Source organism: Canis aureus, chromosome 5, assembly GCF_053574225.1.
Source record: "Canis aureus isolate CA01 chromosome 5, VMU_Caureus_v.1.0, whole genome shotgun sequence".
Classification (NCBI taxonomy): Eukaryota; Metazoa; Chordata; class Mammalia; order Carnivora; family Canidae; genus Canis; species Canis aureus.
In genome coordinates, this window is record NC_135615.1 from 32,203,924 (window position 1) to 32,276,012 (window position 72,089).

Consider the following 72,089-nt stretch of genomic DNA (forward strand, 5'->3'; position numbering starts at 1 on the left):
AAGTACACTGAATTAAAAATGTGTATCTAAAAAAAAATGTGTCTCTATAGCCCTTCCTAAAATACTAATATATGATATTAAAGGAAGACTGATATCATTTTGTTGTAAAATGGCAAGTCTAAGAAAAAAATATTAGTGATAAGTTTCAGATAGCAAATGGAGAAAAGAGAATTCTGCATTTAAAAAAAAAAAATGGTACTGTCATCTCTGCATATCCCCAAATATAAAATGAAGACATGGCTTACCACAGGTTGAGAAGCATCAAGTCATTCTGCACCGTTTTTGCTGGGATAAAAACTATATATGCACAGATGAATGTGTACACATTTACTATTCTACTTATTTGCACGGGACACAAAGACACAAAATATTATACAACTCTGGGAGGAGAAGAATATGTCTATCAGATTTTTAGTAATGCAGAATTGTAGTGTTGGAGTTCAATTATATCACCAAAAAAATCTAGATATTTTTCTTGTCACAAAAACAAATGACATGTTCCTTCGTATTTACTCAAAAAGAGTTAAAAATGTATGCGTGCACCAAAACCTGTACACGGCTGTTTACAGCAGCTTCATTTACAATTGCCAGAACTTGGAGGCAACCAAGATGTCCTTCAACAGGTGGATGGGTGAGTAAACTGTGGCCCATCGAAACAATGGAATAAAAAAAAATGAATTAAAAAAAAAAGAAACAATGGAATATTACTCAGCACTCAAAAGAAATGAGCTCTCAAGAAGGAGACATGGCGGAAACTTAAATGCATATTACTAAGTGAAAGAGGCCAATCTGCAAAGGCTGCACCCTATGCAATTCCATCTCTATGATATTCTGGAAAAGGCACAGCTATAACAGTGATCACCATTGCAAATGGGAGTGGGGAGAGATGTGCAGGTGGGGCACAGGGGAATCTTAGGGCAGTGAAAATTCTCCGTGGGATTTTATGATAGATACAGGTCATCATACAGATATTCAAAGCCATTAGTCCAAACCTAGAGGAGGTACACCAGGGGCGAACCCCGGGTGATGGTTGGCATTCATCCTCGGCAACGAGCATTCCACGCTAGTGAGGGACGTCGATAGTGTGGAGGCTGTACACATGTGGAGTGGTGTATAACTTTTCAATTTTATTGTAAACTTATAATTACCCTTAAAAAATAAAGATATTAAAAACTATAAATAGGGGCATCTGGGTGGCTCAGTCAGTTAAGCCAACCCTGGATTTCAGTTTAGGTCATGAATTCAGGGTCATGAGATCGAGCCCCATGTCGGGCTTCTGTGCTCTGCAGGGAGTCTGCTTGAGGTTCTCTCTTTCTCTGCCCCTCCCTCTGCTTGCGTGAACATGTGAGCTCTCTCTCTCAAAAAATAACTAACTAAATAAATAAATCTTAATATATATATATAAATAAAAATAAATAAAAAATAAATTTAAATAATAAATAAATAAATGATTTATCTTTATAGATAAAATATAAATATATATAAATATATAAATATAAATAAAAGCAAAAGATAAATTATAAATATCAATGTAGTAGTCATGCTAAATTCTTATGGACAGATAATGCGGCAGAGTGTATCTTATAAGAGGGAAATCGCTAACCTACAGATCTGCTAATCATCTCTGAGGTGGGGCTACCCAGTTGGGGCATCAAAATTCAAAAAAAGTAGTGTTAATGATCTGGAATAGGCTTCATGTGGAAAATCGTCTGACGCTAACCCTGTGAGAAAATACACTGCACAAATTATGCACTTGCTCTTCAGTGTAGACCAAGTCAGGTACCAATAACGGGTGCTTTCTAAAAGCAAAGTGTCAATTAAACAGCCCTGCCTGGCACTGAGAGGAGGACACTCGTAAAGAGAGAAGAGCCTTTCCGTGTGTCCTTGAGCCATTGATTGAGGTGTCTTTGTCTCTATTCCTGCTTTCAAAAAGTCAGAAATAAAACATGTTTCTAAAATTACTTAAGGACCCCTGGTAGAAAGGTGAGGGATTCCACTGGCATCTTTATGGGCCAGTGCAGCAGAGGCATAAAGGCTGTGGAGAAAAAGCACTTTGCCTGGCAAGAAGTGGTTTCAAACCCAACCGCAAATTAAATGCAAATTTAAAATTAAATTTAATCTTATTATGTCAGGCCCTCCAAAAAGCCATTTCCTTGGGTATTTGAACTTGGAGGTCATGCTCATTTTGAGAGTATATAAATTTTTAAAAAGCTACGGTTATTTATAAATTATTGGTTATATACTTTAAAACGTTGCAACTTGAGCTCCACGGGTTAAGTGATGGAACATAAAACCTTCAGAGGAACATGAGTTAGTTACAGTCCAAGGGTCGTAAGGTCAAGTTGTAGGGTTGATTCCATTTTTACTTCAAAGATGAGGAAACGAGATCATGGAGTTGACCCTTAGCTGGGGTGAAATCTTTAAAATTTACATATCTTTCGGTGGACCACTGTCACAGAATCAGAGATAAAGCCATCAGTATATGGGTTAGTTGATTTAATTTTCAAGTTCTTGTTGCATGCTCTTTACTTTGAAAGGAATAATACGATTTAAAGTGGCTTTTATTTTTAAAAATGTGAAATAATTTCCCTATTGTTGAGGGCATCATGCCCTCGAATTTAATAAATGTGACCCCTTAAGTTTTTCTGCTTTTTTAAAATATGGTTAGTTTTTAAACATAGCCCTCCATTCCTAACACTACTCCCATCAAGATGTGGGGTGTCTGTCCCCCCCCCTTGAATCTGTGCTCTGCATCAACCTGACCCATTGACTACGGTAGAAAGGAAACTGCCAGGTTCTAGATCCAGATCCCAAGAAACGGTCATCCCTACTTCTTCTCTTCAGGGAGAAAGTCCAAGACCCAAGGAGAGATCCACAGAAAAGTGACCACAGCCCTCAGCCGTCCACCGCAGCCAAGCTCCCAGCCAACACCCCACAACACCTTGCCAGCCATGCTGGGGCGCCATCTTAGGAGTGCGTCCTCACAGATCACCCCAGACCACATCCTGGGCTTGCACAAATCACAGATCCAGGAACGAGACAAATCATTGCTCTTGTTGGATGCCATGCAACGTCCGGAGGATGTGCTATGCAGCTCCCGACACCAGAAGAGATGGGAGTACCGGAAGCAGGCTGTTGCCATGACAAATCTTGACCTAAGGGGCACCGGCTCTGGGACAGCAGCGTGTAGAAGTTCTAAGGGACTTGAGAAGAGTTTTAGTAAAGTCTTAAAGAGCCTAGAAAACAGGAATAGCCTGGAGGAGAGTGTCAGTGGGAGTCTAAGCTCTCGAGGCACCGTCTCTGAAGCATCAAGAAACAGGAGAAAGGAGTCATGAAAGTTGAAGAGAGGCGCTCTGGTGAAGCAGACAGGCTGGTGAGCCTTCTGGTGCCGAAATCATGTGAAACCTGGAAAGCGCTACGTCAGTCAGCTCGGCCGCCGTAAAAGAGCATCACAGACATTTCTCTCTCAGGGTTCTGGAGGCTGGAATTCCAAGATTACGTGCTGGGGGGGTTGGTTCCTGATGACAACTCCCTTCCGGTCTTGCAGACGTTGTGTCCTTATGAGGCCCTTCTTCTCTGTGAGTGGAAAGAAAGGGAAGATACTTCTTTGGTGTCTTTTCGTCTGCTTATTGGGTCAGGGTCACACCCTGATAACTTCATTTAATCCTAACTAACTCCTGAAGGGCCCCATCTCCACATGGGGAGTTAGGGCTTCAGCATATAAATTTGACGGGGACACAAGTCATTCTATAACATGCACCTAGTGAGCTAAATGACCTAGCTAAGGTGAATCCCAGTCAAAATATTAAAACATCCAATGGCATTTGTTTGTTGCCTGGGATAATATGCAAGATGAAATAAATACACAGAAGCATAAACTCTTAACTATAAAGGATGCAGGATTGGCCGAGTTGACAGATAAAAGATTTTCTCCTTGGGATGCCTGGGAGGCTCAGCGGTTGAGCATCTGCCTTCAGCTCAGGTGTGATCCCAAGGTCCTGGGATCGAATCCCACATCGGGCTCCTCACAGGAAGCCTGCTTCTCCCTCTGCCTGTGTCTCTGCCTCTCTCTGTGTGTCTCTCAGGAATAAATAAATCCTAAAAAAAAAAAAAAAATGTTTTTTTCTCCTTCCCTGCCTCTCCAGATAACAAAAGATTGCACGGCACCTGGTCTTTATAACTTCTAGCAAGATATGATCCTATAATAATAGGCCCAGGGTTTTAGCCAGTGGGAATGGATTGACCTTGAGACTGGCAACGCAGCTGGATTCCAAGACCAGTATTCCGATCTAATGGTTGATATCATTTGTGGGTATTTATTTCCCCCTCCTAGAAGGTTTTTTGTTTTGTTTTGTTTTGTTTTTTAATTATGACAGGTCATCTTTTCTTGATAAGTGTTTTTGGTATCTTTTATAAGAATGATTCTGGAACTCCCCTGGCCCAAAGTTTTATCACACCCATCAGTCTAACTTGGGTCTGATGGTGGATCAGTAAGCCTTTACTGATGTGGCGAACAGGCCATCATCCATCCACACTAGTGAGTTTGAGAGTCTCCAGAATGTGCAACTTGACTCCAGGATGATTTTTCACACAGGCAGGGAGATGACCGGGTAGTTCATCCACCTACAATGGTAACAAGAGCAACCACCACCACCCCAGAACTAACGCGTGCTGGTTCTCGTGGTGGATCGGGCACTGACCCGAGCACGTCGCAAGCACTCACTGATTTCATTCCCAGAACAACCTATTAGTTAAATATTGTTTTATCATCCTCATTTTGCAGAAAAGTAAAAATCCCTCTTTACTCAACATGTTGGCTTTTACTCAACATGTCGGCTGAGTTGCACCCAAACTGAGGCATGGAGTTTCAATAATTTGACTGAGTTTACAAGACTGTTAACAGGAGGTTGAGCCAAGATTCCAAACCAGATACTCTCAAGGCCAAGACTATTCAATTGAAGAATACAAGATGCATGGGGAGGCCGAAAATTCATTCCACCTACTACCATGAGTTTACACTCCCAGTAAAACTGGTCTCAGCTCTTAGAAGCTCAAAAACCAGAGGCATTTAAGTCCTCAGTAGCCATATTATTTTAATATGGCTTCATCAGCAGCTATCACATTTCATTATAAATCCTTGGTTCCGTGTGTTTCTGTATCTTTGAAGCGTTAGGCATGTCTAGGTTGGGGTCCTGAGCATGTAATAGGTATAATATTTTAATCAATTCAAAGTGAAACATAAATGAGTTAGGGTAATAAGCCCTAATAGGTTAGCCTGGGCTTCAGGTGAGGCAACCCCAGAGCCGAAGGTGGGCACTGCTTTCTCAGCACTTTCCTCCACACCAACTTCATCATCCTTCAAGGGGTCTGGCCATACCACTCCCTGCTCAAGGCTTGGCACACACCTAAGCCAGGCTAATTTTTTTTTAAGATTTTATTTATTTATTCATGAGACACAGAGAGAGAGAGAGGCAGAGACACACACAGGCAGAGGGAGAAACAGGCCCCTGCAGGGAGGTGCCCAACCGCTGAGCTCCCCCAGGCGTCCCTGGGCTAACTCTTTTTTTAAAAAGTTTAGGTTGGGGATGCATTTGTAATAAAACTCAAGACTGATGAGGACAAAGAAATGTTTTTAGGAAAACAAAAAAACAAAAAAACAAAACCTCCAAGGCTCTAGACTAGCGACCGCCTATCAGATGCTGTCTCACTCCTCCCCCCACCACGCAGACCTACTCTGAGCAGAGCCAGCAAACCAGCCCCAACGGCTGGAGCAGCGCAAGGGGTGGAAGAGCCAGACTCAGGAGCAAAAGGCCCCTGGGAGCTGGGGAGCAGCAAGGAGCATTGGAGAGGCAGACCCAGAGGCAGCCCGCGCCCGCCAGCCAGGCCGAGCAGGTGCAAGGATGGCATGAAGGGGAGAAGCCTGTCCTGTAGATGCAACCCGCCCCGAGGAGAGGACTCTGCACGTGCTGTGGGTGCCCTGGTGCACTTTGTTAGGAACATTCTACTGAAGCATTTGCTCCCTGCTCTGCAGAGACCCTCATAAGGAGGCCCGAGCTCGGGCCACGGGGAGCACCGCCTGTGTCTCATGGTCGCGCTGCGTTGTCATTCCTTCTTTAAAAGTTTATCCTCTTCCTTTGTCCCTCTGTTCTCAAAATACACACAGGGTGACTTTCAGAAGTTGCTAGAAGGAGTGGCTTGGGTCTGTTCCCTTTTGTCTGCCTCCCTCATGGCCTGCTACCTGGGTGTCTCCGTCTTGCTCCAAGCCCCATGCCAGTCCGTCTGGGATCTCGAAAGTGTCCCCTTCCGCTCCCCCAGAGCGTTGAAAAGCAGGGGCCTTGACAGGCTCCTGTGGGACCACATTCGGGGGTGGGTTGAGAATTCCTGAAGAGCTAATGAGACCCGCAGCGCCGGGCTGGGGGCCAGCAGGGCAGGCCCCGCGCGAGGGGAACGCGTTTTCCGAAGGGCTGCAGGCCAAGGCCAAGTGCGTCCCATGGTGAAGCGTGGAGACCTCAAAGACTCGTTTTCTCGCTGGCCTAGATTTCGGATTTCTCTATTAAGACCAGGGTGCCATGCCCTGGCAGGCAGCTAACCCTTTTTCTTTTTTTAAGAAATAAAAATGGATATAGAGAAAGAGGGGAATCCAAAAATAGGATTTGTCTTCTAATCAGAAAGAAATCCCACCAGCCTAGCAGAGTCCAGATATATACAGTTTGCTTAAAATGTTTAAAAGGGGGAAAAAAAAAAAAGAAAGAGAGAAGGAAGAAAAAGGTTCTTTTATTTTGGATTTGCTTCACTCTTTCTGAAGACCCCTTCCTGAAGCCTTAAAAAAAGATAGGATTTTGTGTGTCTGAGTTCTTTTAAAAATCACCCCACATTATTTGAGAGAAAAATCAGCTGGAGGCTTTTTCTGCCAAAAAAAAAAAAAAAAGTGTTTAATTTCATACTCTGGGCAGCAGCACCAGCAATTATGAAAGTGGCCACCAGCAGGTAAAGGGAAATTTATAAAGTTGTTTTGTAAAGATTCAGAATACAGGCTGCATTTGCTGGACTGTCCCCTGGCCAAAGACGTGCCTTTCGGCGTCTAACAGACTTTCCTGGAGTGTTTCTCTAACTCAAAATACGGTTTCATGGAACCTTGATGGCAAGATTCCCACATGTGTGTCTCCCGGGTTGTGTTCCTCTCTCACAACAGTGTGGAGTGGCGACTCGGTGTGCGTGCGTGGAAAATACGCGATGCTGAAACGGGTCCTGCCAACATCCCTCGTCACAACAAGAGCTAGTGCTCGGATGGCACTCGCCATGTGCCCGACACCGTCACCGCATTTGACGCCTCTTACCGGGTTCATGCTTTGCATGGAACCAACAGCACCATTGGCCTCGCCACATGCAGAGGAGGGACCCAAGGCATCCGACATTTGGGGGTCTCGCTCTGGATCTCAGAAGTGACTGTCGGCCGGGGCAGGATTGCCCCTCGGGATCGGCTGCATGGAGCCTACCCCAGAACGCCTGCCCACCCGGCTCCCTCCTTCACGACAGCGAAGGGCTTTCCTCTGGCTTACTGCCAGGCCCTGGGCCTGTCTCCACTCTAGACTCTAGAATGAGGCCTAACCACTCTTTCAGAAATAAAGCCTGAACCTCAGACGGCTGCGACCACATGGTGTCCGCGTCCTGTGTGCTTTGTCCTGCTCCACACACATTCAAATTCATCAGATCGCTCACATCGACAATCGGTTCCGCACACAAATGTCCCTACTACAGCCGCGGAGTCGGGGCGGTGTGAGTGTCGGAGGGGTGGAGGTGGTGTGGCCCGGGCAGGGGCAGGTGGCTCCCGGCGTGGACAGAAGTCTCCGTTCTGACCTGGGTGGTGAAGTGACCCGGGTACACGTGTGAAAATGCACTGATCTGTGTGCTTCTCGGCAGCGTCCGCCTCTGTAAACAGAAGACAGTGGGGACAAAATGTTTAAAAGAAGCCGGTGTTGTTACAGCATTTCCCTGCTTCAAAGTCTTAAACAATTTCCCACCAGCATGAGATAAAAAATCCTTTTCAAGCTTCTACGGCCTGCCCCGGTGTGGTGTCCTCCCTTGGGGTCATCTCTCTCTCTCTCTCTCTCTCTCTCTCTCTCTCTCATTCTCTCTCTCTCTCTCTCTTTGGCCCAACCCCATGAGGCAGGGGGTCCCCCCTATTCTAGAGCCCTCCCAAGTCTGCCCCTCCTCCCTCCCAGTCATGCTCCCATCTCCAGCCAGAACATCATCTGTCTTCTTAGTCTACACCAACTCTTTATTTTGACATCAGGTTCAACAGGAAAAATTAGATCACTTAAAAAATCTCCTCTGGTGGTAGTAGGTACCTCTCTGTGTGAGCATTTTCATGGTTACAATTTTGTATTGTTTCACCGCTATCATTGTTCCTTTGTCTTACTTTTAAGTAGACTTTATTATTCAGAGCAGTCTTGGGCTCGCAGCAAAATGGAACAGAAAAGTAGAGATTCCCCTGAGAACCCCCAGCCCCACACGTGCGTGGCCCACTGTCAGCTGCAGGCACCATACACTGGGTTTTATAAATCGTCCTAATGGACGAATGTGTGCTTCCCTTCTGGCTAGCAAACCCCATAAGGGCAGGAGCTAGACCAATTTTTGTTCAGATTGACTTCCATCCCCTTCCTGATGATGCACACTGGCTTCATACGTGTTTGTTTTAATAAGTGGGTTGATGAGCTCCTTTTGGATTCCAGATCCAAGGCTCAACCTAGCTCACAGTGCGGGCCTGCAAATCGGACTCAAACGCTTGTGACTGGTTATGCAAAAGGAAGTTTTATTTTCTTTTTAGGCAGGAGGACCGATGTAGAGTGATTGTTTTTTTAAAGGCTTCCATTCCTGCAAAAGGTGGTGGGGCCAGAGGAGGAGACATCAGGAACTTGGAAGTTTGTACTTTTATAAATGAGTGAAAGTTCACTTGAAATTGTACTTTGCTACTTCTGAAAGGTTACACAGCTTCTTTGGAATTGGAAAGTATAATTGTAAGTGTAATAATTATCTTCCTGTTCTGCTTGTAGTGAACATCTGAGGGATGGTCCACACTGGAGTCAGTGTCCTGGCAACTGTGACTTGATATAAGAGTGGGGGGAAAATAAAGAATAAAAAAAAGGAAGGAAGGAAGGAAGGAAGGAAGGAAGGAACAAAGGAAGGAAAAAAGGAAGGAAAAAAGAAGGAAGGCAGGAAGGCAAGAAGGAAGGGAGGAAGGAACAGAAGGACGGACAGGAGCAGGGAAGGAAGGGAAATCTCCATCACCATATAGAATTGGACCAGGAAGATGGTCCATCGCTGCTCCTTCCAGGCTCACCCTGGTCACCAGGAGCATCTACTTGCCCACATAGTTGTATAGAACCTTCCCTAGTCTTATTGAAGCCAGATTCCCTGATATTTTCTGTTTTATTCCATCTGATTCAGTTCCATTATATTCTACAATATTTTAATCTATTATATTCTATGCAATTCTACTTTCAAATGCCGTGTTGCCACCCACTAAATTAACTTAATTAAAAGGCAGGGTGACATGCCTTTTGAACAAGTCTCCAAGACGCTGGAATGGGTGTTTTCGAAGTAGACCCAACTGAGCTAAAACAGGAACTCTGGTCAAATCGTCCCACGGCCTCCGTGAAATCAGCTGCCTCGTTTTAATTGGGCTGCATTTCCGCTCTTCGGTGCCATGTTTTGTCAATATGCCTGTTCTTCCCCAGAGCTGTGAGCTACAGTGATTGTAAAGGCCCAGCATAAATCTCCTAAATAAATACAGAGGAAATCTTTTCCAAAGTTTTCCTGAAGTTTGGTGTCAATCGGGGATGCAGAGCAGAAGCACATGGTCGTAGACACCTGTTCCATGAGGAGAGGCCCCTTTGCAGTCAAGAGCCGCTCAGAAGCTTTAACCTAAATTATGCACCATTTAAAAGTCCTGAAATGAATTAAACACCACACGAATCAATTGCCAAGTGAAAACCACACATCCATCTGTTCAGTTCTGTGACTCAGACACGTACGTAAACCTCCAGTCAACTCAGTACCATTGAGGGCCAAGAATGTCCGGGTGACTCGATCAATTAGTAAAAGTGATAATGCATATGGATAAGTCTAGACATGTTTATTTACTATTTTCCTGGGGATAGCTACGGAAATCAACTGACTGTCTAACTTTACAATCCGTTGTTACGGCAACGCCTGTAAATGCCAGTTTAACTACCGGCTAGAGAAGCGGTGGAAATCTGTTTAACTAGCACTGGGTGTTAACAAGGCAAGGGCAAGAGTCTCCTGTTTGCTGATTTCCGGAGATGGCAGCCTATTTACGGCTCAAGAAATGTCCACCGAGGGAGTGATTGAAGGCACGACTCAAGTTTATTCAGAATTTTTTTGCTAGAAGTTGAAAGAGATGAATCCAAATTTCTTACAACTCTAAGAACCCATAGCAACCGTGAGAAAAGCTCCCCCTCTATGCTCATCTTTCTGGATCATTTCTAGCAGGATCCACAGGTTTTTTTCAGCTCTAATAATTTCCCTTCTGTCGACTTTATAGGGTCTCGGCCCTGCCCACAGAATCCTGCTCTTGCTGGAATCTTGTCTACCAACCTGAACAATGTTGTTTTTTTTTTTTTTTCATTATTTTTCATTTTATTGTTCATTGTCCTGGGGCTGAGCACTCTCTCTACATCAGCTGTTCTCATCTCAATAGAGACTGATGATTGTCCTCTAATATTCCTTCTCTTGATGTTCCAACTCCTGGATTTTATGTTGACAAATGCCCATAATAGACCCTCTAAAGGGAAGCTAAATGTGAAGGAAAGTGCCATGTGGCAGCTTCTAGGGTGTTCCTCAAAATGAGTCTTTTTATATTATCCCATATCCTGCTAATTGGAACATAGATGTGATGACCAGTACCCCCGCCCCTTTTTGGACCATGAGGATGAGTTTCCACCCTAAGGATGGCAGAGTGTGGCTCTCTCAGGTCTTCAGAGAACTGAGTTCTCCTACTATGTTTGGGTCCCCTACCTCCAAGTCTCTATGTGAGACAACACTTCCAGCATACCTGAATTTTCAGGCTAGAAGAGAGAGGTTGCATGGCTGCTTAAAATGCCAGGCTATGTGCAACTGTGCAATTGGGGTTCTCTGGGCCTCAGGCAAAACATGGAGAGGGAATGAGCCAGGGGCATCTCTAGCTACCACGAAGCAAAAGATAGCTGTCAATTGTGTTCAAATAAATGGCCCAGACCAGGTTTTGATGCCAATCAAAGCCACAATGAGATATCACCTTGCACCTGCAGGAATGGCTAAACTCAAAAAGACAAGACACAACAAGTGTTGGTGACAGTGTGGAAAAAAATGGAACCCTCGTGCACTCTTGGTGGGCATGTAAGTTGATGCAGCCCCCATGGAAAACAGCATGGAGATTCTTCAAAAAACTTGAAAATACCCCATGACCCAGAAACTCCACTACTGGCTATTTACCCAAAGAAAATCAAAACACTAATTTGAAAAGATATATGCACTCCTCTGTTTATAGCAGCATTTTTTTTATAGTAGCCAAGATATGAAAGCAGCCCAAGACTCCATCAGTAGATGAATCAATAAAGAAGATGTGGTGCATACATACAATGGAATATCACTTGGCCATTAAAAAAGAATAAGACCTTACAATTTATGACAGGATGGATGGACCAAGAGCATATCATGCTAGATAGAATAAGTCAGGGATCCCTGGGTGGCGCAGTGGTTTGGCGCCTGCCTTTGGCCCAGGGCGCGATCCTGGAGACCCGGGATCAAATCCCACATCGGGCTCCCGGTGCATGGAGCCTGCTTTTCCCTCTGCCTGTGTCTCTGCCTCTCTCTCTCTCTCTCTCTGTATGACTATCATAAATAAAAAAAAAAAGAATTAAAAAAATATAATAAGTCAGGCAGAGAAAGACGCATACCATATGATCTCACTCATTTATGCAGTCTAAAAAACAACACAAAAAGAATAAACTCACAAAAATTAGAAAACAGACCCACAAATACAGAGAACAGAAAGATGGTCATCAGAGGGGAGGGAGGAGTTCAGCAAAATGAGTGAAGGGGAATGGGAGGTGTAGACCTCTAGCTACCGGACAATGAAGTCATGGGAGTAACAGGTGCAACACAGGGATATACTCAGTGAGGTGGTAATAGTGCAGCTTAGTGGCAGATGGTGGGTCCACCTGGGAGACCAGAGCATGACATGGAGAGAAGTGGAATCACTATGTCGTACACCTGAAACTACCATCACGTTGTATGTCATCTATGCTCAAACATTTTTTTCTTTGAAATGGTCCAGGCCCTGTACATGCTAAATACAGCAAGTTTTACACGATGTTGGGATTTGGGCCTTGAATTTATCATTTACTTCTTCATCCATTACTTAAAATTCATCAGCGCTGATTCAGCCCTTTTCCCCAAACACGCTTGTGACGTGCAGCCCCCCTGTAAATACGTCCTCAGTTCTATCTCCAGCGTCTATGGCTTTCAAGTCAGTGCCTGGCCTTTTTATAGCTGTGAACTCCTTTCAAAGTCAATACTAAAAAGGAAGTCAGCATCGGTTAATCAAATCGTCTTCTTTATTGAACTTGCATTTGATGTATGAAATCTTTCCAGATGAATGGTAATGTTTTGTTTTATTAGAGATTAGCTCCCACTACTGTTTTCAGAGAACTTTCTGGCTTCTTTCCTCGGGAACTTGCTTTTCAAAGCAGCCCCGGAGACTCCAAACTCAGAGGCTCTCTCAGCAAAGGGCATGTGAAACAGCGTCTGTACCCCCTTCCCGCACCCCCACTACCAGAGTAGGGGCTCCTTTTGATGTTGTCTTGTTGCTGGATGAGCACATCAAAGCCCTCCCGATGCCTGGCAGCCGAGCGCCAGCAGAGCAGCAGCACCCTAGAAGCTACATGGGGAGCAGAGAGATTACTCTCGGTTAGAAATGTGGGCCACAACATCTCCTTAGGGCGGTAACAGCCACGTCTCTAGCTGAACTTGGGGCTCATCTGTCTTGACATCCTTCTGACTTGACAATACTCCCTAACTGCCACTAGGCTTGCAAGAACTTTCTCTCTCTCTCTCTCTCTTTTTTTTTATAGTGTCAGCAAAATAACCCAAGACAGTATGCTCTAATATTTTTAATGCCTTCATACTTAAGACATGGAATTGTTTTTGCATTTTTGTTAAAAGGTTGGAGGACAGTAGTGAAGTACGAAATTTTGCATAGAGATTGGCATGAGTGGAAATCTGGCAAAACGTTTTCTCGTGTGCCTTGACACTTGCTGTCCTGTGACCGGTGTTAGGATTCCCACAAAACGCTTTAAGCGCTCGAGATCCTTCCCTCAATAGCTCCACAGAAGCCTGGAGTTGAAGCGATGGGAAGTCACCTTGGAGAACCCCTCACTGGGCAGGCACGGAAAGCAGGCTTCTGGCCGGTGGGGAGGGGGGGTCACGTGCCATGGGGCAGCGCCCACTCTGGCGGGGAGAGGCAGCCGGGGGAGCTGGGAGCTGGATACCCGCTTCCTCTTGGTGACGCGGCCAGCTCTGCCCAACACCCAGCTTGCTCGGGTCCCAGGCAGTGTCTTCCAGAATCTGTCACAGGGACCACAGGCCTTCAAATATAACCAGGACCACAAACCCAGACGTAAGAAAAGGGATCTTGTCCCCTTTGGAGTCCCCAGGGAGTTAGGTCCTCTGGTGCCCAAGAGCCTCAGGCTCAAAAGTAGGAACAGGATTTTCACAGCAATTGTAGTCAAGCCCAGGCGGATTAGACTCAGAGATCAGTCCCTCTGTTTTATATTAGTTCGGGTCAGGCTAATTTATCCTATTTCATTCTACTTTATTTACTTTCACTTTATTTTATTATAGTTTACTTTTATTTTTATTTTACTTTACTTTATGTACTTTGTTTTATTTTACTTAACTTTGAACACCAGTGGAGACGCCTCTTACCACATGCCCACAAGGTCCCTATTTCTGTGGCGCGGCTCCCTGGAGGGCCTGGGCAGGGCTCAGACTCCCACCAGGGTTGCGACTGCCACCCGGGAGGACTCACACTTCAGAGGAGAGGATATCCTTCAGGTCGAGTGATAACTGAATCAATCAAGCCAAAACCCAAAAAAGCAAACCTGCCTCTTCAAGGAAAAAAAACAAATTATGAAGATGTGTTTTCCCCACCAATCTTCCTTGGGATACAGGCCTGGGTCCTTGGTTGTTGGCACCTGCAGCCATCTGCAGGTCCAAGCACAACCCTGGATGGAGACAGAGACAGCAGCTTGTACCAGCCAGATGTTGGGAAGGGTAGTAGGGCCAAGTGAGTAGGAAGCCAGGGGGGATGGGCAGAAACTTCAGGATACAGGACCTTGGACCCAGAGCCCAGGACCAAGAATCCAAGACCAAGGATATAAGAGCAGGACCTAAGAGCCCAGGATCCAGGACTAAGGATGTAGGACTAGGACCTCAGAACTCAGGACCCAGGACCAAGGATGTAGGGAATGGGATCACAGAGCCCAGAATCCAGGACTCAGGATGCAGGAGTAGGACCCAGCATCCAAGAGTCAAGATGCAGGACCCAGGGCCCAGGTGATATCAGCCCTGGGCCTTCTGGGCACAGCCTGGCCCCTTGCTGGTTTCCTGAGACCAAGTTCACAGGAGACACAGCTAGCCAACCTCTTCTGTGAGCATCGTTTTATCTTACTCAGTCCCACACCCCAGCTCTGGGCATTTTGCCCTGTAAATAGGAGATGTTGGATTAATAAACATTTGTCTCATTCAACAAAGAGTTATTGAGTACTCTCTGGGTTATTCAGTCCTAGGAATATACTAAGAAACAGTAGAAAAAGTCCAGGCTCTTATAAAATTTGCATTCTAATCACATTTATGCTCCAATTAGTAATTAAATAACTAAGCTATCAAGCTCACCTAAGTGAAGAAAAGCCCAAGAATGTATTAGATGGAGATATTGGGGGGTCGCACTGGGCAGGTGGGAGCTACTTTAAATGAGTCTTAGGAGATGCCTGTCGGAGGCCATGCCAGTTGACCTCAGACCTGAGCAGCAAGAAGGAATGAGACAAGTAAGAGGCAAAAACCATGTCCCACACAGAGACAGCCAAACTCCAGCAGCAGGAACAAGCTCAGGCAAGGGTGTTGGTCTCGCTCAAACCTGAGAGCTCGAATGGGGGTCTTTGTCTGCTTAGGCTCTGTCACAGAACACCACAGGCTGGGTGCTTTCAAACAACAGATGCTTCTTCTTCACTGTCTGGAGGATGAAGGTCCAGGATCAAGGTCCCAGCAACTCTGGGGTCTCATGACCCCACTCCCTGGTCCATGGATGGTACCTTCTTGCTGTGTCCTTACAAGGTGGGTGGTGTCAGGCGGGCTCTCTGAGGTCTCTTTTATGAAGACAGTAATCCCATCATGGGGACTCCACCATGATGAGGTGACCTCATCACCTCCCAAAGGCCCTACCTCCCAACACCATCATAATGGGGGTTAGGATTCAACATATGAATTTTGGGGATCACCAACAGTTGTCCTAACACAGGGATTCGAGGGACGTAACGAGCTTATACACAGAAGGAACAGCACCTGCTGGGTCTTGGAGTCCCAGTCAAGAGTGGGGGTGTTACTCCAAGGAAGTGGGAAGCTATAGATGAGATGGTTAGGAACTCGAGACATGTGTGATCTCCCTCAGGTCTTGGAGAGAACATGCTGGAGGGAGGGTGTCAGAAGAGAGGATGCTGAGTTGAATGAATATCGCTGAGCAGATTCTAAAAGGAAATGTTTGATTCCTTCTTATACATCTTGATGGATGCATGGGAACACAGTGAGCATCCACATTGTGCAATTTTCAAGGCCTCTGTCCCCACCCTGGAGGCTGAACAAGGCTGCTGGCTGCTTCCCTTGGAGCACCGAGCTACTCAAACTGGTGGCAAAGGAAATACAGAAAATGCCTAAATGAGTCTACTGGGATTTCAGTCATAAACATCATTTATATATTTTCCGAGTTCTGGTGGGAGCTCTTCACAGCCAGCCCATTTCCCCTCTTGTTCCTGCTAAACTTTATTCTCAGTAAATTCTCACCAGTCCCACTTGAACCCCCATCCAGGTTGGGTCTGCGAGTCTATTCTAAACCATGTTTACCAAAGGTTTACAACTTGGCTGCAAATACCAGTTGGCACTGAAACTGGAAACTTGGCATGAGCCATTTGGCATAAACATTGCCCGGAAGCAGTTTTTCTATCTAAATCTGAGAAAAACAGGCTAGGTCATTTTCCAGTTATTTGTGTTATTCATGCATAAATAAAATGAAGCCTGACAGCTTCAAACAGTTGTTTGCTTTTGAGCTCTTCAAAAATAGATTCGATCCAAGAAAAGTAACATTTGGTAAACAAATACTCCATGACGGACTGTAAAAAAAAAAAAAAAAAAAAAAAAGGGAAAGGAAAAGAAAAAAAAAGTGGACTGGAGTACATTAAATAGAAAGGGAAAATGAAAATGTTTCAAAAGTCATTTTGTGTCAGAAAGTAGGAGCTCGGCGAGGTGATTAGATGGATTCGAGAGGCACATTCAGAGAGGCCTGTTTGAAAGCGTAAACAAGCCAAAGATAGGCTTTCAATTGAATAAAACTATTAAAATCTGAGCTCATCCTAAAACACAAGGTGACTAAATCTGTGACATTCAAACAAGAAAGAAACAAATTATTTTTAAGTGAGTTTTCTAAGAACAGTGGGTAGAAGGAAGAAAATATATGAATGGCACATGAAAATGTGCTAATGCAAAAAACAAAACAAAACAAAAAAACAAACTAATGGCGACGTCTGAGGTCCCTCTGCCCATCTATGCGATGCATTGAAAATCTAGAAATGTAGCCTGTGGGCTTCGAATTCCTGCAGCCAGCAGTAGCTCTCTAAAAAGAGAACGTGACGGTCCAGACCTCGCTCCAAAGAAAGCCTTTCTGGCAAATTTAAAAGTCAGCCTTGACGTCAAGCGATTCTTGACAACACTGGCTTTGAGCTCCGCGGAGCGTGGGCAGAATGGACTTTCACTCCGGCCACCCTATCAGCGGCTGACTGCAAAGACCATGTAGGGCAAAATAAAACCAAGCCAACTCAAACAGAAAGTAAAAATAAGTCAGAGAGGAAAGAAGGCAGGATGGAGAAGACAGCTCGCCACGGGCCCACCTAGAACACGTGTTCTCTACGGAAGGGATTGTTTTCATAGTTTTGCTCTGAGTGGTTGCGCCTTTCAAATGGTTTGTGGATTTTGTTTGTTTGCTTGTTTTGGTTATTTTTAGCTGTTGTCCATGCTCAGATCAGATGCACGAGAGTACATCCATGATTACTCTTGATTTAAAAAAAAAAAAAAATGATTTTAGGTAGACCACTAGCAGCACAGTAGAATTCTATCATCTGATAGTGGAAGGGTTCGCCACCTGGCAAATTGACCTGAAGGACACCCTCTTGCCATCGCCTGGCCTGTACCATCAAAGCAGTTCACCCTGGATTGGCAAGTAAGGCTAAAAATACGCTCCTGGGACGCCTCTCAGAGCCATTTTGCTCCCTCAAACCATCACGTTACCCCAAGAATCTCCGGGCCCCAGGCCGCTGGTGTTCTCGCTGCAGGAAAAGCATCTGTTTACCCTACTACCTAGGTCGTGGCCATGGCACTGACCCGGCATGGAGACTGCAACTTGTCACAAGATTTGTGAAACATGTTTTTTAAAGATTTTATTTATTTATTTGAGACAGAGAGAGAGGAGGCATGAGTGGGGGGGGGGAGGGACAGAGGGACAGGAAGAGCCAGACTCCTCGCTGAGCAGGGAGCCCGATGTGGGGCTCCATCCCAGGACGCCGGGATCATGACCTGAGCCGAATGCAGATGCTCCACCGACAGAGCCCCCCAGGTGCTCCAGTGAAACAAGTTTTTACAGAGCTTGCCTTCCCCTATGAGTAGCATGAACGACCCTACAGATCATCCAGCTGGGGAAACTCTGGGTAGGAAGAAGTAGAGGAGTTAGGGGAGCATTGTCTGCTTTCCGCAGGCCACAGACGAGACCAGCACCCAGCTGACAGGTCTTGCGGAAACTAGCTGCTGAGACCCTGAGCTTTTTGCCAGATTTTGTGATTGCTTCTAAGCACGTTCGTTAGTGGTGCACAGTTAGCCCAATCTGGCTCATTCTGGAAGTCAATTCCTTGAGACCCGAGATGCATCTGATTTCTGTGTTCTCAATGCCTAGCACAGGTCCTGGCAGTTAGCAGAACCTCACTGAACATCTGTCAAGTGGACGAACCATCGCCATGGAGTTGATGTGCTGCTGGTGAACGTTTATATCTATAACCACAGACAGAGAGAGGGACCTTTAGTTCTTGTCTTAACACCAGAGGAAACGTTTAGAAGCTAAAAGATATGCACCGCTCAGCGTAAAGGGGTAATTGTTGAGAAATGTGCGTGTCCCACGTGGACGTGAGGCCCAGGCCAATGAAGGCGGCCGGCTGCAGATCAGGATTGCGGAGGGCAGACAGTTCCTAGAGGAATACGCTCTCCGGCGACAATATCCGGAGCTGGGGGACCCAGCCAGGGTAGGCGCAGCTCCCCAGGAGGTGGTGGAGGGGGGAGATGTCTTGTAAGAAGATCCCACCTTTCTGTGTGCAGGTGCTAACTGGGGAAAAGCACTGGATTTGGATTAACACCCAACCTGATGAAAGAAAGGAAGTCATGCCTGCAGGGTCTCCTGGCTGAATGGTGCGTCTGGATGCCGCAGGCAGAGACCAGGGCTGCACCTGTCACGTCCCACCCCAAGGACGAGGCGGAGGGTCGTGGGCCCCTAGGCTGTTGCATCAGTGGGCATTCCGAGCACTGAAATCCCAGGGTGGGAGACCCTCGCTTTGACAGCGAACTAAGCCGACCCGGGGCCCACGCCCGACGGGCCTTCTCCATGCTCCGTCTGCACCGTGTCGCATGTCTTGGGAGGCGGAAGAGAAAGCCCGGTGCCAGGGCTCGGTCGTGGGAGCCTCAAGACGACGAAGACCAGCGGCGGCATAGAAGGAGCTTGGGATTTGGGTTCAGGAGGTGCGGGGCGCAGGACCCGGGATCAGCCCTGTGGGCCGTGGTCACCTTGGCCATCACACAAGGCTGTTGGCACCTGGAGAGGTCACAGGGAGGACTCCGGAGGCGCCCTGCGAGGGGGTGGCGCCCAGAGGAAATTCGACAGCCCCCTTCATGGCACGCAGCGCTCGGCCTGCAAATCCAGGGCCCTCCCCTCCGCCTCACCTGACTTCACCTGCTCGGTCCCTCTCCCACCAGCCCACGGCTCGTCCTGGGGGGGATCCCTGAGTCCCTGCTGACAGCCTCCCGACTCTCTTCAAGTAGAGGCGCCCATAAACCCTGAGAAGGCCTGGCCCCACTGGTCCCCACTGGCCTCCCTTCCCGGTCTGCTCACCCTGGCTTCCTTCCCCCCGGTTCTGGAACGCCGGGGCCACAACCCCCCAGCTCTGTGGGCCGGGAGCGCCAGCCCGGACCCCTGTGCCGCCTGCATCTTCCTGACCCCCTGCCTCCTGTGGGAGATCCCTTCTTCCAGGGCCTGGAGGCCCCCACCTTCCAGAACCCTCCCTTAGCTTTCTGTGCGGCACCGTGCTGTTGTGTGCCTACTTGTGCGTTCGTGAGCTCGGGCTGCTGAACTGACCGTGGGGCCGGGGCGCAGGGGACCACAGACCTCCATCCCTCTCGTCTCTGCGGGCTGTGGGCCGCGACCAAGGTGCTGGCGGCTGGCTGGCTGGCGACAGCCCCCTTCGCGGCTCACCTGTCTCCTCCTGGAGCAGCAACACTAGTCCCATCGTGGGGGCTCCCCCTCCATGACCTAATCAGCTCCCAAAGGCCCCCACCTCCTAACGCCATCACTGGGGGTTAGTCTGCGACACATGAATTGGGGGGTGAGGGGGGACAGGAACACCCCTGCAGCAGTACGTCCACGTCCCCCCAGACTATAAGCCCCGAGGAGCGCAAGACCACCGCACACCTGCAGACAACGCCGGGCCTGGGCAACCGGTGGCCCGTTGGCTCCGGTGACACCTGCTGGGTCCCACGCCTCACTCCCTGGTGCCGTCTGGGTACTTCCAAGTCACCGGGCACATTTAAGAATTGACCTTAACTAAAAATAACGATATTCTTCTACTATAAAACTCTAATAATAATATAATTATTATATTATTATATATTATATATTATAATAATAATACGCTGGCTTAGGCAGAAGGGAAAAGTTAGGGGCTTCGACCACGGCAGCGGGTGGCCGGGCCCCCTTGCCGCGCACAGAGCAGGTGACAGGGATCCCCAGCTGGTTCCGGCCGCGCTCAGGCGCCCTCGGGTCTTAATGGCCTTCTAAGTTGCTTTATTCTTTTTCCATAAGAGCATCAGTGGCCTGAAGAGGTCAGCTCCATTTTCAGTTATGCTTCAGGGCATTTTTAAGGGAAAGTTACCTATTATGGTCGGATCTGCCAAGCGGGGGTGTCAAAGGTCACGGCTGCACAGTGCACAGATGTGGAGGGGCCGCTGCTGGGCAGATGCTTTCCTGGCTGCCTCGGGATCTGCTTTGGCCTGATGGGCGCTTTCGATCCTATCTTCCGATGAAGTCACCTTCTCTGGCTGCACGTGGCCCGGGGCCAGGGCGGGTGGCGGGCGCGGTCATCCGGGCTGTGAGCGGTGCCGAGGCAGCAGGGAGCCTGAAGGTCTGGGGGGGGGGGGCATGACCCGAAGGCGGGAAGCCCTTCCCCACGTCACGGAATGTCGGAGGAGGAAGGGGAAGGCTCTGGGCTGCCACCAAAGTCCGAAGCGCCCAATGGGTTCGATGTAGACGCCTTGGGTCTTGTCTCTTGGCAAAATGGTCAAATCTAAGTTTTAGAGGGTATGTGGCTGCGGGAATCACTGCTCCCCTTGCTCAGCCTCGGGGTGCAGCTCACGCCAGGGTCCTGGGGGAGCCCTCTAGCCCGCGTCACATGTCCCCGCATAGGGTGCCTGGAGGCTGGGGAGCCACCTGCCAAAGGGAAAGCGACGCTGCTTGAGGCGGGCGGCCAGCTCATCCCCCTCCTTCCTGACACCAAACTGGAACGGAGGCATAAGACATAATAAGGTTGGTGGCGGGACCAAACTTTCCGCGAGTCACGGGAGGCGTCTCCAAGTGGACCCAGTTGCTCAGCGAACACACCCCCAGGGGCGCCCGGGCGGCTCCGGAGTCACTGCTTGGTGATTTCAAGACCCTTCACGACCATCCGGGCTGTGCGGCCTTCCCCTGGCTAAAGGGCGGTGCATTCGGAAGTTCTCCGGAGCCTCCTCTGGAAGGAACATCTGCCTTCAGCTCCGGGGATTTCCCTGGCACCTCCATGGCAGCTCATGTCCCTCTTGCTGTCACCCAGCTTGTCCTTCTTGGAGCACCCAGGGCCCCGGCGCAGAGCTGTGCTCCACCAAAGGCTGCTGAGGACCGTGGGACGGAGTGTGGGAAGCTCCTCCTCTCCAGACAGGTGAACACCTGCTTCCAGCCCCAGGAAGGGGTGCAGAGTTCACTCAAGCCCCCCAACACCCCCCGCCCCTCCGATAGCACGAGCATGTCACAGCCTCTCGGCCCATCTAGCAGGGCACAGGTGTCCCCGGTATTCTGAAATTGAGGGAGAGGCAAGCCCCCCACAAAGGGAACCTAGGTTTTTAGAAACACACGTCCTCCTCTCCCTTCCCTCCTGACCCAGGTGCACCTTCCGAGACCCCTTCCTGTGAGGTCACCAGGAGGAAGCAGACATTTCTATATTTATTGGGAAATCTACAGGCTACAAAAAGTCCTTTATGTTGACGGCCAGCTAGACATTTGTCACACTGACGATCCACGGCTGCTGTTTCTCTGCCAGTACCCTTTCCTGTGGTCAGGGTGACATCCTTGCATCATGCAGAGTAGAGTGACCAGGGGTCGGCCGATGGGTAAATCACAGCCACCGTGTCGCCTCGAGACATCTTTTTCAATATGTAAATGTATATAACGAACGTATATGTGGAATCCAGGAACCGCCAAGTTACTCGTTTCTCATGAAAATAATTTAAGTATTGAAAGATATGGGGATCCCTGGGTGGCTCAGTGGTTTGGCACCTGCCTTCAGCCCAAGGTGTGATCCTGGGGTCCCGGGATCTAGTCCCGAATTGGGCTCCCTGCGTGGAGCCTGCTTCTCCCTCTACCTGTGTCTCTGCCTCTCTCTCTCTCTCTGTCTCTGTCTCTCATGAATAAATAAATAAAATGTATTTTAAAAAAGATATGAATACCTATTCAGCAATGCTTTTCTTAATTATTGTTTACTTGTTGGTTTCTCTTGGACTTTCCATAGAACTGCTTTAGTCTCTGAGCCGAATGGGAGACTCACTAAATAGCATGAAGGAGTCAGGGCTCGAGGAAGACAGAAATTCTGCTAAATTGCAAAGAAGTGGATAAGAGGAACCCAGAGGCAAGACGTACCTTATGGATTCTTGGGGCCACTGTTACCGATCCCTCGGCAGGGCAGGGGATGGCGGGGACCCAGCAAGCTATCTGCGGATGGGCAGCTGCAAGCAGGCACACGGGCCGAGTGTGTGGGTGCCTGTGTGTGCAAGTGCGTGCATTATCTTCCCGGGAAGAAGATACTAAAGAAGAAGTCAAGAGTGAACAGTCGTTACCTTTGTGAGTGGAGAAAATTATAGAGAAGACTTTATTTTATCTTCTAGCTGTCCACTCTGCTTTAAGGTTCCATGCGAAGGCCATCTATTTCCCGTTGTTAAAAATGTCTTGGTGGTGGAGTCAGTGGCCACGGTCTTCCTAACAGATCTCTATGTTGGAAATGTAAGCAACTTATTTTAAAGTGACTAGCCTGTGTCGGTCTTTGGACTTCGACGGCTACATACATATACCAAGGCGGAGAGGGTACTTTGATCTCACACCGTCTCTGGATTTCCAAACGTTTAAGCCAGTATCCGAACACCCCGTTTACCCTCTCTACGTTGGCATCACTATCATTTCCAATAACTTGAACACATTTTGCTCTGTGAAGACCAGATTTCCTCTGTGACGGTCTGAGCCAGAGGCAGAGGCCCAGAGTCCTCTCCAGGGCACCACGGCGCTCTGGGAGCTTTCTATGCGATTGGTCCAATCCCATCACCCATGGGAATCACAGGGAGGGCAAATCACTTTAACGGATTTCCAGCATCTTTATTACCCAGTAATTTTATAGTTTGTGGGCTAAATGCTCTGAAGTTTATAATCATTTCTACTCTCATTCCGCACCCCTACCACGTTACAGGTGCGTGAAGGAAAACAAGAGGCCAAGTGCACGGCCAGGTTAGGGAGGCTTTTGCACCTGCTGGCACAGTGACACAGACATGCGGCTTTTCCAGCCAAGTTTCCTTTTCATCTACAATCATTTGTTTAAAAATGAAGTCTGAGGGGGCCCTGGGAAGCTCAGTCGGGGAAGCATCTGCTTTGGGTTCAGATCATGATTTCAGGGTCCTGGGATTGAGGCTTGGTGTTGGGCTCCCTGCTCAGGGGGGAGTCTGCTTCTCCCTCTGCTCCTTACCCCACTCATGCACACACACTTTCTCTCTCTCTCTCACACACACACAAATAGATAAAAATCGTAAAAAAAAAAAAAAAAAAAAAAAAAACATGAAAAGTGAAGTCCAAGAGACAGACACATAGGGCAAAAGATGTTGTTGACATGTTTGGGGCTGTTTAGTGAGGAATTCATCTTGTTGAGAAACACCTGTTCACTGGAGGTTGTAACAAGGCTCCCAGCATCAAAGAATCTTTTTATTTTTATTTTATTTTATTTATTTATTTGACTAGAGATAGAGAGAGAGAGAGAGAGAGAGAGAGCATGTGTGCACATGCAGGGGGGCTGGCAGGCAGAGGGAGAAGCAGGCTCCCTGCTGAGCAGGGAGCCCAATGTGGAGCTGGATCCTGGGACCCTGGGATCATGACCCGAGCTCAAGGCAGCTGCCTAACCCATTGAAGCACCAAGGAACCCCCCAGCACTGAAGAATCCTGAGACTTTTCCTCTGCGTCCAGTTCCCAAAATGTGTCCTATGACACCATGTCCTTTCTCAAAATGAAATTCCATTCATGGGAATCATTTATGATGATGCAATGGAAGGACGTTGGGAGTTTGGCTGTTTGGGTAATATGTTATTTCTTATGAAAAAATAATACGATACTTGAAACAATTATGGTAACACCTCTCAACTTCAGTTTACTAATGGCTCGTCTCTGTTGTGTGAGTCCTCAAGCATGAGGCTCAGCTGCATTGCACATTCTAGAAACTCTTCCTGTTACTCTGCGTGAGCTCCACACCACTCCCACCCAGATATTTATACCTCCTTTGGCTCCAGAGTTTTCTGTGACCCCTATTTATGTTGGGGACCTCAAAGGGGCTGGATAGACTTCCCTACCAGAGTGAAGCTAAGGGCCCTTTGTATGTGTAACAGAAGCTCTGACAGAGATTGCAGCAGAGAAAGGTTAATGCAGCAGAGGGAGCGAGCCACAGAGAGGAGACTTTGCTCCATCTGATTTAACAACGGACGAAACGCCTTGCATCCTTGCATGTAGTCTTTAAATCATACTGCAGAAGAAATGCCGTGTACTCACAATAATATTTTTGTCTGATACTCAACATTGTGGATGATAATTCTATCATAAACAGTGGCCTAGGGACCTACACACCATTTATAACTTTGGAACTAGGGAAGTGTTTTTGTCCACAGAAACATAAACATATTTATAAGTTAACCTTTAGTACACAATTGATTTGTACATTGGGAACTAATCCTATGTCATTCCTTTCACTCTGACCCACGTGTCAGAAGAGGTAGCGTTACCTCCTCCCAAGGCAGGCCATTGGATGGTCTGTTGGGCCAGGTCAGAGGGCTGAGCCACTCCTTTTGCAGACAGCCAACCAGTCTCGCTGATGTTGGAGACACACGTGCTTCCTAAATCCCATCTGCTGTTACTGTTCTCTACGTTCATCCCTCCAGCCTTTGCCATGCTCTAGACAGAACTGAGTCATCTCTCTCTCTCTCTTGTCTACCTCACAAGGAGGAAGAACAATGACATTGGATTAGTAAGAAAAAGGATGTAAAGACTGAATGATATTAGATTAGGAACCTTTGGCCAGAGGAGACCAAGATGCCCCTAATGGGTAAGTGTTCTTCCCTTCTCTTCCTTGTGGGAGGTTACCAATAGCAGGTTACTACACCCACAGACCAAGAATAGAATATGGGTCTGGGTCTACGGAAATGCCCCCCCCCAAAAAGGAAATGTCCCAAAAAGTTTTTACATGTTTACCTAGGTCCCCAGACACCTCATCAAGAGACTTTCAGTCCAAAGTTCCAACCAGAAAGGGATCCTCTTTCTATACACCCCTCAAGAACCTACAGCAGATGATCAAGAAGTTGGGTATTCTGTTACGACATGTTTTAGAACATCAATTCTAAGACTTTTTCATGAATAAATAGCAGAACCAAGATTGGCACCAAGTATGGTGCAACACAAATGTCTGTTTCCCCCCGTAACCATATATGCTCCTTTGCCCTAAATTCCTTCACCTTTAAAAGCGACAATCCTTGTGCCTGGCATGGCTTCTCCCCTACTTGCTACAATCCAAGGAGGAACAACTCCCCTTAGTCATAGGATAAGCCTGTAATCCAGGCTGGCCATTAGAGTCACACTTAAATGTCCCCAAACCTGCATCCAACCTTCACTGAACCAACAGAAGCCCTAAGATGCGTGAGGATTGGTGAGGAAGTTTTTCTGAGATCCTGAAATCCTAAGGAGAACTTTCTTTCCACCAGATGGAGAAATGCGTCTAAGATGAAGCCAGTATTCTAGGAATGGCAAGAAACAAAGTTCCAGGGGACCTAGCGAACAGTCACTCCCAGAGCTTCCAGCCACATGGGTCTGCATGTTTCCTTTCTGTTTCATCTAGACTGAGCTGCATTCCTGTCCTGTACAACTTTAAGATTCCTGACTAGTGCCCTTTGATTTTTTTTCACAGTGTGTTATAGAAATCACATGAAAACAAAACAAAACAAAACAAAAAAACACAGGCTACTTTTATGAAGGGTCAATATCAATCATGCAAATTGCTTACCATCCATTTATCACTTCTTAAATTCATTATGCAGAAAATTAATACCCTATTTATGGAATAACTGCGTTTTTGTAGGGGTCTTCTAATTAAATCATTATTCAGTTTAATTGAAGCACCAGAAGCACATTGATTTGTCAAGAGTCCATGTGCATTATTAGAGTATTAATTTTTTTGAAGATTTATGTATTTGTTTTAGAGGAGGGGAAGAGTGAGAGAGAGAATCTCAAGCAGACTCTGCCCTGAGCACAAAGCCCAGTGCGGGGCTCGATCTCAAGACCCTGAGATCACAACCTGAGACAAAACCAAGAGGTGGACGCTTTACCAACTCGAGCCACCCGGCTGTCCCTAGAGTATTAATTTTTTTATTCGGACTGGTTATCTTAGCAGTTTGCTTTTTAACAGCAAAATAGCAGAGGAGGTCTCTGCATTTCAAGAGTGAAGCTACCTCACTGACCGTTAACTGCAGGAGGCATCTATGCAACAGGAGTCACGACTTCTAGAATGTCGGGTGCTAGTTCAAGGGGTACTTCATCCGAACACAGGGATGGATGAGTTTGCTCCACAGAGAAAGGGACATTTTCTAGCTAGCCCCAGAAAAACTCTGTCTAGACCAATACCAGACGCTGATATCAATTTGGAGCCTTCTAGGAAGCATCCTTTGGTTGGGAGTGTGTTGTCAGCGAAGACAGAAGGCAGCAAATGAAATGGGGATGTGTGCGCTCTAGAGCAGAGTATTAAGTTAGTGGAGAAGACGTGATCTCCTCTCCATAAGAGGGAAAGACAGCAAGAAGAAATATCTGGCAGTATTGGTTAAAAATAAAATTCATAGGATTAGAGGTAGATTTCCTCCATGGAACTTACTTGAATATCAAGGCCCCAGCAGCCCAACCAACAATTCACACACGTTGCTCTAGATGTGACACAGATGCTGAGGGGAGGGGAAGGTGGATTGCAGGAGGAGGGCATGTTCGTGTGTAAAATCTAGCTGAGTGGGCTGTTTCATACAGAGGGAAAAAGGGAAGGGAATGTATAATGATCTCATTATTTTTGTTGCGTACATAGTCTCAGATAACATTTTTGAAAATGTTTTAGTAATTTAGCTATTACGATAGAGAAAAACACTGCCAAATGCAATCCTGTGTCAATGGGAATACGTTTCATTTCATAAACACAGTTCATTACACCAAAACCCGCACTCGGAAATTCTATGAGAAGCCATCGATTAGTGCAAGTGGTTTGCAGCTAAATGGGAGCTAAGTTCCTCTCGCCTGGTAATGCCCGTTAGTCGCCTGTAATGCAGTATTTTCTTTTCAACATAATGTAAAGCATCTACAGGCCTCAGACATCGGAAAATCACATGACTCATGCACAGTGTTTCAAAAGAGAAACTTTAATTGCACTTGTGGTTCCTAAATATTTTGCTCTTCTAACATGTTAATAGGGGAAGGATTGAATTATGCGTCAACCCACAGACCTTCTTTCCTGTTGATTTATACCCATGCAGGTAACCACATCTATTTAGAAAGGCCCTGCTTTGCATGTATGCAGAGCAGCTAAAACAGCTACTACAAATGCTATTTGCATATGCTGTGTGTAGCCCCGTTCTGGCAACCTTAATAATAGCAGAGTTTCAGAAGCTTAGGTATATTCTTGGAGTGACCCAATTCACTCAATCACCCTCCAGACACAATGCAAGGCTATTGAAGGGTCCGGGACCCTGGCGGATTTGAAGGCTTTGTCCTTATTTCAGGATGTCTTTGTTCCTGTAACAATAGGTGACATCCCACACAATGCAATGCCATTTGTACAACTGCCTGCTGAAACTTCCTGTTTAGAATGAAGCAGAGAGATTTCTGAAAGGCCTGGATAGGTTAGTGAGAAAAGGGGCCAAACAGAGCCGGATTTCCAGGATTTTTCTCTTGCCGAAGATGAAACCAAATGTGTGCAGGTCAAGAGGAATGAGAATATTCCAAGGGGCAGCCAGTGGGGTCAGGACAGCGTTCACAGGTCCGTGAACTCTCACCAACACTCCTCGGGGGAGGCATCCTCACCTGTACCCAAAGCCAAGGTGGCTTTGACATCTGCAGAGCATCCTTCTTGCCTTCCGGAGGCTTGAGGGAGGGCATCCAATCTGCACTTTCCCAGAGACTGCCGTGAATGAAAAGATTTCCTTGAATTCTTAACAACACCTTCGTGTAGTTAAAGCTAAGGTAGGTATTCAAAAGCCTGCCAAGTAAAGAAGAAAAAGAAATGCATCTTCTCCACAAAGGGTCACTGAAGAAGAATGCACATTCCTGGAAGCCTCTAACAGGACTGTCAGAGACCTACTGTCCAAGCACGCTGCTCGGGCCCATCACCTACAAACATGTGGCCAGCAGACCTCTGGGTTCTGAGCCTGGGCTGGGAGCCGTCTCAAGTCCTCAAGTCCTGCCCTTTTATGGTCGTGTAGCAGGTGGGGCCTGAGCATGTCCACCTCCCCGAGGCTCTCCTTCATCACCAGGAGTAGCAGTAGTGCCTTGCATCGTGGCTGTGGAAGGGAGCGAGCATGCAGAGCACGTCATGGTCCTTCCCACTGAAACTGGATACGGGAGACATTTCCCCACACTTGGAGCCGATCCTCGTTAGACTCTTGGACCAGGATTACAAACCCATAACATCTGATCATTTCCAGCAGAGCTTTCCAGCAGAGCTTTCAAATGGGTCTAGATCCTTTTCCATGGCGACGTGTATCCTACAGGAGTCTTTGCCTATGAGGCGGGTCTTGGCTTTACCCCTGAAACAAATGAGCCTTATCGGTGGCTTGTTGATGCAACACAAAGTAGAGAAAAATTTATTTGGCAACTTTTCTCTTAGGACATAATAGAGTTAGATGAGAGCCCAAGAACACACTAACGGTACCAAATGCACTCGTTTCTTTGCCACTGGCAATAACAGCTGACATTTATTGAGCAGATAGTATGGCACGGGCACTGCTGTTCATTCCATACACAACATCATTCATCACTCCTCGGAGGGAGATGCCGTGATGATGTTGATAAAAACAAACGAGGCAACTGAATGAAATGAGCTAGTGGATACTTGATCTTAAGCAAGAGAGGAGGGTAGATGTCTGCTACCGGCAGGCACTCTGATGAAATATTTTGATTATGAAATACTATTATCTAATACTTAGATAATCAGTAAGGTTCGATCAGTAAGGAGTGAGTCATTGTGAGTGCCTCCAGTTAGCAGCCTCATTTAGCAGATGGGTCGGTGCAAACCTGGCCATGTCAAGTGATCCATGGCCAGCTCGTGTTCCCTTCTGTGCTCTAACTGTATCCTGGCGCCTGGTTTCAGAAGCCCGAGTAATCCCTACGGTAGCTGCCAGCAGTGTCACATTGGACCGGTGACTTAACCTTGCTGTTCCTCAAGTAGCCTGTCGTAAGATGGGGTAATAACGACAGCCCATCGCGGTGTGGGTGTCACGAAGACCAAATTAACCGAGTTGATGCCGGGCACATAACAGATACCCAGTAAATATTAGTTAATACAGAGATCGCTAACTAGCACTCGTCCATCTGTTCTGTGCAGAACTCTTATCTGGGACACACAATCCCAGAATTCAAGCAGGCGAGTGAACTGGGAATTACGATCTGGTGCAAGCTCCCACCAAGTTCCTGGTGCAAGCTCAGGAACTTCACTTCAGGCGACTTCCAGCTGCCTGGCCCCCACTCTGTGGGCCTCCTGGTCAGTCTGCCTTTGCTGCTTTCTCTAGAAAAACTGCGATGTCTCTTCCTTTCTCTTCCAGTATTTGCATCTAACAAATCCTTTCTTTTCTTGGATGTTGACTGTTTGCCTCTCACCCAGAGTACATTTGTGTTCATTCCATGGTCAAAACTGTATTTTATCAGGTATCAATTTTCCCCTCCAAGAACGTGTGTCCTCTAACTACTAAATGGCAGGTAGTGTGCTGGGGCTGGATATACACAAGTAAATAATGCAAAATCCTTCAGTTGGCACAGATGCCTGTGTCATTTATCCCGACAGTGGAAGTGAAGTCAGTCCTGTAAGTGCAGACAAATGTGCAGACAAATGTCCAGAAAGTGTGGAGAGGGAGGGCAGTGGTGACCCCGAGAGACCTCCCGAGAGAGGGCTGTTCCTCGTGTGAAGGAGTAAGAGCATCCATCCTTTCTCCTCACTCTTGAAAATTCTGTGCTACAGGCTAGTAAACTTGAAGAGATTTGGGAGGAGGAGCAGGAGAGAATGAATTGATCTCATTTCCCTGCACAAAAAAGAACTCAAATGACTATCTGCCAGGGGATATGACTGGGAGGGTTAGAGCACCTGCCTTCCTGCAGCTGAAAGCAGCTTGAGAAAAGTCCCAGAGGCAGTTTTGAGTCACGACTCTCTGTCTCTAAAGGAGCTAAGGAGGAAGCACGTGGAGAGGAATCCACCAGCAAGTCCTCCGTCCCCATCGTCCCCCAGGTCATACCCGATGCCTGTGTGAACGCAGCCATCACGCCACTGAAAGTCTTGCTCCAGATCTCATCTCTGCTAACTGGAAGCCATGTGGAGTCAGAAGGGAAAACAGAGACAGTAACAGAGGTTCCCCCCACTATGTTTGTCCTCTCCCTCAAGAAAAGGATGTGCCTTCTTAGGGCCTGGGACACGTAACGACTTGCTGTACCTTATCTCCTAAAATTTCACATAGTTCTCATAGTTGGCCGAGAGAGCAGAGACACCAAGAACTCATAACATCATCTTTAAAAACTTGCCCCTCCTCCCCTCTGTCATCCCTCCCTGTAACCCCCACCAGATAAACAGAGGAGAAGACAATGATGAGCTGTGATTTGCAGGTGTTGTGGGTCAAGTGGGGAACCCACATTCCCTAAATGACAAAAGATTAGAACTTCAAAGTCATGAGCTCATTTTGAACATCGGTATACAGGTGTACACCCGTAACCCACAATGACAAATTTTAAGTCCTAATTTTGAAACTGAGCCAGGAGAGCAATGGATTCATGTAGATGTGGTGGTCACCCCCAAGGCTTTCAAGCCAGTCGGTATGAACTTCCATGGCCTGAGCTGAGTTTTGAAACAACTTGTTTTAGATCCCAAAAGACACACAAACTCCTTATCACTTGAGCGGGTCCTCTCTCCTGGCGCAGATAAAGTGCCTGCCCTACACTGTCCATGTGAGATTCCATCAGCAACTGGAGGGCGTGTGATATAATGCATGTCCACACGGGAAGAATCATCTTTTACCAGCGATCTGCAAGCACTACTGAAAAATTTTCTTCTGTGATCAAATTATTAATGCTTTCACATCAAACAAAATTCCTCGTCTAAGCCCTAGGTGAGGATCAGATGCGTTTCGATACCACTATGTGATTATGTCCAAAATAGTTCTGTGTCTACACATGCGAGGTGACAAGCTGTGTATATGGAGTTATGGCATTTAGTGAGGGATATTAGGCGTATCCAAACCATAATGAAAACTGTATATTGAGATATAATTTTTCTTCTACAGTTTTATATGCAGTTGACAAAAAGCAGGCAGGAAAAATTATGCCAATAACGCAAGTTACCCCCTTGCCCACCAAACGCCATGCGTTCTCCTACAACCATTTTCCTATTATGGATGAAGTCAAAGATGAAAGAAGAAATCACTGGAGAATTATCTAAAGGAAAGCGTAATTACACAACTATTGTAATTAATGCTGTGGAAATCATTTCTGTGAGTATGAAAAATTAATATTAACACTTCTATATGAAGACTACAATTTTAAGTCAAGCTGGTCTGTCAACGACAAACTAATTACCATTTTGAACAAAAAGATAGAATATGCCAAGTGGCAAAGTATGTGCTCAGCCTTTGTTTAAAGAGGCAAATGGACTTGAGCAATGATTTAATTGACTCCACTCAACATAGCTCATTTAGACCTAAAAGAACGACTTCTTAAATAGCAGGTTATCAGTCTTAAAATTATCTAGATAATTGCTTCAGATCTCCCAATTTCTTTACTGTTAACACAGAGCTAAAGAAACATCTCTCATTAAACAACAATAAAAAATGCAGATTTGGTTGATTAATTCTCTTCCTCAACAAGCTGAACTTAAGTATTTATTGAGTATCTATTTTATACCAGTCCCCAAAGAAGCCTCTTAGATAATGAGCCTTTCTTGATTAAAAAAAAAAAAAAATACTTAAGATTTTTGAAAAGTATGCCAAGCCTTCCACACCCTGGATCTGCTTTAATCTCCAGTTACCTCTTCTGTCCAGTAAAATCCCAACAAAGCCGTCTTGCTCTTATTCAGCTCATTATACCTCGGGCTGCTATCTCTGCTCTATACAGAGCAGCATGTGCTTAAATCCTTCAGCCTCAGATGAAGTGTCACCCCCATTGTGAGGTCCTCCCCATTATGGCTCATCTACACTCAGTGTCTTAGAGCAATTTAAAAGAATGAGATACATTCACATGTGCTAACGAGGAAAACTGTCCAAGACAGATTTGGAAGAAGTCACTAGAAGCATGTGAAGGTTCTTTTTCGCACGTGGCTGCCTAGATCCATGCTCTGCCTTCCCTGTGCTTAAAGCTCTGAAAGGTGCCAGCGGGTTTGGTCTGGCCGAGGGAAGGCACCAGTGAGGGCGAAGACTGAACACGGAGACATCGGGTGTCTCCCCCCTGCTTTGACACGATGCCCGTGGCAACAACTGGGCTCCTCCTGAATTCACTGATTTCAGTGGCCTTTTCTCCATGGTTTTGCCTCTCATTGAGCTCCTTCTCTACATCGAGTTCTCTCTTTTGTCCCCTTGTGTCCACAGGGTGGAAATGGCTCCCCACCACTTCAGGTCCCGGCTCTCACTCTACCTCATTCACATTCAGCACCAGGCATTATTGGATACAGTCTTAGCTTTCGAGGTTTTTAAGAGTGATCCAAATGGTATCTCATTACTTTTATCTTGTCTTAGAGGTCTTCTAAAACCAAAGATAAAATACACTTATTTTTAAAAATAGAATAAATGTTTAATCTTTTAATTACCGTACAGGTCCATGTGCTTCTCCCATAAGTTCATCATCACCATAAGGCACAGTATGTGTCTCAGTGATTTTATTTTTTCCTGTATCTTGAAACGTTTTGCTACTTATAATCCCAGAAATTATATCATCATCTCTCATCCTTATTCGTTGATTATTCCTAGTAATGCTTAAAAAAAGACCAAATAATGAGAACCAGAGGGCCTGGAAGATGAAGCAATTGGGAAACATATCCTTAGCCTTCTGTTTTCTTCTTATTGGGCCCAATGGACTGCACAATCCTCAGCAAAGATTTAGAGACTGGGGATGACTGTGGGAATTGAGAAATTTTCATGTCCCATCCCTAATTGTACAGAAGAATGGCAGAGGATAACCTTTCACATTCATTAAAATGAAAAAGCAAGAGACACCTGGGTGGCTCAATGGTTGAGCGTCGGTCTTTGGCTCAGGGCCTGATCATGGAGTCCCCAAATCAAGCCCCCCAACGGTCTCCCTGCATGGAGCCTGCTTCTCCCTCTGCCTGTGTCTCTGCCTCTGTGTGTGTGTGTGGGTGTCTCTCATGAATAAATATTTTTTTTAAATCTAAAAATAAATAAAATAAATAGAAATAAATAAAATCGAAAGGTGAATGAAAGAGATGAAGATTAGTGCTCTACACTGTAATCATGAGAGTAACGTTGATGCATAAGTAAAATCTTAGATTATAAATCTAGATGAATGTCCTTAAATGCAAAGATCATTGAGTGATAGTTACCAGGGGCTGGGGAAAGGGGCAGTGGGACTTTTAAGGGATTGTGGAATAGATGTCCTGTAAATTGATGGTGAATATTAAGTGTGCCCCCAAGGGGCTTCCAAGTGGCTCAGTCAGTTAAGCATAAGAGTCTTGATTTTGGCTCAGATTGTGATCTCAGGGTCATGAGATTGATCCCAGCACCAGGCTCCAAGCTTAGCACTGAGTCTGCTTAAGATTCTCTCTCTTTCTGTCTCCCTCTGAACCTCCCCTGTCAAAAATAAATAAATAACTTTAAAAAAAAAAGTACAACCCCAATAAAGCTGGAATCATTAATGATCTATTGTTACATAACAAATTATATCAAGACTTAGTGCCTTGGGACAGCACACATTTATTATCTCACAGCTTCTTTGGGTCAGGGGTCCAGGTGCCACTTAGCTGGACCCTCTAGGATGGAGTCTCATCAGGTTGCAGCCCAGGGGTGGCCAGGCTGTGGTAACCAGGAAGCCCAGCCAGGGAAAGGATCCTGACCAAGCAGTTGTTGTTATAACTCTATTCCTCAAAGTCTGGTGGTGGGAGGCTGCCCTCAGGTCCTTGCTCAATGGGCCTTTCCATAAAGGGGGCTTGCTTCATCAAAGCATCAATGCTAGAAGGCAGGGGAGATACCAGCAAGATAGTAGCCACATCTTTTGTGACTTAAGCATGTAAATGAGACCCAACACCTTTCCTGTGTCCTGTTGGTTGGAAACCAGTCACTAAATGCAGTCCGCTGAGCCGGGGAAAGGATTACAGAGGTGTATGTGGATGGTAGGTCCTGGGGCTGTTTAGAAATCTGCCTCCCACGAATATACTTCTTTCTTTTCCTCAACTTTGTTGAGGTATTATTTACATGTAACATATGTAAGTTTAAGAAATACAGTGTGAGCTGTTTCTTCACGAAGATCTCCTCATTTGAATCATCTAGCCTAAATTTTGTTTCCTTCTAGAACCCTGATTGACATAAATAATATTTAGTTTGGACACATTTGTGTCTAAAACACAGACACACACACACACATCAGCCTTCATGTTTGGGAAATACCAGGAGACCCAAGCCTTGCAGTGAATTGTGGGACCAGAGCAGCCTCCCAAAGATGCCTGGAACAGATGACGTTCAGAGAACAGAACATCGCTGCTTGCTCGCTGTATCTGGGTGCTGATGCCCAAGAGAATCACTTAGGAGCTTTACAAGTACTTCTTTTATAATGATGTGTTCTGTGGCTAACTACTCAGTTCTTTCTAAGAAAAAAATCATGAAAACTGAATACACATTCTTGTCATCAAAGTAGTGAAGGAACAAGCAAACCAATCCACACTCTCCCTGGAAATGGATGATGCTGGGTTTGCTCATCATCTCAAGCTCTCCCCGAGGCTGCCATGGGAGGAGTATTGCCTTGAATGAAAACCCTGTCTTTCACCTGGTACCTCCTGGAGATGCTCTTCTGGTCCCCACACTTCCACATGCTGCACAAGGATCTCATGTTCCTTCCATTCTCTCTCTCTTTCTCTCTGTCTCTTTCTCTCTCTCTCTCCAACTCAGTTTGAACACCATTGCAGGTCAAGATTCATACATTCCTTCGGAGCTTGTTTTTCATAATGACACAGATTCTAAGCAGGTAGAGAGAAAGGCAGCTGGACCTAGAAGAATAATTGACCTTTAGCTCCAGTCTTCATGAGTCACTGTGGAACTCTCAGTTGATGACATCCTGGTAGATCTCTGAATATTTAGGTAAATAACATCCTTCTTCAAATAAGGCAGAAATTCCTAAACTAAGATCACATTCCATACAATGACCTGAGGGACTGATCTCACCGGTACCTCTCCCAGGCTGACTTCCAGAACCACCTGGTGAATTCCCATGGCGCCTAAGATGCCGTTTTGAGTAAGGCAGGAGACTGAGCACATTTCTCAACCGTGCTTTAATCTGATGGTACTGAACAGATCACTTCTAACTTTAGTTTCTGGTCTGAGTGCTGGTGCATTTGTCATGTGGGTCTTATTTTCACCCAACGGTCAACATGCTTTATTTACTTGTATCCAAATGCATGTCAACTTTGCTCTGATATCTCATAGGGAGTTAAAAGATGATGTGCCCATAACTTGAACTTTTCATATCTATAAAACAATGCCACTTCTCGGTCTTCTTATTTCAACAAGTAGCACATCTGCACCCACCTGTTCAAGGCAGAAAACGGGGCAGCGTTGATGGTGGCATATTCTGAGACTCCACACTCATTGGCAAGAACTGTCAAGACAGGGGCCCCTGGGTGGCTCAATGGTTGAGCTTCTGCCTTCGGCTCAGATCATGATCCTGGGGTCCTGGGATCGAGTCTCACATCAGACTCCCTGCAGGGAGCCTGCTTCTCCCTCTGCCTGTGTCTCTGCCTCTCTCTGTGTGTCTCTTATGAATAAATAAATCAAATCTTTAAAAAATACAAAAACCATCAAGACAGTCTTCTACACGTATATGGAATGGAAGCGTCTCTCACTGCCCCTGGTCCTCCATTTGGGGACAAGACTGTACCATCTCTTACCTAACTTCTGTTGTGGTGGCCTGAGCTAGAATTCCTGCTTCCATCTGGGCCCTACACTCCCTACACCCTCTGGGAGCCATAGAGCCCCATACAATACAGAAAGGTCACCTCCTCAGAGAATCCCTGCTTCTTCTCTTCTTAGAGATGCTCACCTCTCTCCCTCCATACTCTGCTGTTTACTGGTCAGGCTGTGTGTGTTTTCAATGGCACCCGTTGCTTCCAATATCATACACTAAGACAAGGACTTCATCTGCCTTGCCCGCAACTACCCCCCCCCCCAGTAGCTGCCACGCAGCCAGCACTTAACAAATATTTACTGAATTAATAAATGATGTAACCCCTTCTAAACTGGGTTCATCCTGTGACCCACTAGTCTCAGCCCCTGCCAACACCCACACAAACCCTGACACATAAATCATGATGCTGTCCATGAATACTGGCAGCTCTGTCTACGTGGCTCGGTGCACATGTGAACTCCCCAATATGGTTTTCTCTTCTTTCTAGAAATCCAGCTCTCCTGCCCTCCTTCCAGACCCAAGTCTAAGTCCACTTCTATGGGAAAATCCTTCCCCAATCACTCTGGGCCACAAAGATTCTGTCCTGCTCTGAGATCTCCCCCTCTATTAAAATCCCCTATTTCTGCTCATGAGTCACATGTTAGAATTCAATGTTCTTTAAAAACTGTTTTCTACTAAGCTTGAATTGTCAGTAAAAGCTGAATCAGGGGCTGGAGCCCATTCATCCACTGCTAAGAAATCCAGGAGAAAAGTATTTACCATGAAGAGTTATTAATTATTTTAAACTAGTAGAAATCCATCCCTGCCTTTTAAATACTCAGAAGTTAACTGGAGACCAGGGAGCTGTCATTACAAAGGTCTCTGAAGCAGCATGATATTGCTGTCATAAGAATTTCTTTCTACTTCTGTTTTGCTATGAACCATAGAGAGGGATCAGGGGAAATAACAAGAGAAGGGACTTTCCACGAAGTGGGTTTTTAGAAAAGGCTCAGGCCCTCCCTCTCCTTGCCCAATGGCCCTTAATGGCTCTTGCCCTTTGCCAACACTGACTGGAAAGTGTGTTTCCACTTCAGAAAGTCAATGAAGGCACTCGTGGCTTGTTGGAGAACTTGAGCTTATGATGATTTTACAATATCCAGATTTCTAAACCCATAGAAAGGGCTCCACTATTCTCAACATGTGCTTGGAGTATCTTAATACATTCTCAAATTGGAAAAACAAACAAACAAGCACAATAACGGCAATGAAAACAAAGCTACTGTGCATTGCTATAATTAATTCTAAAAAAATGTGACCATCGTGTTCAAGATTCTGATGCCCGTCCAACTAAAGAGTAGCCAACAAGCCATAAAGTCCAGGAAATCCAAACAGTAGGTTGGGGGGTGATGAAATAAAATCCAGATTTTTGTTTTCACATGAGTTGAAGATGCTCTTGTAGTAGAAATGCCTGATAGGTAGCTAGATATACCAAAGCGGAATTCAGGGCACATTTGGGTAGTGACAAAAAATGCAGGGTCTGTCAATCTTATGTGCTATTTAGGATCCTGAGGAGTAAAGGCAGGGTAGGTGGGAAAGGCTTGATAAACACAAGATAAGGGAAGAAAGAAAGTCAAGAGGAGGGAAGAGTGATCTGATTCCCTGTTACAGCAGGTGAAGGAATGTTGGGGGCAAAGGAGAAAATGCAGTGCAAGAGTCTAGCTCAATTGCCCTTCTGAATATAAGTGATGTCTACATCCCCTAACTATGACTAAGACATCTTTTCTCTAGAAGTTGCTTGAGCAAATGGTTTAACACAGTTCTCCTCTTTCAGCACAAACAAATTTCAGTGTTAAAACACTATTGATCATACAGATACAGATACCTGTTGGTTCATTTCCTTCCGAAATGGGAAATGGGCTCACCAGCAACAGCCACCCCATTTCTCGGGAATTTGTACCCTAACCCCACAAAGAGAGGAGTCCCTACAAAATCATTTCAAATCTCACCACTTTTTTTCCTACCAAAGTTTAAACCACTTTCTGAGGAAAACTGGTCTTCACGAAAAATCTCCTAGGCTCCCCAAATCCAGGACTCATTGCCTCACGTATACCAAACTGTTGACTGTGAAGCAGGCCAACAGGCAAAACAGTAACATATTCTGTAACTTGAATTTTTGTTACTGTATTGGGCAACCAGTTAAGTCAATATTCAAGTTCCTGTAGTATACACATCATTTTAAATATATGCCAACCCAATTTCCATATGTTACATTTGCTTCCTTTTTCCTCAATCACTCCTATCTTCTAAAGGAAATTTAGTCAACACTAATAAAAATGGAAATGTCCTTCGGAAGAGAGATGAAAGGTTTTTCAGATGGGTTTAAATTAAAATTAACAATCAATTAACTAGAGACTGTGTAGTGATGTGAAGTCTCTCAAGTTTGTGGGTATGAGACAATAAACAGAAAGTGCAGATTTCAGAAATGTAAAATAGGGCATATAGTTACAATAGTTAGAGGGGGGGCAGAGGTGGGCTTTGTGGGTCATGACACCCATGCAGGTTAAGGGTCCACTTTTTGGACAAGAATACAAAATACAGAGATCAAAGTCAGGGTGTATTCAGAAAGAGAAATTGAAATAAATTACAGATGTCATAAAACTGACAATATCATGAACATCACAAACTCCAGGAGAATCCATAATACTGGATTAATTAGCTGTTCCACATATCTAAAACACTTTATCACATTTTCCCGCCTCCCTGTTCTTTGCCTCGTTAGGCCCATGGTTTTGTGACATCATCTTCTAGAGGTAGAAGGATAATTCAGTCTTCCCTTCAGCAAGGCAAGACCAGTGTTGTTGTTGTTGTTGTTGTTGTTTTTAAATCAGTCATACTTGGAAAAATTCTTTCCAGCTTTCCAGGTCTTTGTTGATGATATCGGTAAATGTTTTAGATTTCTTATCAAACTTGAGAAACCTCTATCAACTTCTTTCATCTATAAACTAAAAATGGCATCTTCTGTTTTCCTGCAGAGTAACTAATTATAAATCACTACCCAGTACTTCTACTAGAAACGTACTTCCTTCATGTAGTATATTTCTGTTTCAATATGATGAAAAAATGTTATATAAAAATACTTGTCATCATGAGAATCATTTCCACTGATGTCATGTTCATGTTTACTGTTTTTGTTTCATATTCTATTGATTTTTATCTCACCCTCCACTTCAGTCGTTTTGACTAGATGACTAGAAAAAGTACCTTTTAGATTCACAAAACCAGAAGTCTGGAATTTCTTACTTCATTGAAACATTCTAACATGGGTTTCCAAATGGCTATTAAAATGGCATATCCCCAACTTAACTTCCTCTTAGCTCAGCCTCAAAACTCCCTGTAGCCTTTTGCCACCAGCTGACACTGCAAAGCTACAAGAGACCCTGAGGCAGAAGAGACAGGGGTCCCAACCAAAGTGGTTACATCCCATTAGAAAAATATTCACACAGCATGACCACATCATCATTGTAAAGGTCTGAAGCTTCTCTAACTTCATGGAAAATCCACCTCTGTGTGGATTCTCTTTCAGAAAACACAGAAAATTTAAATTAACAAATTCTTCTACCTAGAGATGAGGAAGGTTCGAAAGATGCTGCAGAACTCCATTAAAATTCTGGATCCTTACCACTTCTTTTTCAGACCCACAGTAAATCAAGCCAACTGCCACATTACTCATCAGAAAAGGATCATTTATATGACATGCAGTCTTAAAAGCACCTTTCCTTCAATACTTTCCAAATTTGCATTATTTGTAGTTTAAAGCAAATGCATAATTCACTCATACTGATTCACCACCACCCCTCCCCTTTCTATGCCTTATTTGCACTAGATTCTGGCAGATGGAAACAAAGACCCTATATGCTTCCTCTCTGAGGGTTGGACTCTAGCCAGGGTGACAGGAAAGTCAACCATGGACAATACATCAGGGTAAATGCATGGGGGAGTCAGCACAGCACAAGCCATGTACAAATGGGGTCTCTGGGGCGGGGGGAGAGTCCACCCTGAGACTGTCACCCAAATAAGATGTCTAAGCCATGCACTAGCAGAAGAATGAGATGATGACAGTCAAAGAATACGATATGAGGGCAGGGGAGGGATAATTGTTGAAAACCTTATAGGAGGAACAGTATTAGTGGTATTTATCATATAACAGATTTATTGGGTAATTTGCCCACCATCACATGCTAGTAAACCACACAGCCAGGACAAAAGCCAGACAGGCTGGCTGGAGAGCCATTTTACTGTGCTTGGAAATAATGGTAACTCTAATAATAACAGGAGTAACGACAAATAGCTGTAGGTAAACAACAGCGTAAACAGGATGTTTGTATGGAATGCTCTTTCCTGTCTCACATACTCTCAGGCTTACTTTCATTCAGTTTTCTTCTGAAATCATCTACCTAAATACTTTTATTTCACTACATTCTTTCTCCTGCAGAAATTTATAATACCATTGTATTCGACATCAACAGAGCTAGAGGGTATTATGCTAAGCATAATAGTGAGTCAGAGAAAGACAAATACCGTATGATTTCACTGATGTGGAATTTAAGAAGCAAAACAGATGAACATATGGGAAAGGGGAAAAGGAAAAGAAAAAAGAGAGAGGGAAACAAGCCATAAGTGACTCTTAAAGACAGAGAACAAACTGAGGGTTGATAGAGGTAGGTGGGGGATGGACTGGCTGGGTGATAGGTACTAAGGATAGGCACTTGTGATGAGCACTGGGTTTTATATGTAAGTGATGAATCACTAAATATGATGCCTGAAAACAATTTCACCATATATGTTAACTAACCAGAATTTAAATAAAAACTTGAAATAAAAAAGTAAAAAATAATAATAATAATAATACCACTGTATTATCTAACCATTTTTACTTTTTTTCAAAAATGCATTATCTCCTTTGAAGTAAATTATGACAATCTTAAAAGAAGATATAACAAAGAATTGTTTGATCTCTTTGTGTATAAGAAATAAAACTCATGGCAAGAAATATAGCCTATGCTAAGTCATAACAGAAAAATCACACCCAGGTCCCAAAGCCTCTTGATTCTTAACCAATTCATCAAACTCATTTTTCTGGTTATCCATTTCTGTGTAGCAAATTACCCCAATACTCAGGGGCCATGAGTAAGCATTTCATCTAGCTCACATTTTGGGGGGTCACAAATTTGGAAAAGGCTTGGTTGGACATTTCTAGCTCAAGGCCTCTTGTGATGGCAGTCAGATAGAGGTTGGAGCTGGAATAGTTGGTGGAGGACCCGGGCTGGCCAGACCCCTGTCTTGTCTGTCTCTATGTCTCTATCTTCCCCTTTCCACCCCTCATCATGTAGCTCAGGGCCTTCCCATGTGGTCCTCAAGTAAATATTCCAGATATCTGGTAGAAACTTCCCTATCTTTTCTGTGCTAGCCACATAGCATCACTTCTGCATCTTCTGTTGGTTATAAGTGGGATGTCAACCATTTCAGATTCAATAGGGGGGGATGTGGCCCCACCCGCCTACTTCTCCCATGCCAGTCCAACCCCTTCTCTGGGTTCTAGCTGGGATGGCTTCTTTAATCTTAAGGCATTGGAAAGAAAGAATAAAAAGAGAGAGAGAGAAACAAAAAAGAGACGGGGGAATGATAGGAAGGTAAGAAATTAGATAAAACAGAGAGAAAGCAAGAGTGGAGAAATGGGCCACTGTCCAAAGGAAGTGATATACACTGAAAAAGTGAAACAGCTATTGATGGACAGCCCCAATGCACACCATCAGCAGGCCACTTGATCTCATTTTCATATGTCTTTACAATGTCAGGTTGTAGTAGCAAATTATATAATTTATATTTCAATTTTAGAAATTTCCATTCCAATTGATAATCCTAAGTGTAGTTTTAATAGTGAACAAAAGTTAATAAATCTCTTTTTTAATTAAAATACAATTTTCATCAAATTTACTCCAATTGTAAAAAGTTCCTGAAAGTAGAACTAGAACCAATAACCCTAAAATTTGTATGAAACCACAAAAGTATCACAACTCTAGATTTCAAGTTATATTACAAAGCAGTAGTGATCAAAACAGTATTGTACTGGCATAAAAATAGACACAGAAATCAACAGAATGGAATAGAAAATCCAGAAAAAAAGTCATGATAGTAGGGGCAATTAATCTTCAACAAAGCAGAAAAGAATATCCAATGGGAAAAAGATAGTGTCTTCCAAAAAAAAAAAAAAAAAACAGTGTGGGGAATACTTGACAGAAAGATGCACAAGAATGAAACCAGATCACTCTCTTTCACCAAACACAAAAATGAATTCAAAATGGATTAAAGATCTAAATGTGAGACCTGAAACCATTAAAATCCTAGAAGACAGCACAGCCGGAACTTCTCTGACATTGGCCATGCCACCTTCATTCTAGCTCTGTCTCCTGAGGCAAGGGAAATAAGAGCAAGAATAAACTATTGAGACTACACCAAAATAAGAAGCTTCTGCACAGTGCAGGAAACAACCAAAAAACTAAAAGGCAACCTACAGAATGAGGGAAGATATTTGCAACTGACATCTCTGATAAAGGTTAGTACCCAAAATATATAAAGACCATATACGTTTCAACACCAAAAACTCAAATAATCCCATTTTAAAATGGGCAAAAACCATGAACAGACATTTCTCTAAAAAGGACATGCAGATGGACACCAAACACATGAAAAGATGTTCATCATCACTGATCATCAGGGAAATGCAAACCAAAACTACCATATCATCTCACACTTGTCAGAATGGCTAAAATCAACAACACAAGGAACAACAAGTGTGGTGACTATGCAGAGAAAGAGCAACTCTTGTATGCTGTTGGTGGGAATGCAAACTGTTGCAGCCACTCTGGAAAACAGTGTGGTAGTTCCTCAAGAAGTTAAAGATAGAGCTACCCTATGATCCAGCAATCACACTACTGGGTATGTACCCAAAGAAAATGAAAACACTAGTTCAAAGGGGGTACTTGTACTAATATGTTTATAGAAGCATTATTTACAATAGGGAAGATATGAAGCAGCCCAAGTGTCCATCAATTGATGAATGGATAAAGAAGAGATTATACAGATATAGACATAGATAGAGATAGACATAGATAGAGATAAAGAGAGAGAGAGAGAGAGATACAGACAGAGATAGAAATAGATAATGGATATTTCCAGGGAAAATGGATAAAAAAGAGACTAGATAGATAGATAGATAGATAGATAGATATAGTGGATATTTCCATATCTATAGAAAATGGATAAAGAAGTGATTATATATGTGTGGGTAGTCATATATATATATATATATATATATATATATATATATATATGACTACCACTTGGCCATAAAAAAGAATGAAATCTTGACATTTGCAATGACATAACTAGAGCTAGAGAGTATTATGCTTAGTGAAATAAATCAGTCAGAGAAAGGCAAATACCACTTGATTTCACTCTAAATATCATATGTGGAACTTAAGAAACAAAGCAAATGAGCAAAGGAAACAACAACAACAACAACAACAACAAAAAAAAAAAAAACAGAGAGAGAAACAAACCAAGAAACAGACTCCTAGCTATAGGGAACAAATTGATGGTTCCCAGAAAGGAAGGGGGTAGAGAATGGGGGAACCAGGTGTTAGGGATTAAAGAGCACACTTATGATGAGGAATAAATTTTTTTTAAAGATCCCGTAAGTGAATCACTTCACTTTTAGTCCATATCTGAAAACCAGTGAATATGATTTACAATCAACTCTTCCCCAGGTTTTCACAGTAATTCCTTACAAATTTTTAGTTTTAGGTACAGCAATATCCCAACAGAAAGCCAGGTGGTGAGGGCTGGAGCATGGACTTGGTTCCTGCAAATGAGCGGGACAAGCAAACCTAACATGCTGATTTCTGAGGTAGAAACATCCAACTGCTGAAATGAACCATCAGATTGGGTGGATCCATGTTTTCAGAGAAGAAAGGGATCTTGCAAAAGCATTATTTCTCTTTGAAATACTAAGATAGGAAAACGAAGTTCAAATGGATGACTTGTTCTCTTCTGTAGGATACTTGGTTGGGATCGATTCAGTTTTTGGGAAGAAATACGCAGGCACTGATTAAGGTACCCCATTTTATGATTCTACCCAAAACCATCATCCAAAAATGAGTTAGGTCACAAATCAGGAAAGGAATCACATGACTCACGTTTCCCCCTCCTTGTTGTAAGTAAATTTTGCAAACTATATATTTTTTAAATATTTGAAACTCATCAATACATGTATGTATTCTATTGTACAGAAATCCTTTTAAAAACCTGAAAGCATTGCCATTCTTATTTATGTCGTTTTACAGACAGTGGTCTTCTTGTGAGAAGAGAAAGCCCTCCGGTGGGTAAGTGATAATCCCTAGAGAAAGCAGGAACTGAAAAGAAGCATACCTTTTGCAAATTGCTTTAGCAAAAATGACAATGTCACTTAACATATCAAATGGCATTTCTGAAATGTCAGAAGGAAGGGGAAATGTCTTTACACACGCAGTTGAGAAATAACACTGCAGAGTGGAGGGTCTTGGTAAGAAAGATCCATGTGGAAGCCACTGGGCCATCCTGAAGACTCAAGGGCCTAGATGTTGCTAGAAGATTTTAGCGGTTCATATCTGCTCCAGCAGAGTGCCTATCGGGGAAGCTGGTGCTGGAGGGAGGTTCTAAGATGTCTCCTAGGGTCCCTGCCGGAGCCCTGGAGCACAGCCTGAGACAGGCAGTTGAGAGCACATGAAGAGGAGCCACCTCCCTGGAAACCTGAAACATTTATGCAGATGTAGAGGACCAGACAGCCAAGCAGGTGACAGGTAAATCCACGCAAGGACTCACACTCCAGCAACTAATTCCTCATCAGTACTTCACGTGGGCTGAAGAAAGCAGTGACAGTGGAATCAGCTTGTTTTCACCACCTGTTAGCAGCCAACCAAGAACTTACCAGAAAAAAAAGATGCTTAAATGACAACTTCTGTTTCTCATTCCAAACTGAAAACTGGCAAGTAACCTTTATCTCATGCCATCAAAGAATGATTTGCCTGTCAAAATACACAGGCTAGCACACTAAGGCAGTGGAACCAATATGGTAGAGGTTATATGAAAATCCAGTCAGTCCTTTGAAAATCGTAATAGTCTTCAAACCCAGAAACCACTCACTAGTGATTTCTTTCCCTGCTTTGTTTTTAAATATTCAGTCTTTGTCTTCAAAGACATTCATCTGGAAAGTTCCAGTGAGCAGGACAGATCTGCCCATATGTTTATTGGAATTGACAATAATGAAAGAGGGTTCAAACTGTAATGCCCAGAATTTACCAGGGGGGCAGCATCTTTTATGGAGAGGGAGATTGGAAGCCAGGAGCTCTGGACTGCATTTGAACTCTATCAGTTACTAACCATGTGGCCTGGGGCACATCCCAGGCCACATCTATGTAGTTTCCCATCTATGAACTACAGATGATAACCACCCTCCTTTTCAGAGTTGCCTTGAGATTTAAATAAGTTCATACCTGAGAAAAAGCCATTGTAAAATGCAAAGTCCCATGTAAATATCATCTGCCTGACGTGGACATAATGACTTTTAGAAGCAAGTTCCTCTGTCAGATGCGAAAGGCGATGCCAACAATCCCAGCTCACTGCTAGGAGAAGACAGGAGATGGAATCATATTTAACCATGACAGGGTTAAAGGAAATTAATGCTATTAATAAAATACCATTTGCCACTTAATTGGATTATGTCTACTAAAACTCCCAAAGCTAGGATTCGATGAATAAAATGCAATGTAGAATAGATATTGCAAATAAAAATGCCTCCATTGGCCAAGAAAGCCACATAAGAAGAAATGTGGGCTGGGAGTAAGAAAAATAGACACAAAAGCACAATAATGATTGACCTCAGCAGGGGCAGCTGTAGGAAGTGCTGGAGACCTTGGGGAAATGGGTGCAGACAACCTTTAAGGAAGGCAGTGTTGCATCATGGAAATTTGCATCTAGTCTTGCTGGATTTCCCTCATTTTGGGGGAGAATATGGAAATCTAGGTGTGTCACAATATCTTCTTATTTTTTAAAGTTGGATCATATCCGCCCCCTCCTCCCAAAAAACAATATCACATAGATCAAAATAGGGGCCAAGGAAACACACATGCCGTTGGGTCTGTTTGCCAATAGCACCCTTTGAAGTGAGAAGACAAGAGGCAGAGAGTGGAGGGGTTGAAGGTTGAGTTGATACCTTATTGATGTCAAAATTCACTGGAATTATTAATTTGCTTATGTGGAATGTGGACGTTATCAAAGAAGGCAGTCATAAGAAAAGTGAAAGCTAAAGTCACGGCCAGGTCATTTGTGGGAAATGACCACTGAGATCATCTGGCCTCATGTGAAACTGACCTTTTCATTTTTTTCCCTCATGCTGAACATTCCTAAGGCCAACACACTGGGATGAAACCAAAACAACCCCCTCTGGCTAGAGAGCCGTTGATTACAAACAGGGCACACATGATGGATGGCCAGGGATAAGGTGGGTTGGTGGTAAAAGCTTGTCCCAAGTCCATCAGCTGAGCCCAGTAAACAGCACCGCACCCTTTAGAACACAGACTTCGAGAGAAAAGTGAAGCTTGGCATTCAACTCAGTCCTGTAGCTTTTACAGAAATATTTTTATGACATCTTAGATAACACACAAATAGAATGATATGTACAAAAATAAGCACCACCATAAAAAAAAAAAAAAAAGACAACCTCCTGGAAACAAAGACTAGTTTTGATCTTGTAAAGAAATTCCCATTAGTTTGTTCACTAGATGAGAATCTTAATTTCTCAAGCCGATAGCTCCCAAACAACCTGGGCCTCTAGATCTGAAAAACATAGAAAGTTGAATTTATCAACCTGTTTTAATTTAAAATTGTACATAGAGTTAGGTTGTATATGGTGAGGTGGGGGACACATAAGCAATTAGACACTGTTAGTCCCACCTTTTTATAGTTAATAGATTTATTGGCATTTTTGTTTCATGTTAAAAAATACATATATTTTGGTTGGTCAAAAAAAAGATTCAATCAATAAAGCTACAGGATACAAAATCAACATATAGAAATCTGTTGTATTTCTGCACATAAACAATGAAGAAGAACAAAGAGAAATTTTTTAAAAATTCATTTACAACTGCTTCCCAAATAATAAGATACCAAGGAATAAACCTAACCAAAGAGGTGAAAGATCTGTACTCTGAAAACTATAAAACACTGATGAAAGACATTGAAGAGGACACCAGTAAATGGAAAGATATCCCATGCTAGTGAATTGGAAGAACAGATATTGTTATAATGTCCACATCACCCAAAGCAATCTACATATTTAATGCAATCCCTACCAAAATACCAACAGAAGTTTTCAGAGAACTGGAACACACAACCACAAAATGTTATGGAAACACAAAAGACCTGAAATAGCCAAAGTAATATTGAAAAAGAAAAACAAAACTGGAAGCATAACAACTCCAGATTTCAAGTTAAAAACTGTAGTAATCGAAACAGTATTGTTTTGGCATAAAAATAGACACAGAGATCAACAGAACGGAATAGAAAATCCAGAAAAAAAAAAAAAACTCATGATAGTAGGGGCAATTAATCTTCAACAAAGCAGAAAAGAGTATCCAATGGGAAAAAGATAGTCTCTTCAAAAAAAAAAAAAAAACCAGTGTGGGGGAATACTCAACAGCAAGATGCACAAGAATGAAACCAGATCACTCTCTTTCACCAAACACAAAAATGAATTCAAAATGGATTAAAGATCTAAATGTGAGACCTGAAACCATCAAAATCCTAGAAGACAGCACAGCCGGGAACTTCTCTGACATTGGCCATGCCACCTTCATTCTAGCTCTGTCTCCTGAGGCAAGGGAAATAAGAGCAAGAATAAACTATTGGGACTACACCAAAATAAGAAGCTTCTGCACAGTGAAGGAAACAACCAACAAAACTAAAAGGCAACCTACAGAATGGGGGAAGATATTTGCAACTGACATCTCTGATAAGGGTTAGTACCCAAAAAATACAAAGAACGTATACATTTCAACACCAAAAACTCAAATAATCCCATTTAAAAATGGGCGAAAACCATGAACAAACATTTCTCCAAAGAAGATAACAGAATGGACAACAGATACATGAAAAGATGCTCAACATCACTGATCGTCGGGGAAATGCAAATCAAAACTACCACGAGGTATCACCTCATACTTGTCAGAATGGCTAAAACCAATAATACAAGAAACAGTAGATGTTGGTGAGGGTGCGGAGAAAGGGGAACTGTCGTGTACTGTTGATAGGAATGCAAACTGTTGCAGCCACTCTGGGAAACAGTGTGGTAGTTCCTCAAGAAGTTAAAAATAGAGCTACCTTACAATCCAGCAATCGCATTTGGGTATTTACCGAAAGAAGACAAAAATACTGATCCAAAGGGGTACCTGCCCTCCTACATTCATCGCAGCATTATTTACAATAGCCAATAGCCAAGCTATGGAAGCAGCCCAAGTGTCCATCAATTGATGAATGGATAAAAAAGACTAGGTATGCATATGCAATGAAATATTATTCAGCAATAAAAAAGAATGAAATCTTGCCATTTGCAACCACATGGGTGGAGCTAGAGAGTATTACGCTTAGCGAAATAAGTCAGGCAGAGAAAGACAAATACCACATGATTTCACTCCTATGAGAAATTAAAAAAAAAATAATCAAAGGGTGAAAAATGAGAGAAACAAACCAAGAAACAGACTCTCAACTACATAGAATACACTGTCGGGGAAATAGGTGTTGGGGATTAAGGAGGGCATTGGGGATGAGCATCGGGCGATGTACGAAGTATTGAATCATTATATTGTACACCTGAAACTAATAGAAACACTGTATGTTAACTAATTGGAATTTAAATAAACACTTAAAATTTTAAAAAATGGATTCTATTGACAATACTAGTAAACTAGTAATTTTCTTACATGGCTTCAGTGAGCTCAGCTATCAGCAATAAAAAGCAAATTAGGATTCCTCGTACCAAAAGAAATTTGGTATTTCAGATAGTGGCCATATAGTCACAGTGTAGGTATATTTTTCCACCCCTATCTCCTAGATTCCCTCCCTTTGTCCACCCATAAACTCTGAGCACCCATAAACTCTGAGCGCCATGCTGTGTGGCCCATCAATGTCACTGATCGTCAGGGAAATGCAAATCATCGGGGAGAGCGTTTTAGCACCTTTGGTCTCCTAGCAGAGTAACTATGCCACGAGATAAGTGCCCTGGAAAACAGCTCCCTATCTTGCTGCTGTAACTTGCTCACTTATTTAAGTCACACATATTTATAGAGCGGTCAATGTGCCAAGCACGATGATAAGCGCAGAGCCTGCAGGCCACCCATGACCTTGCCCACAGGGACCTATGGGTGGCTCTCTGACGGTCTCCACGTAGCTGCTTATTTGGTTAATTACTGGAGGATTGAATAAAAATATGGCCGGATCCTCATCCACCAGCGGATGAATGTATCATTCCTTTGATGAATACATGAAATGGTGGCACCGGGAACAGAATGGGGAGGGCTGGGAAAGTTTCCAAAGAGTTTGGAGGAGACAGGTATGTGTCTGGGGCTTGGAGCTTCATCCAACCCAATCCCCAAACCTGCTTGACAGTAACTGATCCCAGACGGGGGACGTGCGAGGCCCAGTTTCGCCAGGAAATTCTCCTTCCTGGGAAGGATGGATTTGTTTTAATTTATGACTTTACCCACCTGCCTTGAGTTCACAGGAGTCTCAGGAAATGTCTGGAAATTTGAGACAATGGATAAAATAAAATGGGAAACACAGCAAAGCCTTTGGAGGATGTTATGATTGTCTGGTAGCAATGGTTACCCAGGACATAATGCGAGGTTCTTCACCCACAGCCCGGCCCCACCAGGTAGGTGTGAGTACGGGAGTGCCCCCAGCATAGAGGAAGGTGTTCTGGAACTTACAGATAAGCCAAAGGGAGCCAAGTCCCTTCGGGGCCCATACAGTTCATTGTACATTAACTCAAAGAAATGAGTCATTTCATTCCCCATTTCTCTACTTGTGGAGGAACCTTATTCTGATTCCTCATCTGTTGCTGGACTTTGTTATCAAAGTGAGGTAACCCTGCTTACATTTTTGGTCACCCTGCTGTCTACCTCCCCTTTCAAAGGCCCGTGCACAGCTCACTGCAGCTTGGAGTTTCCTGTGATGTCAGTAATAACTGACCTATTTATCTGTGCTCTGGGCCACTAATCTGAAAGTTGAGGCTTATGGAGAGGACCAGAAACCATTGCACAATTAGTAATCGGAAAAACCCAGAGAGAGAGAGAAAGAGAGAGAGAGAGAGAGCCAGGAGAGAGAGAGAGAGAGATGATGATGATGATGATGATGATGATGATTTTGATGATTTTGATGATGATGGGGGGAAAATCCTCTGTGAACGGTGCTCCAGGGAGAAATCCCTTGGAAAGTTAGAAAATGCCTTCTTGAGAGCCAGGTGGGTGGGTATGTCTGCGTGTGGTCAGGAAACCTTAGAGCCGGCTGGGGCCTCAGTGAGGAACCTCCCCCGCTAGCTACCTAAGCGTCAGGTGGGGTCCACCCACCAGGTAACAGAGACTGGGCCTCCTCCGAGGAGAGCTCCCGTTAACCATTCAGGCCCCGAGGTCCAGTTCTGCTCCTGGGTCTCCGGAACTTCCTCACTTTCAAAGCAATTACAAATGTGACCCCTGCGTCTCCTGAAGGCATGCAGCTCCAGGCAGCCCACCCTGCGGATCAATGAGGGAAAGCAATCTCGGGTGGCTGAAATCTCTGAAAAACCAAAGCAAGCATAATTTTTTGGAAAATACAAGTACTAAGGGACGTAGAGATAACTATGACAGGAAAAAAAATCAGTAGGTGTTTCAAGGAAAGCAAAAAGAGTCTAAGACCCTTTTCTGCAGGGAATTGCAAAGATGCAGACCACTGGGCTTCCTGGTCTCATAGGAGCTGCCCAAGGATGTAAGGACCTGGTCCTCCCGCAGGATGGACGGGGCCTCCAGGGACTAAGCTGTGTGTCCTGCGCTGGGGCAGGTAAAGTCCCCGTGTCCAGGCCCTGCCCCCGGCCAGGGATGACAATCCCACGCAGTCCTCCTGAGCCTGGAAAGGACGGAGTCCCCCCAAGGGGCCAGCAGCCACCTCCCGGGGGGTCGCTGGCGAGAGACACCAGCCACATGGCAGGATGCAGCCTTAGCTTCCTTCCCAGCCCCCTTGTTCATTCTGTTTCTGGTTGTTTCTTCCTTCTCTGCTGCTCCTTGAGCCCAGTTATTTGGACTTTCCCCGTGTCACAGGGTCTCTGATCTTTCTCTGATCCGCATGCATATTGGAACCACATTTCAACATTTCAGCCACTTTTACTAAAGAGTATCCAGGATTTCTTTGCAAGACAATCACCTTAGAAAATCAAACACTTGCTGTGAATTGAAGAAAAGCTGTCTAAAACCACCTTTTGGCTCCCCAAACCCAAGCCCCTCGTCAATCCTTCTAAACCACAGACCAAAGCTACACCCCCCTCAATCAAAACACTGCTAATAAACTGCCATTAATGTGAAAAGACTATTCTATTTCTTATTTAACATCAGGGACGGCTAATATACTGTCAATCATTTTGTCAGAAAGCAACTGCGTGATTCAGAGTGTACGCGGTGACTGGCCCTTATGATTTTTGTTAAGGGAAAAAGAATCAAAGTGTCTGTTGACTTGACTCCCCAGGAGAATGTTCGAGGTGCCGATGGACTTAGAGCCTCAGCTCCTCCTGCCGCACCAGGCTCTGTGATGCTCGGCAGCATGCCACAGGGGTGCCAGACGGAGCTTGGAGAACAAAGAGACCCCCTACCCCCACTCTTCCTGTGTGCAGCCTCTGGGCTTCTTGTGATTCCTGTCTCTACAGCTGTGACACCAGTGATGCTGCTTCTCTGGGGTGGCCGCTGGCCCCAGGGTGGAGCCTCCCAGCTCTCGGAACCGTGACCCCAGCTCAAGTCCCACCGATGCTCTTCCAGAGGCCTGGGTCCTGGCTCCAGGGGCCCCTACTCTGACCTCTTCCTTTCATTCTCTTGGCCCTGGGGGTGCAACTCTCCCTACGGGGCCCTTAGTGCTATGTTTTTCCCTGTCAATTGTCCTTAGCCACCTTATCACCATTGTGAGCCCTTCATAGTACACGCTTGCCGTCCAAATAACTGGAATGCTTCCTGTCTCCAAGTGGATCCTTTAAAGTTATCTTAAAAACTATAATCAAAACAAAAACAAAAACAAAAAAATAAAAATAAATAAAATTTAAAAAAAAACAACCCTATTATTACAGTTCAGAAAAGCCATCGTTTGAGAAGTGGGCCCCAGGCTTCGTGCATAACATTTTTGCTCAAAATCATCCTTGTCAACAGCTTCACAAAATACATGGCCAGAAACTTGACTGACCAATAAAATCGACGGTATCCAGTGATGGGACCATGCTGCCCCCGGGGTCATGCATCCTTAGTTTGGGAGCATCTCGGAGGCACTATGACTGTTTCAGAACAACGTGCGGGATCCGCAGAGCCGCGTTCGGCGACTGCATCTCGCCCTGCCCTCCCAGCCCCACTCACCCCCTGGTAGGTGCTGCTCATCTGCTCAGGAACCTGCCTCCTAGTCAGCTTCCTCTGGCATGCAGACTGCGTGCTGAGCATCCCCGATGCTCGGCCCTTCCAGCCTAACAGCCTCGAGGAGACTCTGCGGCAGTGCTCCTTAGAGGAAGCTAATGCCAGGCCTGCATGCTGCTACTCGGACAGGGGTTCCCTCTGCAGGAGAAAGGGAATGAGTGGGGTCCCCGAAACCAACAGAGAAAGCACAGGAAAGCTCAGGTAGGAGAGCCTCACTCTGTCAACCATCGCAAACACTCACACAAGCAAAATGTGACCAAAGAGCAAACAATCTGGGAAACATCAAATAGAAATATAGATGTTTGTGATTAAAAGTTATCAGACACAAGAGCAGACAAGAGTCACTGAGAGCCTTCCCGCAGGCTCCACCTGCCCTCCAGCAGGACCGCAGACCCGGAAAAAGTCCAAGTGGGGAGACAGGGGGCCAAGGGCAGGAAGGTGGGGTCTGGGGAGAAGCATCGGATGCAAGTGCTATCAAGGTATCCTAGATTCATAAGAAGTCTACTCTTAGAAGAAACTAAGGCTTGATGCTAGGGACTCAATGTTTGTGTCTCCCCAAAATTACTTTGGTGCAGCCCTAACCACAATATTCTAGTATTTGGAGATGGGTCTTCATGGAAGCAGAGTTAAGTGAGGTTATATGAGCAGGGCCCTGTTCCAGGAAGAGGAAAATAGACCCACATTCACGCTCTCCCTCTCCAAGCACACATGGAAGAAAGGCCAGGCGGGGACAGAAGACCCGTCCATGAACCATGGGGGCCCCTGCCAGACACCAGATCTGCCCACGCCCTGATGGAGACTTCCAGCCCCCTGGAACCATGAGAACAACCATGTTGTTTAGACCCCTGATGGTGGTATTTCATGGCAGCCAAGGTGGCTAAAACCGTCTGTCAAACGGTTGCTCCTGGAATTCTGTTGATAGAGTTAAACCCAGAGTTTAAGGATTATTTAATGTCCGAGCGATCTGGACTTTATCCTAAAATTCCTGATCTCCACACCCCTTTCTGAATGAAGAGCACCTGACTGATGACTCAGTTCTTTCTAGAATTTGAGATCGTCCCACGACTTAGAAGCTTCGGGCTGGCTGAATGTTTGCCAACATCACAGGATCAAACTGTAACAAGTTTATAATCAGCTTCGGCAAAATAGGAAGCAACTCATAAAACCCTTGCGTATGACTAATGGTCTCAATGGCAGTCATGGAACATGATTCATTTTCCAATAATCACTAACATGTATTGATGACTGTGTATAAGGCACTGCTCTAATCACTTTGTGTACGCGCATGCCTCTCCCTACAATAGCCTTTTGGATGAGGTACTAGTAGCTCCTGATTACAAAGATGACTGAACCATCTGAGACGCAGAGAAGCTAGGGAACTTTCTCCAAGTCCAACGGCTCCTGGAGGGTGAGCCTGGATTTAAACCCAGTCATCTGACAGCTGAGTTAGTGTCCGTAATCATGCTTCCAGGATGCCTCCAGCTGGTATTCATTCCAATAAGTCTCTCCAGGTTCTTAGTCCACTGTCGCTGTGCATTTTTTAGCAAATCTGATATCTACCATGGTGTATTTTTATGCAAGGGCAATACTAGGAGCATCATCTTGTATAAATAAACTATGGAGAAGCCCCACAAAATAATAATTTCCTTGTGTGGCCCTTTGTGATTACCCAGAACAAGCATAAGAGGAAGGCTTAATAATCTCCATAAGTGAAAACCATCCATCCAACGGAAGGTTTGGCTTTGGTGACCTGGAACGATAGATTGGCTTCACCTCCACGATAGTGTCACATAGCACAAGCTGGCCTCCAACCGGACACAATTAATGCTTAATCAATATGCTTAGAGGCAGTTCACATGTTCCACGTTTCTCATAAAAGTATATATACTCATCGTATATGTGTGTTATGGGCATAGATTTTTGTTTTTCTTCTCTCCATTGAGATACTCTGCTCTTTTATTTGAAAAAGTTTCTTGGGGCACCTGGGTGAAAGCATCTGCCTTCATCTCAAGTCATGATCCCCAGGTCCTGGGATGGAGCCCCTCATCGGGCTCCCTGCTCAGAGAGGAGCCTGCTTTGCTTTTCTCTCTCTTTCTCTCCCTCTCTTGCTCTTTCTCACTCTCAAATAAATAAGTTCTTAAGAAAAAAAAAAAAAAAGAAAAGAAAAAGTCTCTTTATAAGTCTTAGTCTTCCATATGACAGTCTATGGTCAGACAACCCTAAGAAGGGTAACCTGTTTGAATTGGATGACATTCAAACGAAAATAATCATAGGCTTCCAGAGAATATTTCCATTATTTCCCTCTACTGCACCGTGTCAGGTTTTCCCCACAATTATCTGAAGGCATCATCTATGAAAGTGCCTTCCTTCATAGAAAAAGAGTGATGTATATGCATAGGTACCTTAGTATCTTAACACAGGCATAGGGAGTTGGGCATGGTGGCTGCTGCTGTAGTCTTGGCTTGTTATAAACAAGGAGATGAGATTATAAATAATGAGGTAAGAGCCAGGAATAATGGCAATGCGTAATATTTCTCGAACACTTGGAATGGGCCAGGTAGCGAGTGCCTAATTTTCATGAGCTCTTAAGCTCCTCGCTATGGGTGACACTGTTTTCGTCCACACTTTTTATAAGTTACATAATTTTTCCTGACAGTTAGGGCATTTTCTGAGAGAAGCAAGCCACGGTGAGAAAACCGGCTGCCTTCTTTTCCTAAGGGAATTGATTTTGCTACAATCATATTGTTATTTTTGAGAAGGGCAAGTAGGTTCTTCATGATTTATTAGGAGGTCAGTGCCAGTTGGGTGCACATATTTAGCATATGAATAAAAGTGAAAATAATTCTGTTTGCATATATTTATTAGAAACCGCAGTCCACTGATTCTTAGAAGCTTCTACAGTCCTCGACAATGAGATCATGAGCAAGGAAAACACGAGTGACAAAATCCCCTAGAAAGCCCTGATGGGTTTTTTTTTTTTTTTAGACCTTTTGGACAGAACTTCCTTTTATTTATTTATTTTTTCAGAACTTCCTTTTAAAATAGAGGCTCAGAAAAGAGGGAAATGCCATTAAAAGTTTCATTGTCAAGAAATATCACCATTAACATAAACTAGATAAAATGCCAGTGAAGTTCTGAAGTATAAGAGAACAGAAACCAAACATATCAGCTAAGGACTGAACTGGGCATGTTATACGGTCGGTATAACAAAAAGAAATGAGAATGCGCTTCCTCGGAGAATTTTGAAGCATTAATTACGTTGTAATTTCTGGTGATTACATAGGACAGCCAGCTTCTAAACTCACTCATAAGTAAGTCTTTGAATTTCTGATCAGGGTATTAAACTATTTCTAATAATCAATTGTGATAAATGTGAACTAACACATTTTTCCTGATACAAATGAGTCACGCTGATCCTTAGTCTCCTAGGGGATTCAAATCTGGGGAACCTAATTTGCTTGATGACACTTTGAATTGATGTGATTTTGCATCTTCCCAGATTCATCGTACTTGTGGAAGGAGGAAGTGTGCCACGTTCGGTCATTGAGAAGGACCCAGGAGACTCCAAGCAGCCCAGTCTCCCCATCTTACAAGGAAGCCACGTTCAATAAAAACAGGTGGCGTGGATCCTGTCCTAGCGTAAGAACCCCAAAGATGCCCAGGCCAAAGTAGCTGGAGGACCCGATGTTATGGGAACCGGGCCCCTAAGTAGTGTCTTTTAACAGATCTGAGAAAATCTCTAATTTGGGGAGTTTAGATCCTTCTCATTCAAGATGAGGTCCCTGAACCAGCTAGTTGGGTGTCACCCGAGAGCTTGTCAGCCCTGCAGAATCTCAGGCCCACCCTGACCTGCTGAGCCAAACCTACATTTCAGCAGGGTCCTAGCCACCCCCAGTACCTGGAGGCTGAGGGGCATGGGGTAGGTTCAGGGCAGGGAGGGAGGGCACTGTCCATACACAAGTCTGCTGCCCAGCAAGGAGACCCACACTGACGAGGCAGCTTTGGGAAATCCGTTTACCTCCTCTGAGCTGAAAACCTAAAGCCACCTGCTGCAGGGGGGAGACCGGAAGGCTGTGGTGGAAAGCTGAGGAAGCCGCAGGGCCAGTGCTGAGGCTCCCCGGGTACCTCTCCCCGAGGCCCCACAGAGGAATCAGGCCCTCTCGGACCCCACACTTGCAATTATCAAAAGGAAAGAAGGGACACTCAGTAACAGATGACAAGGTTACACTTAGCAAATGTCACCACGCTGGGTTTGGGGTTTTTTTTTAATAGTATCGCTAATCCCCCTACAAGGCTGCGGAGTGGGTGGGATTTTCCCAGTATTCTAGGTGAGGAAGGCAGGGCTCAGAGGCCAGAGCAGGGCCCAGGAATCTGGCAGCAAGGAGGCACCTGAGCTGAGATCCGCTCCCTGGGAGGCCTGAGTGTCCCCAGGCCCAGGCCAGCAGGCACCCCAGGGTGCGGTAGGTTCAGTGGTGACCTCAGCCCTCGTTCATCGCTGAGTCCTCAACGCAGAGCAAACTCTTTCCCATTTGCAAATGATTTAATGGTCCCTCCCCCTCCACATCTATTCCTTTTTGTGGGAACATCATCATCGGGAAGATGTTCTTAAAGGAAGACCTCGTCAAACAGAAAGTGAGAGGCAGGCTTCGGAAGTGCCTGGTTGAGTGGTGCAGAGCGCAGAGCCAAAGACCCAGATTTGCAAGGCCCAGCCGCCCTCTTCCAAACATCTGACAGGAAATGGCAGTGCTGTGGGATCCTCAGGAGAGGATCCTCTTCAATAAAAGAAACATCCCCACATTGGTGATCTTGACCTCCTGCGTCCCCTGATAAAACCCTGTGAGAAGAGCAGTCCTGTTTCCAAAAGAGTCCAAAGCATTTGCTCCCAAGAGAAGAAATGAAGGGTGACGGTAAGCAAATGTTAAGACACGAGCACAAAAACCTACTTATTTATTTCTCTCTCTCTCTCTCTCCTTTTTTTTTTTTTCTTTTTTTTGCAATCGGAGAAAAAGGAAGTAGTAAAATTCCCTTGAAGTCTATTTTGCAGCTGCTCCTTCGGGGCTGCAAAATAAAAGGCAAAAACGCGCAGAAATTATTTAAAATGCAAAAATGGCAAAGGGAAATATTGCTGCGGGTAGGTTATAAATGACTTTAGAGATTTGGGGAAGCTAAATCACCCAGGCCAGCTGAAAAACCGTCACTTTAATCTGAAGATGGTAAACCTCTCCCTGTGTATTGCTCATGTATTGGAACACCCTCTTATTAAATTACAGTGTTTTATAACTAGTGAATAAAATTGGTATCATGTTTACTATGCAAAATCCCCACTATTTTTCAAATGGATGTGTATTTTAATATGAGATTGAAATTTAATATCGAAAGCACCAGGCAATAAAACCAACCCACCTAGTTTCAAACCCTGCTTAAATTATTTTTTGAATTTTGTATCTAATAACATAGTACAATAACACTGAAACAAGATTAACACTGTGATACTATTTGTTTAGGAAACCAAGAATGTTGCTATGGAAACAGACATTCTGCATAACTATGGAAACAGTGACAGTGTTGTAAATAAAGATACTGGAAGGGGAACCATGTAAACTTAACATACAAATTCTAAGAAGAATAGAGAGTAAGGAGGTGGAGGAAGGATGAATTCTTTTTTTTTTTTTTTTTTTTTTTTTTTTTGTCTCCTGGTAGGATTTTAAGCTAAATTTTCAAAACCTTGATTGTGGTTTCTATAATCTTCTGTTAGTTCCTCTTTTCTCATTAGCTGCACACATCATAACCTACGTTTTTTTCCTTTTTTAATTTTTTGTAACCTGTTTATAGTTAATGATAAAACTCATTGAAAACTGGTTTTTGACTCAACTTTGACAGCATTTTAGAAGCCAAATTACTATTCCTAAAAATTTTTAAACGGAAAAAAAATGCAGAAAACACATGTTTAACTTATTACATTTTGAGGTCCTAAAATTATGCTTTTTAAAGCCCTGCAGCTAATATTTTAGCCCTCTCCCCAAAACATCATTTTTTAATTCAGCTATTAAGAGAAAATTAGTTTCTTTAAATGCTATAACTGTTTGAAACCATAGCTGGAATACACATTATTTTTCCTTCCTTTGTGACTGATTCCCAGGCCACCTGGTGTCCCAGTGGAAGGCCGCCACCCTGTTTTACTCACCTTTGCATTCCCCTGACATGGAGTAGGCTTCGGCTCGCCCAGGAAGTACGCACACACTGCGGCCTGGATGGAGCCATAAAGCTATAAAGCAATAAGATATCACACAATATAATACTTGAAAAACAACAGGAGGCCACACGATGATGCCAACGCCCTGGCAGTGATTTGACAAGTTTGCTGGGTCATGAACATGCAGAAACTGACCCGAGCTCATTGAACGGTCAAGTGACGGCGATAACAGGAGCCTCCCCAAAACACAAGTGGAGCAGCATGGAGACGGGGGGGGGGGGGGGGGGGGCAGGTTGGGCACCCCCAAGGCAGGTGGAAGGCACAGTCTTGTTCACTGAGCCCACGGGTGCCCCTTCACCCGGTGCATCCCACCACCGTGGCCGCTGAAAGGTCGGATGGTGTCGGATGTGACTGTCCTTCTGGAGCCTGGGTCACCTTCACTCCTAAACTGCTAGTTCCCGATTCTCGAGATCTGGGCAAATAAGTACTTCATGGGCAAACATTACCATGTGTCATCCTGGCACTTTTTTAAAACCCTAAGATTAATACTTGGTGTTTTTTTTTTTTTTTTTAATTTGGAATGCTTTCATTTTTGAAGATCCCTAAGAGGGCAGCTAATGAATAAAGATTTTAGAGAAGCACTTTGGACCTGATCATTGGTTTTCAACTTATGTTTCAGGGAAGGGGAGGGCAAGGGGGCTGAGTGTCACCTACAAGCTCCTTCCTTTAAACTGTCCCTTGAAGGATTGTCTCTGAGGCTCACAGAAATAATAAAATGAAAACGAGCTTGTAAACCACCAGACAGAAAATTCCTTCCAGCTTTAGCCTTCTGTGATTCTCTGGTTACTTCTCAATAAATACAGAATTACAGAACAACCACTAAAAAAGTGTTTTTAATCAAAGAATCTCTTAAAAAAAAAAAAGATTTTATTTATTTATTCCTGAGAGACACAGAAAGAGGGGTAGAGACACAAGCAGAGGGAGAAGCAGGGGAGCCAGATGTAGGACTCGATCCCAGGACCCCGGGGTCACACCCTGAGCCAAAGGCAGATGCTCAACCACTGAGCCACCCGGGGGCCCCTCGAAGAACCTCTTTAAAGGAGAGCTAGGAGCCAGTCACCTAGCTGGACAACATGGTTAACAACATCTATTGCATGTCTACCATGTGCTCAGAGCACTTCTCGGTGAGGACAAATAATAGTGAGCAAGGCCCACGTGTCTAGAGTCCCGCTCGGGTCTGTGGGGGAGACACCTGCCAAAGTCACAGGGAGCCCACACTTGACCTGGGCCCCCTGAAGGGCCTCCCTGTTTCATGCACTGCCATTGCCATCCTTGATTCATTTTTTTAAAAGTATCTACTTATTTGTTTTTAATTTTTTTAAATTTATTTAAATCCAATTAATTAATATATAATGTATTATATAATGTATTATCAGTTTCAGAGGTAGAGGTCAGTCTTTTGTAACACCCTGTGCTCATCACATCATGTGCCCTCCTTCATGCCCATCACCCAGTTACCCCATCCTCCTCCCACCTCCCCTCCAGTGACCTTCAGTTTGTTTCCTATGATTAAGAGTCTCTTATGGTTTGTCTCCCTCTCTGATGTCATGTTGCTTTACTTTTTCCTCTCTTCCCCATATTCATCTATTTTTTCTTAAATTCCACATATAGTGAGGTCATATGACAATTATCTTTCTCTGACTGACTGATTTTGCTCAGCATAATACCCTCTGGTTCCAACCACGTCATTGCAAAGGCCGATTCCTTCTTTCTGGTGGCCGAGTAGTGTTCCATTGTATATATGGACCACATCTTCTTTATCCATTCATCTGTCGGCCATCCTCAATTCTTAATTGTTTTTTTTCTTTGACCTTATCCTTTTCAGTGAGGTCTGAGGGAACGTTGAAGCACAAGCAGAAGCAGACACAGGGTGGGAGATGCAGTGGGGGCTTTATGCACAAAGGTATGATGTTAGTGGGCTCAGGCTGTAGTAAAATACCACAGATGAGAGGTTTATAAACAACAGACATGAATTCCTCACAGATCCAGAGCCTGGAAGTCCCAGATCAAGGGTCCAGCTCATCGCAGATCTGGTGTCTGCTGAGAGCTCTTTTCTTGACTTGCAGACGGCTGCCTTCTCCCTGAGGGCAAGGAGGGAGCTGACCACTGCCCCTCCTTCTCTTTTCAGGGCCCCACTCTATGTCCTCATTGTAACCTGACTTACTTTCTTACTCTGAAAGCAGACACACTTGCTTTTGACTTCAATATAGGAATGTAGAGGGGACACAATTCAGCCCACTATAATATATTATCCTTGCTTTGTTGTTTATGATTAAAAAAATGCAAACAACAACCCAAAAAAGCAACTATTGGTTACACTGGTACAACCACTTAGTGGAAGGGTACATGCCCATTCAATATTACATTTTTTAAGATTCTTTCATAACACAGAAAAGGCCTTGGATGAATAATAAGTAGGAAAAGTCATATAGAGCCATATGTATTTGACTATGTTTTAGGAGTGATTGTAATATACACCCATAGATAACTCACACAGTTTGCAGAGGACTCAACACTGAAATAAACCCATTTTCCTAGAGGGTCTTGAAATGACCATCATCATAAGCCCATTACCTCCCACACAACGAAAATAGGGAAATAAAGGTAATTCGTTTCGGAGAATGCTTTGGATGTTTGGGTGTAATTATAATGCCCACCTTGTGGTTGTATCACCAGAACAACCAAGGATGCAATGCACCGCTCTGCGGATCTGGTCACATGATTGACACCTACCATCATTGTCTCTATGACATTACAAAAGCAGTTGGCGAGACCCATCACAGTTAAACAGTGACAGAAGTGAAAAACAAAAGCCAAACAAAAACAAAAGCCCCAGGAAAGGAACTATGGAATCAGAAAGACCTCTTCTCCCTTTCACTGGGTGTGACCATGGCCAAGTGTTACGCATCTCTTATCCTGAGGTGACTCACTTGTACACAGCAAGGATACTGATGTCTAATTGTCTGCATAGTTTTGACGATTCCATGAGAAAGGCAATAATAGTACGTGTGGTGCACCAAACACTTTAGGTAAAAGCTGTACAGCCATATCTCTTTCAACATATTTGAGCCATCGAGAATTATGCCTGCCACATGGTAGGTAATCAATAAACCTCGGTCCCCATCTTCTCCCAACATAGGAGATTTACACATGTTCATGTGCCCATGATCTCATTTATGTGCCCTAATACAAAATCCATTACTTCCCCGGTGTGATTATGGCAAACATCTTCTTGTAGCTGTGCTCTACCTAGAAGAAAATAATTCATCCTTTGCGATTTCCAAGTAATAAACATTACAATGAATCATACTAATGAATATTTAAAAGTTACTGATACCCAGGGTGGCTTGACTTCGGTAGTGGAGGAAGCATCTGCACTCAGGCAGGGTCATAAAGAGGGGAAGGACCACTTCATTTTCCCCATGAGGACCGCACTAAAGCCCTCAGCTCTCTGATTAGTTCAGAGGTCTCAGAAGTGGGGTGCATGTGCCCCCAGAGCCTGCAGGAAGTGATGGATTCCAAAGGATAGCTGTTAAAACTTCCACTTACATACATGGTTGTGTGATTCACATTTTCCTTTTACATTTCTGTGTATCTTTTTTAAGGCTCAAATACTTTAGAAGGTTTCCATATCTATAACTTACAAAATAAAAAAAAATAAAAGAATTAGTGTCGTTGGATATTTGGAATCGAAACCTTTTTACTGATGGGTATGTCTTCCCAAAATGTTTAGGAAGCTCTGTTTAGAGTGTCATTAAAATTAGAGTGGCAACTGATGCTTACTTAGCATGTATATGAGACTAATTGTCACCCAACTGACGATGGACTTTGTTTCACAAAAATAGAAGAAAAGAAAGTGACTGGGTTTAAAGATGATTTCCAAATTACTTGCTTTTTTTGGATAAGATATTCCTATATAAATGACCATGAGGTGTGAAGGGAACAAATATTTCCCGAACCAAAGAAGAATATCAGAACATTATTTGCAAAAAAAATAAAAAATAAAAAAATAAAAAAATTTAAAAAAGAACATTATTTGCATCTATGGTTTGCAATGTTCCCCATCTTCGCTGTTCACTGAAGAGAACCTTGAGTTCTCAGACAGAGCTCCGAAATAGCCAAGGGTTGCTCATCCTCAGTGTCTAGAACATCGCGTGACATGACCAACCAAACGGATAGGCAACGAAAGCAGAAATAAACAAGCAGGACTACATCACCCTAAAAAGTTTCTTCTGCAGAGCAAAAGAATCAACAGAATGAAAAGACAACCTACAGCAAGAAAGAAAGTATTTGCACATTATAAGTGGGAGAAGACACTGACATTCAAAGCATATGCAGAACTCTTACTGAGTTACAAGCTACGGAGTTAGAGCTACATAAACAGATGACCCTGCCAAAAAGTAGGCAACGGACCAGAATAGACATTTATTTTTCCCAAGGAAGAAGTACAAATGGGCAATGGGTAAATGAAAAGGTGCTCAGCATCAACAGTCATCAGGGAAGTGCAAATCAAAACAATCCACTTACATCCACTTATATCCGCTTATATCCACTGGGGAGACTATTATCAAAAAGACAAGAAATAACTGTTGGGGATGATGTAGAAAAAGGGGAATCCTCTGTTGGCGAAACTATAGATTGGCTTTCCTCATGGAAAACACTATGGAAGTTCTTCAGAATATTAAAAATAGGGGCACCTGGTGGCTCAGTGGTTGAACATCTGCCTTTGGCTCAGGTAGTGATCCTGGGGTCCTGGGATCGAGTCCCGCATTGGGGTCCCCACACGGAGCCTGCTTCTTCTTCTGCCTCTCTCTCCGTGTCTCTCATGAATAAATCAATAAAATCTTAAAAAAGTAAAAATAGAACTACCATATGATCCCACTTCTGGATATACATGCAAGGGAAAGAAAACCACCATCTCAAAGAGCAGTCCGCACTCCTGTGTTTGTTGGGCCATTACTCATAATAGCCAAGGTCAGGGGAGCAACCTGAGTATTCACCGATGGATGAATAGATAGAGAAAATATGGCATTTACATGCAGTGGCATATTATCTCAGCCATAAACATCAAAATTCTGTCGCAATATGGGTGATCCTGGAGGACAGCGCGCCAAGTGGAATAAGCCAGACACAGGAGGACAGATAGTGTATGACCTCATTGACAGGTGGAGCCTAGAAAGTCACCCTCATAGAAGCAGAGAGTGGAATGGTGGGCCTTAGGGGCTAGGTGTGTGGAAATGGGGAGATGTTCAAAGGGGACGAACTTTCAGTTACAAGATGTATGAACACTGGGGACCTGATGTACGGCAAGGCGGCTAGAGCCCATTAATAGTATTGTTTTGTATACTTGAAATTTGCTAAGAGAGAAGATGTTAAGCGCTCTTACCACACACGCAAGGTAACTATGTGAGGTGACGGATACCTTATGCAGTGAATTAATCATCAATTAATGGTTGTGGCAATTATTCTACAATGTATACGTGCTTCAAACCATCATGTCGTACACCTTGAATATACACAACTCTTTTTTTTCTCATATTTCCTGCTTTTTTTTTAAAAAAATGTTCATTCCAGGGTAGTTAACAGTGTTACGTTATGAACACAACGGTGTCGTATTAGTTTCAGATGTACAGTAACGTGATTCAACAATTCTGTACATTACCCAGTGCTCAGCAGGATAAATGTCCCTTAATCCCCTTCACCTGCTTTACCCCACTCTCCCCCACCTCCCTTCTGGTGACGAGCAGTGGGCTCTGTATAGGGTCAAGAGTCTGGGTTTTATTTTGTTTCTTTTTCTCTGTTCATTTGTTTTTTTTTTTTTTCCTCTCTAAATTCCACATGTGAGTGAAGTCATATAAACATATACACTTTTATTTGTCGATTATACTCCAATAAAACTGGGGGGAAATGAAATAAAATTTATCATGAATTTCTGAGACAGAGGTGAGCAGTAGCGTGGTACTCACCATGAGAAAGCATCCCACTTTAACGTGTATCAAGACACCTATTCCTACTAAACTCCAGACAGATATTGATTGACTGAGTGGATGCTGCCAAAATGGTGAACTGCATGTTGGGAGAAATCAGTTCTGAACAGGTGACCACCTGCTATTGTACAGGACGTCTCGTGCAGGTATACGTGGATTCCATTACTTTGAGAATCTACATGCAAAGTAAGCAAATTCTTATTTTATCAGCTATCTATCCAGTGACACCAATGTCCGTTTCAAAAATGTGACATCAACCTTCCTATCTATATTCTTAATTACTGCAATAACAGTAGAATTACTCGCTTTTAACTTTTAACTCAATAAGTGAAAGTATAAAATGGATATCTTAATAAGCACACACGGCCTACATGAAGCGCCTCTCTTCTTATGGGTGCAGATAGAGAAGATGTATGAGATAATCACGCAAGTGTGGACCTTGCTGCACACCAACCACAGAACGCCATCTCGGGGGTCCAGTGGTCACAGCACACCAAGACGTTTAAAGAACAGTGGATTATTTGCAATGTATTTCAGAATTATAGAATATCTTTAGAAGAAATCTTGCCAAGCATTAGGGATAACGAGTTACTTTTGTGGCCTGTTAAACTTTTGAAGTTTCAGGATGAGTCAAATTTCCATTGTGGTTTTGCGCTATTGCCTAGTCTCACTACCTTTGATATATAGACTTACATATTAGGAATTTCCTTAGAGGAAAATAAAGCCATCGTGATGCAGTGATGTTGTATTCTGTGCAGTAAAAGTAGATTTAGATGAGCTTTAGGAAGGGTAGCATAGACTTTAATCGATCACAGCAAATATGAGCAAATGGTTATGCCCATTGATAGAAAATTGGCTGATAGGAAAAGCTCTCAAAAGCAGGTCGAAGCTACATTTAAAGAAAATCTAAGTCAAATATGAAATGAATTTTTTTCACATTACTTGTGATCAAATATTGAAAATGTATTTGGATTTAAATAAGCTCTACAAATGCCAACACGTGTTCTCATCCTTATGAATAAAATCCACTTTTCTTTAATGACTTTATCTTCTTTAATATTTTTTAATGATAAAGTCATCCGTGTGCAATAAGGACCTTCCCCTGGGTATTTCCTGCACGGTACTTCTACATTTTTACACTAATTATAGAGTTACATGGAATTAACAAAATAAAATTTTGCATCTTCGCTTGTCTATTGATGTTTAAATTAGGATATAATGTAGAGCAAATGTGCATCATCCTGGAAAATTTGAGTGATAAATGACCTTCTCCTCCTCCACATGAAAGCGCCTTCCCTACGTATGGGTACATTTTTATCTCCCCTAAGCCTCTTCTTCTTACTAGTAAGGACACACAACGTGCTTTGCCGATGCAGAGGTAGGGCCCCGGCTTCCATCCCCAGCTTTCACCTCTAAAACCACGGGCTCTGGTCCTTGCTGTGGACCACACACACCCCTGCCTTGCTCTATCACGCTATAGAATAGGGCTTTTTGGAGGTGTCAGTCTCTACTTCTCTCCTGTCCTCTGAATTCTGACAGCATTTATGTTTTGAGTTGCTCATGTGGCCTTCAGACCCTGATCTGCCTCCCACCGCTGCTCAGTGTTTCATGGGGACCGATCACTAAGTTCACTGTAAGCTCTTGATGGGAAGGGACTGTCTCGGCTATGACTTTGATTCTGCGTAAGCATAGTAGGTTAGTTTGCTGGGGTCTCCAGAACAAAGACCCACATGGCGGGGGGTGGGGTGGTGGTGTACAAAAACAGTGGAAATGTTTTGTCTCACAGTTCTAGGTCCCAGAAGTCCAAGACCCAGGGTGAATTCCTACTGGGAAGACCTGGTCCAGGTCTCCCTCCAGCTTCTGATGGTTCCTTGGCAAACTTTGGCACTCTTTGCCTCCTCACCGCCATGCCAGACTTCATACCCACTAGGCCTTCTTCCTCTGTGTGTGAGCCCCGTTCTTATAATGACACCACTCAGTTTGGACTGGGCATCATCCCAATGGCATCTTTTAACTTATTTCCCTCAAAAAGACCCTATCTCCATATAAGGTCACATTCTCAGGGAGTGGGATTAGGACTTCAACCTATGACCTTGACACCTATGACAACCTATGACCTTGACACCTATGACAACCTATGACCAACTCAACCCATGACATCTAGTAAGTGCATGCCTAGGAGATGTGTCCAAATCCCGCAAGTCACTGAATTCACACCCACGGAGCCCTTGCTGACCGAGATGCCAACATTTTGAAAGCAAAACAAGATAGGAAACATGTCTCGATAGGGCTCCCATTGTTTGAAAATGCTAGCTTGTTCCCGTGTTTTGTGTGTAATTTGGGGGGTTCATCTATCCCACCTTCTCGTTCTCCTCCTTCCGTGTGTCTCAGGAAGACAGAAGCAGAAAGCTCGGCCTTCCACCGTCATCCGTTTGACTCAGAACCGATAGGCATGCTTCTTTCTCTGCTTCCATTTTTAAATCTCAGACCATTTTAACCGGTTGGCCCAGCGAATCTAATCCTGGAGGTGAAGCCAACAGAATGCACTTGTACTTCTCATTCTTTCCTCAAAGTCATCACATCGGGCAGAATGAAATCAAGTCTTTGTTTTTTTAATTCCATTTTTTTTAATCGAAGAGTTAATGAGTTCACCTGAGTTTAAGGAGATTTGTAATGGGTTCTCAAACCCTGGCTATTATTATTTTTATTATAATGTTGGATTATTAATACCGAGCTAAAAATGTCACTCAATATGCAAAACGAGGTGAAAAGTGCCACTTGGCTTTTAAGAAGTACATTATATAAGCAGTCCATTATGAGAATAATCTCAGGTTATGGCCAGCTCTCAAAAGACCTGGCAAATAAGGTTTTATTTTATTTTTATTTTTATTTTTTTTGCAAATAAGTTTTTAAAATCAAGGCACTCGCAGGCCATTATAACGACTAAATTGGTAAAACATACTAGAATCCCAGCATAAGTGTCCCTTAGAGAAGAGTGACAAATTGTATTAATATTGCATTTCACAAAAAGGTAAAACAATAAGATTCCATTGAGGTTGAAAGGGCCACTGGCCAGAGAAATCAATGCAGAAGTACGCAGCTTCTGTGCCTGTTACTCAGGTGTCAGGCTGGAGGGACCCTCGGTCCCTAAAGCACGGGTCATCACCTCATGGCCTTTCCCCGACATTCCCAACAAGTGGCAAAGTGCTGGGTTATCACACAGGGCTGTCCTCACCAAGCCAGAAGTGACAGCAGGCCTCGGTCACCAGGAGGGGCCAGTGGGAAATCGGGAAGGGCCAGGAGGGAGCCTGCAGGTGCAGAGGTGGAGGGTAAGGAGAGAGGCGCAGGTGCACGCTCCCGGGGCACCGCTGCTGTTCATGCAGGCCCTTGACGGCTGACGGACGAGCTGCTTAGGAAGGACGAAGAAATCTCTGGACTCATAGTCTCACTCTACATCCCCTGACATCGTCATTTGCCTCAATTAGCTCCAATCACGAGGACACAATTAAAGGGATAGAAGGTGACTTCTGACCTACGCTATGCCCCAAAGTGCTCGTGCCTCATGAATGTGGGGGCAATTTCCCACTGAGGGAACAGTAACATCTGCCAGCAGATACAGGAGCCTGCTGGCTAATGCAGCGGTGTGGACAAGAAAGTGACCAGAGCAGTGTAAAAAAATAAATAAATAAATAAAATAAAATAAAAAATAAAATAAAATAAAATATGCATGACTTAGTGCATTCAAAAGTGTGTTTCCTCCTGCAATAATTTGGAGAAAATCTCGTGTGTATATGCGCGTGTGTAAGATCCATCTAGGTGTAATCCAAAAATGGGCTGTGTCATTTTAACCTTAATTTTTCATCATCTAATATATATAGTCACTTAGGTTAGAATTCAAAAGATATGATGAAAAGGAATCAGGAAATTCTTCTTCGGGAAATGTTTTTGGATGGAATTCATTACATACAATGGTCAGGCTCATGACTTTAGAATCGTACTTCAGTGTTTTGCTTGTTTATTTTTACCAGGAGCCACATTCCCCAGATTAATCACCAGCTACCACGGAGAATCATCCAGAGACTGTGCCTCAAACAAAGGCAATTAATTCACAGACCTTAGAGCTGGAAGGACTTTGAATGAGGATGACAGCCACAAGAACTCCAAACTGTTTTGAGCAAGGAGCAAGTCCCCGGTCCAGGATTCAAATTTTCTGGGGTTTTCTCCACAAGTCTGAAGATTCAGGCAAAAGCTGTCATGAGACTTACAAATTTAGCCTTTGGAAAAAATCAATCATGCCATTAATTCAATTAACTGTCAGTGGTATTGCGTTATCCACTGACTCACTGACTTTTTGGATGACCATTTTAATTGCTGAAATAAAAGTAAAAGAAGGACTCTGTGGCTTTTTATATGCTCAGAGGAAATGAAGTGCCAAGACAATTATTCAGACAATTCATGTCAAAATAGGATTCTGACCTAAATTGTTGGCTTTATCATGGCTCACAAGAGTGGAAAATTGTGGCAGATAGCCACCTGAATTAATTTGTAAAACTTTGCTCCTATCTGTGTGATGTGCAAGCAGAATGGTCCCTCTGGTCATACACTTATTTTGTTTTTCCACTTCTCTGTGTTCAATGAAATCCCAACGAAGGAAAAAGAATCATTCCTGAGGATCATTTGGAAATGTGTTTTCACCAAAGCACAAGAGAACTGGGTGGGATGGTGAGGGAGGATATATATTCCATATAAAAATGTGTATATATATATATAATGTTTTATATATATATGAATATTTTTATTTTATATTTTTATTTTTTATATTTTTATATTATTTTATATTTTATTAAAATACTTTTAAAAACAAAAGCAGGTATTCATCTTAACTGGCTTCTAGAAAAGGCTAAATACAAATTGTATGGGTTTTTAAAGCCTTAAAAGACTCTGTTGCAGGCACTTACTTACCATTATTTTTAATAAACATAATTTTATTTCTGCTATAGGTTCCTGGCAAAACCAGGAGAATTTTGTTTTGTCCCTCCTATCTGAACGACATTATATTGTGAAACCTTTCTCAGATCAGAAGGCTAAGCAACTTTAAAGGCCTCCTTCCTCTCTACAGCTTTATGCTTCAGCATCACACGGATTGGAGTTCAAGTCCGGACTCTGCTGCTTTTAGTATAACCTTGAAAATGTTTCTGAACTTCTGATTCTGAACCTTCATTTCACTCAATAGTAAAATGAGATGAACAGTCCATGTGTTAGTGTTAAGACTTGGTCCAGTTAGGAATAGGATTAAATGGGATAAGGGGATTACATGAAAATGAGAATAATTCCTTAGGTGGAAAAATTAAATCATTTAAGGGAATCCTGATGAATCACAGCATAAGAGGCTTGGAGATATCTCGCCTTCTACTAGCCACTTGTATCAGCCAGGATGAGCTGGGTCATGCTGCAGTAACAAAGGAACCCCCAGTCTCTGGGGTGAGGCACACAAGCTTTTGTTTTTTGCTTTCTGGTTCCACTGATGTTTGAGTTCCAGTCTGAAAAGTCTTGCGCAGCATATGGAGCAGCCCTTCAGCTAGCCAGGGGGCGGGGGGTCGAACACAGCCTTTGGAGCTTGACCACCTGGGTTTTCACCCTGACCCACCATTTTTCGGTTCTGTGACCTTGGAGATTAACTTAACTCCTCTGAATCTGGTTATATTATCTGTAAAGTGAGGAAAATAAAAGAACCTACCATCACTTGGTTAGGAGGAATAAAGTAAGTACCAAATGCATAAGGCACTAGGGTGAGTGTCTGGCACAGAGTAAATAAATGCTCTATGCATGCTAGCTATTTTTATTCCTTTGCTTTAGAAGGATACGGCGTATGTCTTTTAATCACCAAAGTGATTTTCTGTTCATACGTTTACTCAGGACCCTTGGACTACATGTCAGAGGAGACGTGTGACAGTGGTAACAATCAGCTCTGCCCTCCACTTCAAAATGAGTTTTCCGAAGAGTATAAATACATTTAATTTCTCTGCCAGCCTCTCTGCAAAGACAAAGAGCATTGGCTCTGGAATCAGGGGATTGTGACACCAAATCTCAGCTCTACTCCTGACCAGGGCAGTAGCAATAGGCAGGTCAGGAAATTCTTCTCTCATTGTGTCCTCGTCTGTAAACAAGGTAGGATAAAAGTGCCTCCTAAGCTTTGGTAAGGATTAAATTGGAAATTGCACATGAAGTGCTTATTATCATGCCTGGAACACAGTAAGTCCTCAACAAGTGTAGATTTAAAATATATATTATTTATTTATTTATTTGAGAGAGAGATTGTGATTGAGAGGACATAAACAGGGGGAGAAGCAGAGGGAGAGGGGGAAGCAGACTCCCCACTAAGCAGGGAGCCCAATGTGGGGGCTCCCAGGATCCTGGGATCACGACCTGAGCCAAAGGCAGATGCTTAACCGACTGGGCCACCTGGGCACCCCAACAAATGTAGATATTAGCAATATTATTAGCATCCACATTATTGAAATATTTCTTTCCATTCGAGACCCTGATCAAAAGATCCATTTTAT

General features: G+C 44.1%; 1 long non-coding RNA gene across 1 annotated transcript; it reads right to left on the reverse strand.

Annotated features, from left to right (window-relative positions):
• Positions 1 to 2,220: 2,220 nt before the first annotated feature.
• LOC144313381 (uncharacterized) lies at positions 2,221 to 32,540 on the reverse strand. Its single transcript, XR_013379039.1, has 3 exons — positions 32,430 to 32,540; positions 7,696 to 7,929; positions 2,221 to 3,576 (listed from the first exon to the last, which is right to left on the reverse strand). It is a non-coding gene; the product is annotated as an uncharacterized LOC144313381 (long non-coding RNA).
• Positions 32,541 to 72,089: the final 39,549 nt, after the last annotated feature.